Here is a 72,089-nt window from a genome sequence, read left to right as displayed (position 1 = left end):
CTGTGGCAATAAATACAAAATGAAGTGAAAAAGGATGCAGATTATTAAACTACACTCCTTAATAGATTTGATTGCATCTAATGTCTAAATCATGCGGCATTGCTAAGACACGAACAGCACTTCTTGATACAGCAGAGCCCTTTAAATTGAAGGCCTGATGAAGAAAAAGTCTCTCTATGGAAATACATATTCAATGTATGATAGCATAATACCCTATTATAATGGTAGGACACACGTCTTCCTTCCCTTTATGGAACTGTGATTACCATCCTGGACTGAACTGAAGTGGTCTTCATAATTTGGACACTTGCTCCTGCTGTGTTTTTCTGCTTTTAAATTGGAGGCATTTGTTGCAAATCTCTCCTGTTCTTGCTGTCAGAATCCTCACATCAGAAAGTGGCTAATTGACAATAGAGCTGATCTAAAATATAAAACCAAAAACGGTCAATGAAGAAGCCAGCAAATGTTTCCCTTTTGGGTTTAGATACAAAATTGTAATTGTATTTAAAAAATTTTGTTGTAATTCGGTTGTAGTTGTTAAACATTTTTCTGAAATAAATCTGCAGGATTGTGGGTAATGAGATGAGTAATTGTCTTTAGAAATAACACAGGTAGTGTCTTAGCAATGTAAGGTAAAACCCAGATTGGAAGGACTGCCAGGGCTATGGGCTGCTTGCATGAACTCTTAGGTCCAGGGAGGGTCCATGTGCCTCAGGGAACTTTTATGGAAGGGGCAAAGACCTGCTGGGATGGTTTGCTCTCTGTAAGCCCTGGAGATCTTCTCCCTGCCACTCCCACTCCAGGGCAGAGAATGAGCTGCTCCAGACCATGCAGCGCCAGGTCTAGTGACTGTGCACAGTGCCAACCCAGCCATTTTACCTGGTCCTGCTCACTTCTGCCTTCCCCAAGCAAACAGCTGTGTGGCCTCTGACAAGATGCTACTGAGGATGCTCCTAAGTGCTTGCCCCACTACCTCCTCCCCCTTCTTTGAGGCACACTTTTGCTTCCTTGCTGTATCCATCTTTCCCTTCCCTTCCCTTCCCTTCCCTTCCCTTCCCTTCCCTTCCCTTCCCTTCCCTTCCCTTCCCTTCCCTTCCCTTCCCTTCCCTTCCCTTCCCTTCCCTTCCCTTCCCTTCCCTTCCCTTCCCTTCCCTTCCCTTCCCTTCCCTTCCCTTCCCTTCCCTTCCCTTCCGCCTTTACTGCTTGTGCCATGGCTTCCTTCCTTGGAGCAATAGATTGCTGAGCTGGCTGTTGTTAAAACTACAGGGTCTGGCACAGCTTTGTGTTAGCATGGAGCTATGGGCACTCTGACAGGCCTGCCTTCTTGCTGCCACTAGCTTTGGGGTGTCTCTGGGTTGCACTCTATGTTGTGGTGCAAACTGGTCTGCAAGATAACAGCAAAAGGTCTTGGGGTTCTGATTATAAAGTTCTCGTGATCACCAGATGCTTAATTTTTATTCACTCAACTCCCTCTCTTTCCCTGACACTTTTATGACTATTTATATACATTCTGGAGCAAAAACAAAAAGAAACTCGATAATATATTTTTCCTATACTTTTTTATTAGGCCACTATTTAATTAAGGTATATTTATTTTTATTAACAGTTATTTTTACTGTTCTTTTCCAGAACACAAGAGACACCAGTAAGTGAGGCTGTACATCAGCCCATGACTGTATGTGCAGGTGTCACTGCTGCACAGAGCTCCTTCTCTTGCTCTCCTCCTTGCTGTGTGTCACCTTCACACCACCACCACCAGCTCTCAATCACTCCCTATGATGGAGGTCAAAGAGGACTTGCAAAGTCTTAAGTCTTCCTGGTGACAGTCCAAGGGGCTGCTGGAGCACTTGAGACAAGCTTCCTCTCCTATCTCAGACTTCACAATGAAAGATTCTTTTTCCTGACCTTGAGGCATGTAATATTTCTTTAGTGTTCTGCTAGCAATGGTGTCAGCTGGCAAATTGTCGTGACTCGGTTAGCCTGAATTTGTCTGGGTTTATTTCTTCATAGACTTCCATCACAGCAAAATCTAAATGTAATTTACTGTATGATTCCCTCACCTTTACCAAATTTTCAGTGGGGCTAAATTGGAATAGCTCCTAAATTCAGCACCCCACTGTTACTAGGTTCTGACTCACAGCAATGGACCTCACATCAATGTACTAGATTAACAGTTAAAATGCTTTGTGACACACTTACCAAAAGACCTTGGGTAACTAATTTAGCCTTTCTTTGCTTCCACTTGCTGCTCATAAAATGGACATCACTCTCTTCCTTCTTGAATAATCCACAAAGCTTTTATGATTGTTCTCTACACTGTTTACATGCTCTTCGCTTTCTATGTAATTTGCGGGTTCTTTGGGACTGGGAGTACCTGGGGTCTCTCATACAGTATCTTTGTGCAAATATAAAATGGCAGACTGTCTTCCTTAATTTCTGTGCAGCACGCCATGGTTTATCCTTCTGATTAAGGAAAAAAGTAATATGACTATTTAAACAAGAATATTTTCTAAAAATCTGAGTGTATTTGGCATCAAGACAATCTTTCTCTGCAGCCATGAAGTCCCACCAGGAATGGAGACTTCAGAGAGAACTATGGGCCTGAGACATCCCACCCCATCTCCATGACAGGAGGTACTGGTCCACTTGAGTAGCCTGCTTAGGCTGTGCAATCCAGTGGCTTTGCTTGTATTGCTCTGGAACAATGGCATTTTGAAAGACAGTGACGGTGATACAACCTTCCCAACATTAGGCAAAATGTCTGTGTCATACATAGCCTGCCCCAGGCAGTGTACTCCAGCCACATCTAAAACCTATCTTACCACTTACAGTGTATGTGGCAGCCCAATCGGACCATGAAGGTTGCCACAGGGCTACATTTACCATGCAGTGAAGATGAGTCAATAGCCACACAACACGATCACCACAGGGCACCCTGAGCACACCTGCATGGCAGTTATCTCCAGCTAGCTCCATTTGTATGAATCTTATCCACACCCCTTCTGAGAGGTGCACTGTCCTGCCATCAAATGGTTATTTCTCAATAATTTGGGTGGTGCTTGCCTTGGCATGAAGGGAGAGATTCACATTTCATCTGGGCAGGAAATCTATATTCTGTATTATTCTTGTGTTAATAATACAGAGGGCTAAATCAAAGGTGCATTGATTTCCTGAAGCTGAACAGACTTTTGGCATTAGCACAGATACAACCACAGTCAAAGAGCAGACCTTTCAATTTAGTTCTGCTGCTGTCGATGTAAATAAAATTGCTCATGAAGCAAATTGCGGCCAGTTATTGTCTGCACTCAGAACCATTATGTTCTTTGGAAATGATCATTTATGTTAGACAGCAGATTATGTTTCTATGAAAGTGTGTAAGGCAAATGTAAAACACAATTTACCTTGAAGGTCAGCTGAATATTACAATTGGCACTTACAGGTCATTATTATGCAGCTTAAATGATCTCAGGGAAAGGAGTGATATTTGTGAAATGATTCAAAACCAGCGATTCTTGATTAGCTGATAGGAACCAAGAGAAAAAGCCACATGGGCTGTTAATCCATATGACCATGGAGCGCTGGAGGTGCAGTTTCAGCATTATCTGGCTTGTGTGGGCAACACATGGGTGTGGGAAAGTATCCTTGTAAGGACATGGCAAGGAGAGGGAGAGATCTCCCCTTTGGTGCCTCATGTCAAGAGAAGGACTGAACTCAAATTTATATACCATTAAAAGGTGGGGATTTGGGAGACAGAGCAGGAAAGCAACACTGTGCAGGGAGGTGGCCTTGCTGGTAGAGCAGACAACCCATCTGAATATTTCTATGAGCAAATATTTTTGTGAGCAATGTTACTGTCACCTAAGGAAAATGATTAGCCACTTACCCTGAGGCGTAGCCTATTCTTCTGCCTCCTAGAAAGAAGAACAAGTTACAGCCAACTACAGCCAAAAGGCTGGTGGCTACACTGCTGTGAAATACTATCATTCTAGGCAGGTACAGTCTTTGTACTGGTGCTTGTGGCTGCATAGAAGTCCAGTCATCAAAGTGATCTTTAACTTTGAGTACATAAAGCACCAAGAACTGTGTTACTGTGCCTCCAATTTTCTCTTGGAGGCAGTCTGAGCTCAGCTGGGATTCAGGCTGCCAGCCCATCCTGTGTGTCCTGGCAGTGGGGTGTCCTTGCAGCGTGGGTGTCCTTGCAGGAAAGGCCCTGACCTGCACAGCCTGCACGATCTCAATCACACAACATTGCTGCAGAGATGGAGGGGAGATTTGGAGGTTGAGGAGCATGTGCCCCATGGAGAGACAGAGCCCATCCACGTGCCCTTGTAGCACACCCCAAGGTGCTGGGTTCCTCTTAGGTTCACCAGCTGGGTCACCCAAAGCTAACCCTTACCATCCCTTTCACGTGGCTGGCCAACAAGGATGGCAGAGCCCTGCCTTGCACTCTTGGGGTGAGTTCCCAGACAGCTGATGTTGGAATAAGGAAGCTCTTAAAAGAGAGGATGTCACTCTTGTCAAGAGTGAATGATCATAGAGAAGCATGTGCACGGGGAGCTCTGCTGGGAGGTACCTCCTGATGTGGGCACAGGGACCGATCCCCTGGAAAACTGGCTTGTGTAGCACTGGGTGTGCATCCTCTGCCATGACAGCCCAGGGTCCAGCAGGTTCAAGGATGATTTTCAGCATTTATTGGAGATCCACAGGGGCATTCTGTTCAGCAAAACTGTCTATTTTAAAAGTGCTTTGCTACTTGAGGAAATAGCAAAGGAAAACTTCAACAATTGTCCCTCTATTGTAATTGGCTAATTACGAACTGCTTTGTACAACCATTTCAAAATTCTATAGGCAGCTGCTTTGTGCCTTTATGGAGAGCAAAGAGAGTCCTGAGGTCCCTGAAATGGTGACTACTAATCCTGGTTTAGGCACTTCTGGAAAATGGGAAGTCGTGGACATGGCTGTCAGTAGGAATCATCTGGAAGACATGTCGCAGTGCCTTTTACAGACTTATTGGATGAGATACTGCAATAATTTCCAGCACAAGTCTAATGTTTAATGGAAGTAGCACATCCATGACCTGGCTGTATTGGTGGTCCCATGCTAATGGTTCATGGGAGAGAAAAAGAACTATCAGTATCACTTTGATGTATAAAACTGGTTTCTTTTACTTCCAAGCTTACAGCAGGAGGCAGGATGGGAATTACTTTAAAACACTGCTGGGTACAGAAATAATAATAATAAAAGAGTAGATTATAAGTGAATGTCCTTTTTAATGGTGCTGTCTCTAATGAAGTATAGCTCTCCCACCTCTGTCAAAAGTTCCCTTTTTCTGCCTGTTAACATCAGCTAATCAATCTCATCCCATCAGTTTCAGCAGTAAGCAACTCTCTCAGCTCATTGGGGAAAAACTTCTTTTTTTAATTTCTTCTTTAATTAAGCTCTGTGGCATGTTGCTTTACTTGAAAGGCTCGAAGATGTACAGACAAGGTTTAAAACAAACCATTGGAAAGAAGAGCATTAAAGATAGACCTCTCTAACACTAAGTAGGTCCAAAGCCACAGGTAAACTAATGCACAGACAACAACATCAGCAACAAAAAGAGGTAATGATATGCAATTACCAGATTTGCAAATACTCTGCTGGGATCAGGGCATCTAAACACACTATGACAGATTGCTGAAATGTACAAAACATTTTTTTTAAATTGCAAAGCAAGAGGGCACTTTGTAGCAGCACACATGGTATGGCAGGTTCTTTGATTAGTATGAATGGCCCTGTCAAGCTAGTAAGAAGCAGCAACAGATAAATGCTTTCCATACAGTTTTACTACTGTCTGCATCGTTGTTCCTATAATGTAGTCAGAGGTGATTGTAAACAATTGTTAACGGGTAGAGGTTGGACCATTCAAGCACACATTCATCAGGCACCTGCCTGATGATGAACCAGGTCTCTACATATACAAGAGCTGGTCCCTAACCATTGCCTTCATTGCTTGTCATGTATGCCCAGCCCATTATCTTGATCTTGTTCAAAGCAGTCAGTGCCCATTGCTGCCTGCTTATGCCTGTCTGTTCAATAGAGGTGGCTGGTTGCCCTCTGCCAAACACTTCAGGTTGTCCTCCAAATGCTTCTACTTTCCATGGTCTGTTGTACCGTCCAGGCACTGCCTGGGCATTCATCTGTTCACTATACAAGCCATGCGCTTTCCACTGCATCTGGACCACCATTAGAAGAACTGGTAGACGTAACTACCCACCAAGACTTCACAGCATTATCTATATTTAGACCCTGAAACATTGCTGGTGGGGTAGGTAAGGCTACATAATAATGGAGCAGAGGTTAAATATGTGATGCAATGTTTTTGTCCTTCCTGATCCCATGCCCTGGGTCATTTATTGTTTCTCCCATGGCCGTGCTTAGAGACTCTCATGACACATAAGATGCTGTACATCAACACGGAAAGGCAGACACTGTTACTGACAACTTGCCATCTAAATAGGCAAACAAATAATCTTGAGTGTTGGAGCTCAGGACCTGGGTCCCTGGCTGTTCCTCACTTAGGTTCTTCTCTATTCATAATGTATCTGCGCTGGAGCTGCTATACTTTCCTCATAAGGACACGTGGGGGTCTTCTACCCAACTGCTTATTTTCATTCCACTAGGAACTCAGTGTTCCTGAGACCTTTATCCTTCACCAAATGTGGCTGAAACCAGTGAATAAATTTTAAAAATCTGCTGTGGAAGGGCTGAATCACATGAAGCGACTGCATTGATACTATTTCCTTAGAAGACCAGGCTAAACAATGTGGAAGAAATTACTATTTTAATCCTTGCTTTTCTGGTGAGTAATATAAGCAAAGAGCAACTCAGTAAAGTACTTTGAAAGGGTTTGAAATATAAAGAGCAGCTTGCCCTGTGAATTCTCTGAGCTGTTTATGAAAATCTTTTTGCACAAGAAAGTATCTGGTGGCTTCAGATTAGACTATACATACCTGCTAGGAATAAAGCAGAAGGGGATTCTGATAAAAAGACCAAAGGCATAACCCATAAATCAAGAAGTGAAACAAAAATGGAACTTGCTGCTGATGGAATTTCCATTGATTTATTTGAACAGCCCCAGTATGAATAATAACTTTATCTGTCTCAATACTCTCTCCCCACAGCACACTGATTTACAGCAGCCATCCATCTCTTTTCATAATTAGCAGGCTCTGACAGTATTTATTCTTCTCTGCCCACCTTCATTAACCATTAAAATTTAGACTTCCTCTCTGCTCTGGAGCAGCCAGCATTCATACTGCCTGGTGTACTGGGATTACTCAACAGCTTGATTTGTGGAGGTGTTTTCTTATATCCCACCTCCTTTGCACTGGCAGGTAGAGTCTGCTGCTTTCAGGAGGAATGCAACAGAAATCAACACAGCTTTGGTACTGGGTGGCAAAAAAAGAAATGGGGTAATAATGCATGGAGCAACCAAATCTCATCTGCCCCCTCAAATGCTCAACAGAAACAAAGAAGCAAAGGGAACCAAGCTGGCCAAATGATCAGTTAACAGAATAAGTCAGACTCCTTTTTTATAGGTGATTTTCTTTAATCTCCTGTTCATTTTCAGTCTAAACTTTAGGGAACCCATGTGGTCTAATACATTGCAGAAGCAGATGACAAACTTATTTGAAGCATAAAAAAACCATAAATGAATATATGTCCTTTAAATTTGGAAATATTTCTTAAATAGCTGAATATAAGATCAGAAGGTGATTTTCTGTGTCAGCATAATTACACTGATGACATGGCATTATATCACTGGCTAATTTGGTCCTAGAGTTGATCTGGCAAAGAAAAAGCAACTGCTTCTTCTTGGACAAGGCTTCCTTTCCAGAGTGCTAGATGGGCCTGAAGTTTCATAACCAACCTAATTATACACATATTGATTATGGTAAAGATGGTATACACATATGGTAAATTAATTAAATTATGATTGGCAGGTGTATTTATGTGAACATTTTTGGTTATTAACTGAAATTTAATTAAGTTGCTATGGCAACATGTGAAATAATCTCTGAACAGGTTTACTGGTGATAAAAATGGAACCTCATGTTTTCACCAGTTATTTTCGGGTTCAGAGCTACTCCTGTCTATAGAGCATCACTGGTTGAGCATGGGTCTTACAGTAGGTGGACAAACATGACTTTAGTTACTCAGATCATTCTGGGTGAAACATTACGCTCATTTTTCTCTCCCTTTGTAGGAACAGTTAGAAGGTTACAGGGCCACCAACGGAAGTAGTCCAGAGACTACAGAATAAATCCACTCAAAAGTGCAAAGAGTGGGTTTTTTTTTTGCAAGTCAGAAAGACCAAAGTCAAATAGATCACTTATTGCAAATTCTTCTTTCTGCTTCAACGGCTGTGTCCATTTTCTGGATACAGAGACAGAATAGAGAGGCGAAAACTAAGTGTGTGTCTTGCCCTGTGAGCACACAGTTGACATGATGATGAAATTTCACTTTCTGTTCCCTGATTGCCCACCCTAATCACAGGCCCATACATTCCAGCTTCACTGAGAAGCTGATTACTCATGAAAGTCACCCAGCCCCTGACTCTCCTACAGACTATCTCATCACATGTGCTTATTTAGATAAACAAATGTTGCTAAGAGTAGCAGAATGAACGAAACCTTATTTGCACAGCTTTGTGACTTGTGGCTGAGCTTGCTGGTGTCTAGGAAAGGACATTCATTCCACCAAGTTTTTGTCGGTGAGGACACCCATAGGCTCTTCTCTTTTCATGGTGCAGGTTTCCCTGGAATTTGTAGGTGGGTATTTGAGAGCACTGCTCCTCTGTCAAATTTGGCTGAAGTCAAAAGATGCTTTCAGAATTTATTGTTGGGGGGACATCCAGAGTCTGTGTCTTCAGACTGATAATAGAAGTCCATAAACCCTGTTTTCCTAGACAAAATAGGCTATAATCATAGAATCACAGAATCATAGAATCATTAATGTTGGAAAAGACCTCTAGGATCATCAAGTCCAACCATCATAATGACCCCTTACAGGCAAATTGAAGAGTATCAAAACAGCAAGCCTCATTTTGTTCATCCTGTCTCAGGTAATCATACCACTTTTTGGTTACCTTTATCAATAACAAACCCCATCGTGCCCCTCTAAGAGTGGCACCTCCACAGCACAGTTTGCCAACAAGTTATTTATAGGTCTAAGGGTGTTTGCTGGTTTGTCTAGTCCTTCAGCACGAGAATGATTTTCAGTATCACTGCTCTTTATTTTTGTATCTGAGCTAGTTTAACACCACAGGTCCTATCTTAAACATCACTTAGATCCCTTACCCATTATTCTACCATACTTCTCTCTTTAGCTGTGTTTACAAGGATAATTGAACTAGAAGATAAACCCCTTGCTGATTTTTGGTTGTAGTGTGAGACCTTTGCTATTTGGCACATAGTCTTGATAAGGGAACTCAGAGAAAACTATTAAGTAGTCGTTTATATCAATGGTCAATGTCCTTTATAGTACCACCTCTGAAAAAACCTCTTCATTAAATTGCCCTGTCAGGCAGCAATAACTGCCTCTACCGATTTGTGGTAAAGCCAACAGAAAGAATAAGTACTTCCTCACCTTTGGTGTGTGTGAAGGGAATTTCTAAATGGCTGCAGGGAACACCTTTTCTTGAGGATGTGCTATTTTACCCAGCAGGAATTGCAGAAAAGGTGTGTGTGTAAAGAAAGACCCCTCCTTGAAGGTTGCTCTTTGCAAACACTGTCCTTATAACAGCAGACAAAAAGAAAGCGGACTGGGGGAGGATGGGCCTTTGCAGTGGCACACAGACCAGCTGAAAGAAGTGGTAAATGTGGGATGCAGAGGGACACAATGTGACAACAGCACACTGAAGTACCCACAGTCACCCACTGTTCAGAAAGTCTTGGCAACATCTGGGTCTAAATGAACAGTGCATTTGCCTTACCTTTGAATTCTCTGGCTTTTTGGCAACTTTACTGTTTTTTTTTCAGTAATAAAGGAGCAAGTAAGTGTAAAAGGGATTTTTATAGAGCTCTTCAAAAAGTGAGCTGGAGCCTGTGGAGGCACACTGAAAGTCTGGTGCAGATTTCAAGGTGCAGAATAAAACCATATGCTCCTGTTTAGTAGACACGGAGCGGATGTTATAGTCTGGTCTCTTGGGAAGATTTATTTTTGTGTTCCTTTGCGTCAGGCACACCAGCAGGAGGAAGAAAAAGAAAAGGACATTCAGATGCAGAATTATGAATGCAGACATTTCAATTCTGAGGGGGACTTAGATAATCCAGGTCCAGACCTTCATTTGTGTGAGTGCACAACCTCCACCAGTCATTTGTGGTACAACGACGATACATTTCTTGTAGTTGGTCCTGAACACAACCAGGCAGGACTACAGCATTTTGTGTGTAGTTGTGTGCTTCCCAGGCAGGCATGGAAGACACTAAAGACAGTTGCCTGAGATAAAATCACTCCCCAAAAAGTCCACCTTTGCACTCACATGAACACATGTGCAGGGTTACAGCTGTCCTTTCAAAACTTCCCAGGGGAAAGGGCCAAATAGCCTTAATTTAGAGGTGTGCAAATTTCTGAATTGGTAGCCAGACAGGAAGAAACAACTGCCCTCCACCCCCAAAAAACATATGAGCCCTATTTCAATTCTAAAAGGATTTAAAAAAAATCTGCCAGAAAGAAAATTTAATAAAAAAATTTTCATATTATTCTGAAATATATTTCAGTGTTTGATCTTCTTTTCTTTAGACCTACTTTGAAGATTTTTATTAAGAGAACTTTGGAAAAGCCAGTTTGCTTTGAAATTGAACATAGAAACTCATCGTGAAAAAAAGCCACTTTGGCTTTTTTGTAAATTACAAACAATGATAAGGCAAAAAACTATAAACCCACGAATTCCTTCATTCAACCCAATGTGCATTTTTTTCCATCAACATCTGTGTTGCCCTGCTGTCTCCCTGCAGTGAAGAAGTTGTATCACTAACCCTTCCCGACCTCTCGATAAAAACTGATTGATTAATGGGAAGTGAAGGTGAGGCAAACATCTCTCCTGGAGATAACAGTCTTCCTCTGACAGGGACAGTGTCCCTCTTTTTCTTCAGGCACAGAGACCTTTTACACTTTAGGGAAAAAGGAAATAGATTCATTTCAGAGAACTGCATTCAGGCTCATGTAGAGTTTAACAACCAGTGCTGTATTAATGGCCATCATTTTCTTCTTGTGCTTATACCTGCTGACACAGGCTTACAGCATCCTCATGTTCGTCAAAGTTGTTCATCTACCCCAGTCTGCTCCAAAATACACCCCAGAGCCTAGAGTGAAACTAAGTGATTCTTTAACTGCTGCTTGTCCCTGTGCAGTCAGGGATCTGTCATAAACGAAGTCTTATGAATCTGAAATTTAGAAAGCCATGTAGTAAAGCAGATTTTTCTAGAAAAGGCTTGCTTCCAGCTGAGAACAGGCTGATGGGAGCTTGAAGCATCCTGTGCATTTCAGAGGGGTCAGTCATTTCTTAATTGTTTGAGGTCCAAACTTTATTGCTACACTGATGAGTATAGTTTTCCTAAACTACCAGCACTATTCCCTGCTTAGCCATGTCTTACCAGTGAGTAATTTCTTAAGCATTTTGAAATGAGAGGCTTAGAAAACTGTGAGAGCATTGACAGAAACAATGACTATGAACAGTCGGGAGAACAGACACTTCAAAATATTAACATCCAAGACAGCAGCTGCAAATTAGAAGGAAGCTAATATGTTCCTAGCTTTCTTGCTCAGTCTGAAGTACCAAGGGTACTGAAAGGCAAAGGAGCTTGTGCTGAGTAACCATATGACTGAGCCTAAAATCTGTGCATGAAGAAAATATTAATCAGATCTCTGAAATCTCTTTTGATAATTTCCAATTGTTTTGTAAACTCTGCCCAAAGTATTCTTTAGCCAAGATTATTTTCCTTTTCAAGTGAGGGTCACAGCAAAGAATGAATGAAGAGTATTGTGGTTTGCGTGAAAGACAGAGAGAAAACATTTCCAATGAGGAATATCAGAGGAAAATGCAGAAAATTACACCCTTCTCTACTGCAAATGATTCAATACAAAGCATTTGAAACCCTTTAGCTGCACACTGCTGGAGGATGGAAGAGTCCTTGGAGGAAGTATTATTACATATCCTCTTCCATAGTGATCTGCTTTTGATCTGAGGCAAGGAGGCAGGATATGGGGCTAGATAGACTTTTGGTTTATCATCGTGCACAGCAATTTTCTGTGTCAATTGCTCTTCAGCATGTAGGGTTATTTAGAGACACAGTGAGAATGGGAGAAAAACATTTTACCAACACATAATAGCAGTACAGGTATCCAGAGTTAAAAAAGAAAAAGGAGAAAAAAAAAAGGAAAGCAAAGCAACTCTTTGTGTACTTACCTCCAAAATAACAGGTTAGGGAATGGGCCTGAAAGCTAGGTATTAGTTTAAGGATAAAGCCAAGTTATTGATTTGACCTATTTAGTTACCTAAGTTAAATATCCACATGTTCTACATTACACTGAAAAGAAATCTTATCACTGCACGATTCTTTCACTTGCTTAACCCCGAAGCCCAACCACGTAGTCCTGAAATTGGTCCACATACTTCTCCCATTCTTAGTTAATCACAAGTTTGGATCCAGGCTCTGGAAATACTTGAAAGGTGAGATCATCTCTTCTTGCTGTGTCTGCATCATGCTGCTTTCATGGTGTATTCTGACTACTTTGGTTTATAAGTGTCGTGGATGGCCATATAACAGATTACTGCAGCATTATTACTCTATTGCTTTTCAAGGCCATTGCAAGGGATGCCATGCAGAAGTGAACCCACTAAGAAAGATAGTGTGACTTATTGATACAGCTACGGCATCTGGGAAGAGCAGAGTGGTTGCAGCATGCAGAGGAAAATTACAGTGCAGTGGTCAAAATATTCGGGGAGGTGGAAAGGCTGCAGGGTAATTTACAGGGCAGGCTGGGCCTTCTGTACTCTCCTTTAAGAGATGACACATTTGCACCACGAGGACAGCAGGTGACATCTCACATGAGGCACATCAGGTGGGAAGCGCAACTAGAAAGCAGCCTTGCACTGGCTTTAGCCATGATGGATGAAGGGCTGGAGCACCAGGTGTCAGCTCAGACATGCGAAGCACAGTGGGCAGCCCTGGCTTGGACATCGATTTCTGAGGCAAACACTAACAGCACACCCACTTCTTGCTACATCATAACAATGACAGGTGGGAAATTGCTATGGTCTTTCTTCCATCTTTCTTCTTGTATTTCCTACAGTGCGAAGGAAGCCGATTCATGATGCATAAATATTTCCTCAGTATGCTGTGAACCCTCCACACTTACTCATGCCAGAAACATGAAAACTTCTTACAGATTTTTACTACCAAAATGTTTCTGCACTGGCTTTTTAGTTTTGATTTCAGATTTGAAAAGTTTTGGAAAGCACTGAGTTTCCATTAAATAGGAGAGTGGGTTGAGACAAGTGAAAATGGTGAGAGGAGGGGAAACCACCCATCATGTAAAACCTATACTGGTATTTTACTCTGAGTTATTTTACTTGTTTTATCTCATTTTACTTGTTTTATCTCATGATGAGAATTGTAAAACTGTAAGACAGAAACCTGAAATCCCATTTGTCTCCCAAATATATCCTGCTCTGCTACAGTGGCTGATGTAGCAGCTAATTAAGTGGTTATTCTAGTCTTCCCAACTCTCCCTTTTCTTTTTTTTTTTTTTTTTAACTGTGATCTCCAGCCCACAGTATTGCAAAGATTAGAGGATAAGAACTTGTCTGTCTTTAAACTGAAGCATAGAGACTGTATTTCTGATTGAAGCATTAAATATACTGGAGACCTAGATGCCTTTTCAGTCTCAGATGCTACTTCAGCCAATCTAAGCACTTTCCCTCTCAACATTTCATGCCAGGGTTACTAAATAATATCTTAGAAACAGAGTTGCTGGAGGGTTTTATGCACTAATTGGATGGTGAAGAAACAGGAAAAATTAAGCCACCTTTCTGCATAGACAGAGGTGGGTACCCTGTGACTGTTTGGACCCTGATGGAAGGGCCTTATATTCTGATATTTAGTGAACTTCACTCCTTGAGAAATGTTTGCTGCTTCTACAAAAGGTGGAGTTTAAGCTCTTTGCATGGCCCAGTGTAAGGCTTATTACTGCCCATGGGCAACCTCTGAGGGGCTGCAGGGCATTGAATTTCTGCCTCTATTTCAATCCCTTGATTTCCTTCAGGGATGAAACCCCTGATTTCCATCCACATGAGACTGAAAGCACTGCCCAGAATGGGAGGCAGGCTTTGCTCAGCAAGCAGGGCTGTTACCAAGTGCCAAACCTGGCCCCAGGAATTGTGCACACCAGGAGCTTGTGGCAGTGAGGAGGAAATGAGACAAATGCTATGTTTTGTTTTTAAAGGAAATATGCTGCTGTCTCTGCTGAGAAACTGAAGGAAGGTTTTGTTTTTTTAATTCTTTTTTTTCAAAAGGCATCAGCAACTGTTGTCTCTAACCATATGTTAAACAGTCTCTGCGCATCTAGTTTCTCCCTCTCTTTGACGATTCCCAGTGAGGCTGTCCTGCTTGCCAAGCAGCCGTCACACTCCCCAGCCCTTGCTGCTAGCTAGAAACTCATCATGTGCATTTCCGACTTGTGCCTTGAGAGCTTCACAGATCACAAAAGCCTTTGTTAATCTAAAGGTTTTGGGACAGCTGTGAAGTTGAAATAAATTATTCCTTTTTTCCTTTTCTTACTAACTTTTTTCCCTGAATTATGAGAAGGCAGAGAAGAAAACATAGTCCTGTTACAGCAGAAGCAATGCTAATAGCTTGAACTAAGACCATTGAAGGTGGAGTCCTTCTTCCTCTACAACCAGAGTGAATTTTCTGGGTTTTTTCCAGCTCAAGGCAAATATCCCTTTAGATGTGTATTCACATTATCTTGCTCCTCTTGTAAGCCAGAAAGAGGAGGGAGAAAGGGAGTTAATATAAAAATTAAAGAAATATTGGAACAGGACAAGTAAATTTTAGGGTGGATTGTTGTGCCCTGTTTATGCTTGTGCTCCCTGTATGCAGAAATTATTCTGAACTCTCTTATGTGGTTCCCTTCTATATATTGACCCATTGTCCTCTAACTGCAGCCATCCAAATAAGTAAGAACACATTTGCAGTGTCACCCTCACACCAGTTCACAAAGTGCTATGCACCCCTCCTCACAGCTGTCACACCAAACCAATTCATCAGTGCTGGGGGAAATTCCAGTACTGTAGAGCCACATCTTGCACTCTAGAGCCATGTTAATACCTGGTACTAAATAATAGTTACTAACGACATTTCATCCCTGGGAATCTACCAGCAACAGCAACAACATGGAGGCTGGTAATACTTTGAGGGGTCTGGAGTTCACATTCGGTTGGCCATGATGCTCCTTTAGGAGGCTTTATTGGCAGAAGCTTTACAGGTTTCCAATAAATCCTACTAACCTATAGGTAAGAGAGAGAAAGCGCAGAAATACCAACTGAATTAGGGATGTTCATTCTGGCTGGGAGAGACTTTGGGAAGTCATCTAACTGGTACTGTGCTCCAAGGCTGCTCACCTTGCCAGTCCATCTCCAGCTAACTCTCTAGAAATGCCTGATCTGCTGTAGGTTCTGTGCCATGTTTGCAGCCTTGTAGAAAGGTATCACATGCACTAAAGCATCTGAAGTGGCTTCAAACTTCTATGTTTATATGACTGAATTGAGCCTCAAAGTCAGTCTTGTCACAATTTAAGCCAATGATCTTTTGTTCTGTACACAACTTTTATTTATTTGAAGATTGTTGTGCCTCTTCTTACTTGGCTGAGAAAACTCTTCTTTCAGATTTTCCTCACAGCTCATGGTTTTCGAGCCCACTGACTGTTCTCGTGTTCTTATTTCCTGCTTCTTCACCCAGTTCACATTTTTTTCCTTTTAAATATGTTTGTTCTAGACTGGACATGATGCACCGTCCTTTGCTAGTTCACACCAGAAAGGAGGAATTACCCATTTTTTTGTTTTTCTTGTGACCTTCCCCTTATATGGTTATCTCAGAATAAAGTTTACTTTCCTGTGTGACGTTATTGGATTTAGTTTTGTAATCCCTCCTAACCTGCATATCCAGCTGTGACTGCTCTTACAAAACATGAGATTTTTTAATTGTCTTTGAGTTATTCTTCTGCCTTTATTTCTCCACTAGTTTCAAGATAATTTTGACAGTGATACATTCCTCCAAAGTCCTGGCAGCCCATTCCAGCCTGATATCACTCTGCAAATTCAATAAATAGCACAACTACTCCTTCAGCCAGGTCATAAATGTAGAATTGAATGGGACTGGACTGATGTTTGACCCAAAGATCTACTTTTCTGAACATTTTACACTTTTCAATGATTCCACCCAGACCACACCTCAGTAGCTTGCTTATGCAAGTATTATAATTCACAATATTTATGGCAGCTAAGATACATCTTAACCTGCACACTAGCCATATCAGTGGGATGTCCAGAAATGAATCACTCTTGTAGAACGCCAGTTGTTTAATGAAAACCTAGAAAGGCCAGGCCACCAAGTGATGTGTAAGTGGTGCTAAGGGCTCAGGCATCTGGGGAGATAACAGTGAGACAGAAGACCATCTCCTTGCCCTGTTTTCTATGGCTCTAATTGGAGTAGGGGCTCTTGGGACATTTCCTGTATTTTTCTGCTGGAGCAACTTTATTGGTATCTGGAGGCAAATGAATTAGCAGCTCGTTCTTATCATAAAAGCCTCTACTTGTGGGACTCCTGGCACTTACTAGGTCTGGAGAAATGAACCTCAGCTAGAAAAGAAAGTGCATCAAACAAAGCTACCTGGAATTTCAGTGCTTGGTTTCTCAGTGCCTTAATTCACTGTTCCTAGGTGCAAACCTCTGGTATCCTCACTACCCTACAGATAGCACAGAGACCCTTCAGAGTTTCCGCACAGGGTGTTTCACTGCTGAAGTGAGGTAATACACAGAAATTCTATAGCCCAAAAAGCTCATTTAAACACACATTTTTTTTAGACAGAGTGAGGAAGAAGGGAAGCAATCTGTCTGAAAAGCAAAGATTTCTGAGGCTGAATTCCAGAGAAAGAAACTCTCCCAAAGCCTTGCATTCAGACAAAAAAACCGCAAACATCTAAACAAAAACTGAACAAACAAAAAACACACCAGGAAGACAGAATATTCCTGCTAACTTACAAGACAGCCAGTAATGTTTTTCACAGCTCAGAGAGAATCATACACAACTCTCCAAAGTTTACTCTGAGGAAAAGAAGTGGCTTTTGTCTTTACTGCTTTCTCCAGGTTCCCAGAATGAAGGAAGAAGGTGGGGCTGGGTCACATCCACCCACATTCACAATAGACTTGTCTCAACCCCTAATTAAAATGAGAAGCTGTGTGGATTTTAGGGCACACTCAGCTGCCTCAAAACTGCACTGTTCCTCAGATATGGAGGGGGTTTTTTTGGTGCTTGAAAAGCTGTGTTTTTCAGGAAAGGTTCTAAGCTGGAGTAGTAGACCTCCCTTCCTTCCCCCCCCCCCCTTGCTTTTTTATCCCAAAGTGAAGTCTGGTTTTGCAAAGTAAACTTAATTAAAGGTCTTCTGCTTATGTTTTCCCTTTCTTATCCAAATAGTCCACAATAGAAAGCTCTTTGCTCACTCATACAAAATAATAATCACTAATAACAATGTTTTTAACATCAGTTGATTGGCACTCATTTTGAAAAAAAGATCTGTTTCTTTTGCTCCATGGATTGTTCAGAAACTGCACTCCAAGCTTACTTAGCAAGGCTCTTGCTGGCTGTTGCAGCAATCACAAATTGAATTGGATCTGACCTTTGTTTATTCCCACGGCAAGATCCCCTGCATCTCTGCTGTATTTCACACAGTGGGAGGTCAGTGTGGACTTTCCAAGGTCAATCTTGCTGTTGAAGACCAATGGCTTTCCTGCTGGGGAGGTGTCACAAGGCATCTAGTCATGTCTGTAGCAATGCAAACTTGTCAACTGTTGAGGAGGCTACAGCAGTGTAAGTGCATTTGACCGGTGAAGACCCTCACTGCTTCAAATTCATTTACTTCTCTGCAGGGGGTGATGAGGAGAAAGAGGCTGAGACAGATGGAAGTGAAAGAATCTGTGAAATTGTCAATCCTCCTATCAAAAAAGCAATAGGAGTGTAAACTGTCTCCTGGAAGTACATATCAATGGGTTTAATCTGCAGTCTTGGATCTCAGCTCAACAGGCTGCTAGGAAATTGGGATCTGACCTGAATTAGTCTCCTAGGCAGAGGTAAAGGCTGTGTGAGGCACCTGGGGCTTGTCAGTGCACCCTCTAGTGCCTACTGCTGATGAATTTAATGGGAGGAGAAAAACATTTAAAGTTTATTAAAGCTTGGTTTCTAAATAGATGCAAAAATATTGGTAGCACTGATATACTGAGAAAAGAGTTTGGGGAATGAGCGCCAATGGAAATGGGCTACCGGGAAGGTCTGTCACTGTGTAAGGAGCTGGCTGCCATGGAGCTGTCTGAAAGCAGCAGAGCTGCCTAAGAGTGGCATGGTGCTGGAATTAAGAAGCTCCACCTAACTGGTGGTAATTAGCTTCACCCAGTCAACCTCTTAATGCAACTATTCTGGTCTTAGGGCAAGTTTAGATGTCTCTGCATTGACCTCCACTGCACATCAGGCAAATGGAGAGGTGATCAGCTGTGCTCATTATTGAATTTATACATATCAAAAGAGCTTTATGAAGGTAATTGGTGTTTTACAGATGCGCAAATGGGTGCAGAATGCAATAAAGAACTTGGCCAAGTTTTCCAGTGGAGCAACATCGAAGTCAAGGCTAGAATGAAGGTTCCTATGCCCTCAGATCAGCTCCATAGGAACCACTCTGTTCTCTGAAACGAGAGTGCACGAGCCCAGTAGGTTCTTCCCAGACCATATTCTGGTGTAGGATGCCAGAGAGTCCTCTGGATTCTGTGTTAAGGCTATCATAATATGTTTCAGTTCAGCATGTCAATAACTACTGGAATTTTTTGCTGTTATTATTTGCTCCACTGCACTTACATTTTCTGCATGTGTTCATTTTAGGTTATTTTATGGCTTTAGCAAAATATTTTAGCAGATATTTATTTTAAGCACATGCTCTGGATGCCCAGCAACCTTAAAGGCATTTAAACATCATGTTCAAAGTTAAGTGGGTACTTAACTGAACAGAGATAGGTTCGCATGTACACTAAGTGTTCAGTAAGTGAGTGACTGTTTTGCCAAAGCAAGACATACAGAAATGAGAATAAAGTTGTAAATCTTTAGGTATTGGTTCAATAAGGATAAGTCCAATGACTGCAGAGGAATATACCGGGAGCTGGCCTTAATCTTAAGAATTTCTTAGACATGTCCCATCTCAGGCACCAAGCAGGATACTCACCCCCTTGCCACCCAGGTGTGAATCACCTGCTTTGGTATATGCAGCTCTGCACCAGCCCCTGGCTTTCTGGGGTTTGAGGGTAAGGAAGGAGGCCTCAGTACAGGCGGTAGGTTGCAATAAGTGCCCAACCCTTCTCCTGGAGAAAAGGTAAGTACCTGCACAAGGTGTGCACAGGTTGATGATCTGTTGCACCAGGTGACTGAGTTGAAGGAGACAGTTAGAAGGCTGCACAGTATTAGTAGAGCCAAGGTGGAGATAGATAGGTGGTTTCAGAACCATGTTACTGTAGCAGACACCACTGAGAACAAGGCACCTTGGACCTTGGTGACCTGCAAAATCAGGGCTCCGCTTCAGCCCTCACCCTCCCACATCACTACCAAAAACAGATTTGAAGCTTTAGCAACTGCAGACCCTCACGAGCAAGGTCTGCAAGGTGCAACTCTATCAGCAGCACAGAGTAGATACTGTAAAAAGCAGAGCCAAGTGCTCATAGTGGGAGACTCTGGTAAAAGGCACTGAGGTACCCATCTGCTGACCTGACAGGGAGTCACCAGAGGTTTTACTCCCTTCCAGGAGCTAAGATCCGAGACATCACTGAGCACATGTTACAACTTGTCGAGAACACAGATTATTATCTGCTACTACTTTTCCATGTGGACAGAAATGATGCTGCAAGCCAGAGCCTGGGCAGAACTAAGGAAGACTATAAAGCCCTGGGAAAGCAAGTGAAGAATATTGGTGCCCAAGTTGTCTTCTCCTCCATATTACCTGTTGGAGAAAAATGGGTGACTAGAAATAGGTGAATAATGTAAATCAACTCCTGGTTACGTGGCTGGTGTTGATGTGAGGGTTTTGGCTTTTATGACAGTGGGATATTCTTCAGCAGCTATAGCCTGCTAGGGTGGGATGGGATCCACCTGTCTGGAAGGGGCAAGGGAACCTTTGACAGCAGGCTGTCCAACTTGGTGAGGAGGGCTTTAAACTGAGGGACTCAGGGGGAGGGGGCCAAAGTGGCAATGCTAATGCCACCACATACAATGGGGGAATAAACAGTGACAAAGGTGCCTTAGCTGCCTCATGAGATGACAACCAGGAGACCAACCACCTCAGGGGCGTGCATGGCTATAGTGGGTCCTCGTGCACCCCTCCAGGGAAACCTGTGTGCTCAAGTACCTCTCTGAAATGCCTGTACACCAATGCATGCAGCACGAGGAATAAACAGGAGGAACTAGAGATCTGTGTGCAGTCACAGGGCCATGACCTGATTGCAATCACAGAGACATGGTGGGATAGCTCACATGACTGGAATGTGGTCATGGATGGCTGCAGGCTTTTCAGGAAAGACAGACCAGCAAGGTGAGGTGGGGGAGTTGCTCTTTTATGTGAGGGAGCAACTGGTAGAAGCAAGGCGACAAGTCAGATTACAGACTGGGACTTCAAGAGGGCCAACTTTGGCCTCTTCAAAGACATCCCTATGAGGAAGAAGTCAGCCAGAGGAGCCAGGAGACCTGCATGGATGACCAAAGAGCTTCTAGTAAAACTCAAATGGAAGAAGGAGGTTCACAGTATGTGGAAAAAGGGACTGGTCACTTGGGATGAAAACATGAATGTTATCAGGGTATGCAGAGATGTGACAAGGAAGGCCAAGGCCCCATTGGAACTAAATCTGGTGAGGGATGTCAAAGATAACAAGAAGGGCTGCTTTAAATATATCAGCAGTAAAAGGAAGACTGTGGATACACTGGGCCCACTGCTGAACAAGTTAGGGGCCCTGGTGACACAGGATGAAGAGAAGGTGGAGTTACTGAATGCCTTCTTTCCTTCTGTCTTTACTGCTAAGGCTGGTCCTCAGGCACCTCAGCCCACAGAGGAGAGAGAAAAAATCTGTAGAAAGGAGGAATTCCCCTTGGTTGAGGAGGATTGGGTCAGAGATTACCTGTGCAAACTGGATCCTCACAAATCCATGGGCCCCAATGGGATGCAACCACATGTGCTGAAGGAGTTGGTGGATGTTCTTGCCAAGCCACTCTCCATCATCTTTGACAGACTGTGGAGGACAGGAGAGGTGCCTGAGGACTGGAGGAAAGCAAATATCACTCCAGTCTTCAAAAAGGGCAAGAAGTAGGAGCTGGGAAACCATAGGCCAGTCAGCCTCACCAACATCCCTGGAAAGGTGATGGAGCAGTTCATCCTGGAGGTCATCTCCAGGCATGTAGAGGACAAGAAGGTTATCAGAAGTAGTCAACATGGATTCACCAAGGGAAGGTCATGCTTGACCAACATGATAGCCTTCTGTGATGGTGTGACTGGCTGGGTTGATGAAGGGAGAGCAGTGAGATGTTGTCTATCTTGACTTCAGCAAGGCATTCGATACTGTCTACCATAACATCCTAATAGACAAGCTGAGGAATTGTGGGTTTGATGAGTGGACAGTGAGATGGATTGAGAACTGGCACAACAACAGAACTCAGAGGGTCGTCATCAATGGGGCAGAGTCTGGTTGGAGGCCTGTAACTAGTGGTGTTCTCCAGGAGTCTGTGCTGGGTCCAATCCTGTTCAATGTATTCATCAATGACCTGGATGAAGGGATAGAGTGTAACTGCAGCAAGTTCGCTGATGATACCAATCTGGGAGGAGGGGCTGATACACCAGAAGGCTGTGCCGTCATCCAACGAGACCCGGACAGGCTGGAGAGCTGGGCTGAGGGGAACATCACGACATTCAACAAGGGGAGGTGCAAGGCCCTGCACACGGGAAGGAACAACCCCATGCACCAGTACAGGCTGGGGGCTGAACTACTGGAAAGCGGCTCTGTTGAGAAGGACCTGGGAGTGCTGGAGGACAGCAAGCTGACCCTGAGCCAGCACTGTATCCTTGTGGCCAGGAAGGCCAACGGTATCCTGGGGTGCATTAAAAGGAGTGTGGCCAGCAGGTCGAGGGAGGTTATCCTCCCCCTCTACGCCGCCCTAGTGAGACTGCATTTGGAGTACTGTGTCCAGTTTTGGGGCCCCCAGTTTAAGACAGACAGAGAACTGCTTGAGCAAGTCCAGCAGAGAGCTACCAAGATGTTCAGGGGACTGGAGCATCTCCTGCATGAGGAAAGGCTGAGAGACTTGGGTTTGTTCAGCCTGGAGAAGAGAAGACTGAGGGGGGATTTAATAAATACCTATAAATATCTAAAGGGTGGTTATCAGGACAATGGGACTGGCCTCTTTTTAGTGGTGCCCAATGACAGGACAAGGGGCAATGGGCACAAGCTGGAACACAGGAAGTTCCACCTCAATATGAGAAAAAAACTTCTTTACTGTGAGGTTGACAAAGCAGCGGCACAGGCTGCCCAGGGAGGCTGTGGAGTCTCCTTCCCTGGAGACATTCAAAACCCACCTGGACGCGTTCCTGTGCCCCCCGCTCTGGGTGTGCCTGCTCAAGCAGGGGGGTTGGAGAAGATGATCTCCAGAGGTCCCTTCCAACCCCTAACATTCTGTGATTCTGTGATTCTGTGATCTGACATCTGATCCACTGAGTTTGCTTCATGTGATCCTGAAGTGGGGAAGGTCATGGTGTTGCCCTGGCACTGATGGTATCACAGCATTAAACAGGAACTCCTCTTAACCTTTCAAACCTCTTAAACTTTTAAAGAAAACTTGTTAGAAGGTGATCCCAATATACCTTAGCCTTATCACTCTCATATGACATGATGTAGCTGGGTCCACATTTTGGGAAAGACATTGGCAGTCTATTTAAGGACCAAATCTACCTCTGTGAGAAAGGGAAGATCTCAGTAATCCCAACCAGGCATAGAACCCTGAATTTCAAATGAAGAAGGGACTAGTTGCCTCCAGTTTTAATGGCTTCAGCTCAGGGCCCTGTGGCCAACTGCAGCCTTGACAGGTAAATCTGCTGCCCAGGGGAGCACAGGAGAAGTTTTTTTCTAAACTAAAAGCCTCAGTTTAGGCTGTATTCAGTAAGTGGTTGAAATATGTCTCTATTTAATGATGGTGAAAATTGAAGGTGTCCAGTAAAGCAGTTGTAATTGTGTTTAGTGCTGAAACAATGAACCTAGTTAAGATTCAATTTGCTCTTCCCCTTTGTTCCCCTTTTTCAATAATAAATGGTTAATTACCAGTTTTAAAGGCTCAGTGAAATTTGTCATCTTGCAGAAATCACAGTGATCACCATATTGCCAGAAAGAAGTGTGACCCCATTGTTTTTCCAGATGAAAATATTTATTCTTTTACAGAAAATGCTAAGCAATCTCCTGGCTTGAACTATCAAACCAGCCTTTCCCCTCCTTGATCACAGGGGCGGGAGCTGACAGGAACGTGCCCATCTGCTGAGTGCCATGAACATGAGCTTCCTGCAGTGCAGCCTCATCCTCTGTGTTGGTGACTGTGTGATCCCTGCTCCACCCCCAGGAGGAACCTGGCAGGGCGAAGCCTCAGCCCTAGATCTGTCCCATCACTGTGAGGGAGTGGAGCCCCTCAGCAAGGTCCCACATTTGAGCCCTCATTTGAGGTGACTTGTAGTAGAATCTGCTCTCTAAACGTTCCCGTCGTCAAAAGCTCCAAACCCTACACACCTAAAGCCACTCAACCTGATCCATACTTGCTTGTCTTAGAGGAAGACCCAATGGCCCCATGAGTTATGATGCTGAGATGTTCCTTTTGCTCTCCTGCATTACAGATGTGGGGTATTTTAGAAAGCCACTGCAAAACCACCATTCGTTTGTTCTCCCCTGTGTTTAAAGTGTTCAGTGGATCATGAGGGAACCTCAGCCTTGAAATTTTCACAGCTTGGGCCAGAAACTGTCAAGTAAGCTAGCTGCGTATATGGTTTTTGACTAGTGTATATATTTCAGTCCCAATTAGTGTGAACATCACAGTTTGGATTTCTTTGTTTCTTTATTTGTCAGGGATGCTGAAATGGACTGGATTGGTACAACTGGTGACAGAATGTTGTATTCTTGTTGCCACTATGTTATTAATCGAGATTTCCTGCAAACAGCATTAGTTGCTGATTCTCTAAGCCAGAGATACTGTAAGCACAAACCCAACAGCACCTTGCAATCATAGAATCATAGAATTGTTGAAGTTGGAAAACACCCTTAAGATCATTGAGTCCAACCGCTAACTTATCACTGCCAGGTCCACCACTAAACCATATCCTCAAGCACCACATCTACCCTTCTTTTAAATACCTCCAGGGATGGAGACCCAACCACCTCCCTGGGCAGCCTGTTCCAGTGCCTGACAACCCTCTTGGTGAAGAAGTTTTTCCTAATATCCAACCTAAACTTCCCCTGGCGCAGCTTGAGGCCATTTCCTGTCGTCCTATCACTTGTTACTAGGGAGAAGAGACCGACCCCCGCCTCGTTACAACCTCCTTTCAGGTAGTTGTAGAGAGCAATAAGGTCCCCCCTCAGCCTCCTCTTCTCCACACTAAACAACCCCAGTTTCCTCGGCTGCTCCTCATAAGACTTGTGCTCTAGACCCTTCACCAACTTTGTTGCCCTTTGGACACGCTCCAGCACCTCGATGTCCTTCTTGTAGTGAGGGGCCCAAAACTGCACACAGTAGTCGAGGTGCGGCCTCACCAGCGCCGAGTACAGGGGCACGATCACCTCCCTGCTCCTGCTGGCCACACTATTCCTGACACAAGCCAGGATGCCGTTGGCCTTCTTGGCCGCCTGAGCACACTGCCGTCTCATGTTCAGGCGGCTGCCAACCAACACCCCATGTAAATGACGAGTTCATTATAAATAGACAGTAGTACCCATCTATTCTGTTTTACTATATGCTGCTCCAAAACTCCAGCTGCTTTAAAAATACAGATGAAAAGTATAATGATTTTCAAAAAAATAGATATCTGAGGAGACATAGCAGACCATAGAAAAAAACCAGCACAATTTCTATTTTGTAACCTGCTCCTCTTCTCAGGCTCCATGTTTCTCCAAGGAGGTAATCTGCTGACTGGGATTATTACCCAAGATAGCTTCCTCAAATTTAACAGCCTGCTCACTGCTGGACAAAGAAAGGGAGGAACTTGTCCCTGTAACTGGGAAATCTGTGTCAGGATCAGGGTGGATACTAATCTGCTGAGCCTGGCATTTTACTGCACAAAATCTACTTGTGCAAAAGGCATTTGCATCTTTTCTCTGTCTCTGCAGTGTCATGCTCATGAAAGAATTAAAAGTGCACTTTCTCCCTTGCAGTTGAAACAGAAAAAACCCAGAACAACCCCCTTCCCTTTACAAATATTTCCCCTACTTCCAGGAATGCTGACAAGCACCATTCAAGTCTAATAACTTTGCAAAGACTTGTAATTAAAATGCAGTGTCATTGAGCTACATGCTCGGTGTTTAACAGGACAGATCACAACTTAACAAGCAACAAACAACTTCTTCTGAGCTGCTGGTAACAGTTTACACTAGGGTTACTCACTTTCTCTCAGTCTTTTTCTCATTCCTTTCATCCCTTGACCTGTCCTTCTACCTGTTCCCTGTTCAGCAGAATATTTGAAGTTGACATAACAGAATTTCTGTAATGGCCCATATATAGGAAGCAAGGGATGCTTCTCTTAGTGAATAAATTTGATTTGTAATCCTTTTTGATAATTAAAACCCCTAAAGAGCCCCAAATTGAACACCAAATGCATTTTCTCATACACTTTTGGTGCTTCCTCACACTACAGACTCTTCATTCTGGCTTGTCACCTGTGTGTAAAGTAGAACACTTCCACAAGCCTTTATTCATTACCAAAATGATAGCTGAAAGCAAAACAAGAGACATCATTACAATCTTGACAGCAGAGTTCAGGAGTTGTCTGTAATCTAATGGTTCCTGCAATTACATCTTGATTGAATGCACTGATGAAGCTGCAGCCTCTTTCTTGAGTGCCATGTTGTGGGCACTTACTGATGTCTGCACAAGTTCCCATCAACATGCCATGACCAAGACCTGACTGAGGATTATAGTTTGCATAGGTGAAAAGGGAAAGCCTAAACTGGGGAGTGTTTGCTTAGATTTTGCTCATAGTCTTTTTAGAAAATGTCTAGCATTAGACTTGCAGATAACCAGTAGGGAGTGAGGAAAGTTATTCAACATTTTTCCTTAAGCAAATATTACTATGGTAAGTGCCTTTATCAAGACTAGGTTACAAGCAAAAGTATCTTCTGTATTCCAAAATAAGAAGCAGCTTTGGTCCTAAAGAGCTACCAACCTAAAGAGACCGGCAGGGAAACATATCATCTTCATTATGCAGGAAAATTGAGGCTCAGGTGTCCAAATGTCACAGCCAAGATGCTGGGGAAAAGCTGAAACGGGAACCCATTTCTTCTGGTTTAAGATCAACTACAAGTGGTGTGTGAATTTGGCAGGGAGTACAGATATATGCATGTTCACACACACCAGTGCTAGATCCTGTCCCCGTTTGTGATCTGTGGACTGTGTCTGCCTTATTCAACCTTATTTTAGGTGTGTTATGATTTCCTCTTTCCCATGGCTTTAGAGGATGCCAACTTCTCACATCCCTGAACAGGCTGAGCTGCTTACTGCTTTATTGAGATACCACTGTAGGGTCCTGTTGGATACTATATGAGATAGTGTAAAAATGACCCATGACTACCAGAACCCCTTTGTCTCCAAGACCTGAGCCAGAGCCTGTTGGAGACCATGGGCAATTTTCTAGTATTTCCAATACACTTTGCATCAGGCAGGAAACTGTTGCCATTTCTGTGCTCCTTTCTCTACTGTCAGTGTAGAAAGGTCATGTTTTCAAAAATCAATAGTTCTTAGAGAAGTAATGAATGAAACCTAAGTTATCTGTTTGGAGGGAGGGAGGAAGGATTTAAAGATGTGAAGGCACTGACTAAAAAATCAGTCCTTCCCTCCAGGCTGCTGGTGCTGAGGTCCAGATGGTACCTGAAAATCTCAGATGCTGGAGCCAAAGACCGTCCGTTCAGACAGACAGTTCATCACAGTGTAGATTCGGGACTGGCTGCACAGAGGAGGGTGTCTATTACCATGTTGCTACAGCTGCTTCCTGCTGAAGTCTGCTACGTGCCCACTGCTTTGTTAAAGGTTAATTCATGCTGTGGAGTTTTAATTGTTTATTATCTACCCAAAGGGAGCTAACTATCTTAAACAGACCAAGGCAAAAACCTTAATTTTCTAGCTTTCTTGGAGTGTTTTTGAAAGAAATTTGTGCATTATTCAAACTCATCAGTGAATAAAAGAAACGTAATAGCAGTGATATATTCATTGGGGAAGGAGACCCTGGGTTACAGAGATCCATGAGAAATTAATTTAAATAAAGTCAGGGAGAGTATTGCTGACTGCTGCACTTCAGTTATTATTGTGGTGATTGATAATGTGGTTGCTCAGCTAACATGGCAACGTGCATGATCTAAAGGTCAGCGGCACAGCTGGTGAGGTGGAAAACCATGCTCTTGTGATGGGCTAATGCCTCATGGTCTGATACACAGCTCTTATAAATCAAGATTAATTTGGATTACAGTGCCCTGGTTCTGGGCTGCCCTGCATGCAGTAGCTCTGCAGGATTGGTCTGCAGTTTGTCCAAGTTCAGCCTTTTCAAGTAGGGTTGCTAACTTTTATTGACATGGGTGTTTCAGTTTGATGATGCAGATAACCCCACTCATATCTGATCCCTTCCCTTAGTTTTAAATGGAATTTAGGTTTCAGAACAGGAATAGAACGGATTTATCTGTTTCTGTCAGAAAAATAGTAATGTAAGAAATTGTTTTGTAGGGATATGACTAGCTTTACTCACTTCTGGGGAATGCAATGTGATTTAATAAGTAATTTGTAGAGGGGAAAGGTGTCGTAAGATTTCTGGCAGTTCACTCGCTGAGGTATAATGGGCAGAAAATAGAGATGAAGGACCTGAGGTGAATGTGAGATAACCTGTAACAATGAAGGAAACAATACAGTATATTAAAACATAAATGGGTTAAGGACACCTTTCAGTGCAGATTAATATCTGTTTTATTCCAGCAGTTCAAAACACTTAAGATTACAGATTTGGTCAGTGACCAAGAAGCATGAAGTTGGAGTAATGAGCATAGGACATAATGGAAGAACAAGAAACAGGTATACACCAATGAAGGAAAATAAAGAAGCTCTATGCTCTTCTGTTCCCACGGCCATGGCTATCATATCCAAGTGTAACCCATGTGCTCTGGCTGCAGGAATTGCTTTAGTCCAAACTGAGAAGAGAAGTGGAAGAGACACGTGGAATTTTTTGAAACTGCTTAATGCGAGGCAGAGGAAGGCACTTGGAAAGAATGAAGGACCGGACACTTTTGCCACAGTAATGACAGTAATTAGCACCTTCTTATTTATCATACCATAATCAGCAACAAGGATACAAAATAAGATTTGTCCCTGAGTTTTGACCTGTCTTGGTAAAATGTCTGGATATGCAATGTGTAATTACATTGCACAGATGAACATTTTCTTTTGCTCCTCAAATTTCCTTTCTGGATGTTTTGAGACTTCAGATGTTTGGGGCAAGCTTTCTTTTGGTACTAAATTATTCAGGCTGAAGTTACATAAAAATAGAAGATTAGACATTTTTAAAGGCAACTAGAAATCTGAATACCATCTTTATTTATTGTCAAATAGGGAACAAATTTGAAGCTGCTTTACTGCATTGTCCTATAAATATTGACTAAATATTGCTGTAAGAGGAAGCGTGTAAGTTATTACTCAGTCCTCTAAAGACAGAAAGGGAGAATCTTTCATTCATTTCACTGTATTGCCAGTATCTTAGAAGTCATTCATTCTAGGAAGAAGAGATATCTTACAGGTAATTTACTGTATTTGTGCCTTCTGTCCCATGTGCTATAATGCAAGACTATGTGTCAGCTATTGCTTTCAGTCTTCATTTCTCTTAGATTACTCCATCCTGTTTCTCTGAGGTGCTCTTCAATATAATCATTATACTCCAATTTGGCTCCCTGCAGAAAGCTTGAATGGTATCACTTGCAATAAAGCCCTTGGTTGGCTCCTTCACCTAAGGGTCTTTTCTGTTCCTGGAAGTGAAGGAGAAGCCAAGTGAAGATTTACCTTTACTATATCTTCCTACAGTGGAGGCACTGTGCTGAGACCCATTTATACTCTCAAGCAGGAGAGGGGCGCTGTGCTGGGGGGGCTCTTCGTCATCACGGGCTGTCATGGGGCATAGAGAAGAGCCCACAGAATAAAGACACAATTTTTGAATTTGAGATGCAGAGAAGCCTCTTTCTGTAAAAAGTCAAGAAGTGTGTCTTTGTAGTCACTTCCATTTATAGGTAGGATTCATCACTTGGGCAGTGACTTCTGTTAAACTGGACACAAAACCACATACAAGGTTGTGACAGTAAATCACTATGGACATTGCTTATGCAACAAAGAAGACTTTGTTGGAAACACAAAAGTGGTACCCAAAACCCTCTTAAGACTCTGCCACTTACAGTGCTTAATTACTGTAAATTGTGATGACATTCAGCATTTCATATACTGGAAATACAAAATTCATGAAACATGGCACTTTTGCAGGAAACCTAGTGGCTATTTGAAACATACAGGGGTACTGAATGAGCAGGGAAGATTAAAAATTAGCTCTCAATAAAAATTACAGGGAGGATTTTAGGCAGTTAGGAAGTAGCAATGATTCTAGGTGAAATTGTTCAGGACATTATAAAAAGGCAACACTTATGGCAAATGGAAGCCTGAGCCTTCCTGATGATTGCAAATGTGGAAGGATCTCTGTGTTATCTTCGATTAAAGCAGCAAGTACCATTGGATCAAGAGTGAAGAATCCGATTCATGGACAGGATTCACAGACTAGTTTGTGAAACCCAGCTGACAAACCACGATGTCTCTCCTTAGTGAATCTGTCAGCAGGACATATGGTAGGAGTTCCCTTCAGGTTAAAAAAATCATTAAAACAGCTCCCTCATGCTCTTTTCATGGATGAATGTTATTTCATGACTGAGTGCTCAAAAATGTGCTGGGTGTCGGCCTGTAAAGGTCCTTGTCTCCCAAAGCTGTTAATATGGAAATCAAATGTGTATGACATTTCTAGTGGGGTCTGTGGCAAAGTGGGGATGTCTCCTCCCTGTGCAGGCAGGGCCAGTGCTTTGCTTCTCAATAGTTAGAAGCGTGCTGTTCAAGGGAGCTCTTTGGTCCCCAGGGAACTACCTTTTTGGCAGTGCTGGCCACTGTCTGCTACAGGAAAGGTCCTGCCCCTCACAGGGTACTGCTTGTTATCTTCTTTGAACAGCAAAGAACCACAGTGCTGCATTATACAGACCAGGCTGGGGGATCTTCTGCTCATGGCTCTCACTCTAACTCTCTCATGCCTCTGTTCATCATGTAAAAAGAGGAGCTAACAGTCATCTTGCACCAGTTTTGAATTAAAAGTATCTCTACCTCTAGGCACATAGCACAAGAGGATCCCACCATTGGCCAAAGCTCCTTGGTGTTTCTCTCCCAGTAGAGGAGAATCAATGGTTAACACAGCTATAACCTTCCCCTCAAAAGAAATGTAAAGTTTGTCTATGTGCACAGGAAAAGCCACCTTCTGAATCAAGATGAGAGAGCAGCAAAAGACAGATAGAGAAAAAAGGCAAAAGAGAAGCAGAAAAATATCTTGGTGGGGTATGGACGGTGTGAACTCATAGAAATAATATGTTCTAAGACTGAAAAAGGATAAAATACCAGGATAAAAGCAGCACAGATTTGAGTGCCAGTGCATCATGTGTGCTTTTGCATGATTGTTACAGAATCACATGGTGTAACAAACCTATCCCTTATTCTGCATTAGAAACCTGGTGCTGGGAAAATAGCAAAAATCTCCTCATGAAGTCTTCTCCTACGGAGCCCTTCGTTTTTTGCAAAGGTGAAAAAAGCATATGCTGGGACGGGTATATAATGAAGGGATTTGGTAATCTTGGAGGAAAGTCAGATCAAAGAGCACAGAGAATGATCCCCTTCAGTAAATGGAGGCTCTGGAGTCACTGCTTGGAGTGAGGAGATTCTGATTCCTGCTGGGTAGTTTTCCTAAAGTGGAGTCTGCAACATGGGGAGCAGTTTTCAGATATATTCTCCTTTGCTCTGAGAGACCAGATCCATGGGAGCGCACAGGCAGAGAGCTGGGACCAGCATGAGAACTCCCCTGAAGGAGAAGTTCCCCATGGACCTGGGCATGACAGCAGGAGCCCAAAGTAGCCATGTCCTTGCTGAATCTGCCCCAGGGGTGATGATTTAGAGGAGAATAGGGATTACAAAGCTGTGGTGCTGGGCTTTGGTTCCTCCCACGTCTGAGGGGTTTCAGTGGTCCCATCTCTCACGTCCCTGGAGCTTGGACCTGGAAGATGCCTTTTACAGTGCCATTTTGCAGCATTTTGTCCCTGCCTCAGCCTGGGAGAGCTTGGGCACATCACAGCACAGCCCCTACACTGTACATACCACCCAGTTAAGCCACACAGCTGTTAAGCATTGTCCTGTGCTAATTTCTGGGGCAGAGTTAAGATTTCTTTGATCTTTTAAGAAGGAAATTTATAATATTTTATATATTAAAAACATACATATTAGTTTATAGTATTTTTTTCCAGTGGAAGATTTCAACATCCTTTTCCTGAAATAGTTTATGTGGAATTTATGGCATCTTCTCTTTACCTTAGAAAAAAATGTAAATTTTTTTCTCTTCTTTCTGAGAATACAATGTTTGCTTCGGTTTTGTTCTTTTCTGTTCTATTCCTTATGCCATGGTTACCCCTGGAGGTACTGTGTGCCTCCAGTACCACCCAGCGCTAAACATATTGCATGCCCAGACTAAGCTCAGAGACCAAATTTACAGTGGAATTAAAGAGGGATATGACACATACCGCACCTCAGCTCAGGCTATGCTTCATCCCTCCCACTCAGCAGCTTCTCACCCTGTTCTCTCTCCCACAGAAAGGTGCAAGACCTCAGTGACTTTAACTGAACGCTGCAGGTGTGGAGCCATGGAGTCTGAACTCACGTTTAAAACAGGGCTTTGTTCTCAAGAGCTGTCAGTGTGAGATCATTCCATGATACAGCGAGAAGGTTCACGATGGCAGCTTAACAGGAGAAAACAAGGTAGCCCTAAGCTGTGTTTCAGGGAGTAAAAAGACTGAAACAACTAGGGGAAAATCTATCAAATAAGATGAAAAGAGGATACTGCTGAATATCACTAAAAATAACCCCCCCCAAAAAAAGAGAGAGAAAAAAAGAAAAAAAAGGAACCAAAAAAACCCTCTGATGTACTAGGCTATGAAGCACAAAAGTAACAATGAAAGTAGTAACTTCAGAGAAAGCTGTTCCTTGTTCAGGTTTGCCTTTGATCTTTCTTTTTGATTTCTACAAGGGCATCTTCATATCCCTTGAATGCGGAGTTGCTGGTGGTACTCCAGCCATGGGACAGTCAAACAGACCACCCTGCCTGTATGATCTAGTTTTGCTATGGCACATCTGCATCATGCAGCCCCTGAGCTAGCTGCAGTCCCTGTAGTACATGCAGAGTGCGCATACTGGCTGAATTTCAGAAAGGGAGGGCTGCCCTTGCCCAGCCCCAGAGCAGAGGCCGTTTATGAACTGTTCCCCCCTTCCTGCTCCAGTGCTGCAGTGTGGTCTCAGTGTCTCTGCTCAGCATCTCCTGGGCTTCCTTTCCTAGGGCAAGTTCATGTATTTTCAGGGAACTCCCCAGTTCTCGCTGCAATGGGGCTCCCCTGGGAGCATCTGCACCTACTGAGTAGGCAGGCCCAGACTTTCCTCCTTTTGAAGAAGTAGCCTTTGGACTTGTTTCCCACGTGGTTTTAGAAAGCAAAGGAGAGGTCAGAAAAATCATCAATACAGGAAATGTAGCATTGTTCATGGCTACTGCTGTCTCTTCCTTGCTTGCCATTTTCTGATGAGAAGGATTCAGAGAGTTACCCATCCCAGACTGTAAAATGAAGCCACCCTGGCTGTGTTAGGAAGGTGAGCACTTCTGTATCATGACACCAGTGCACTGGGGACTCTGATGATAGGCTACGTTGAGCACAATGAAGCCTGGAGAGATGATGACAAGGATTTTTTTCAAGCCATCCTGAGGAATTTCATCCTTAATTGCCAGTAACAAAGACAAACCTCTGTTTTTTTCTCTGTTCCCTGCATGAATCAGTTATTGCATATTTCAGATTTGTTGTCTTTCATGTAATTTCCCTGTGTTTTCAATGGTTCTGCCATTAGCTGAGCTGGCAGCTGCCCATATCTGACACCTTGAAGTCCCCCTTTGCTGTGATTGTGCAGTGCAATTTTAAGACTCTGACATTAACCACCCATGCTTTCTTGTGGTGTCTCTTCAGGCTGGTGCCGCATCTCACAGACACTGCAGAAAGGAAGCCTCCAGCACAGTGGCCCACCTCTTGGCTGAAAGCCTTAACTCTGACAGTGTTTTTTCATGGCATTGTCTGAATCCAGCCCACCACCTCTCTCAAACCCATCTAAGGTCACTCATTGGACATCCATATCTAGGGCTTGTAGCAGTGCTCCGAAACTTTCACTGGTGGGAAACATATCTCAGCAAATGAAAAATATCTGAGGTTTTCTCATGGCACTCTGTGTTGACTGTTTGTGCATCCAAAGAAGGGCAACAAAGCTGGTGAAGGGTCTAGAGCACAAGTCTTATGAGGAGCAGCTGAGGGAACTGGGGTTGTTTAGCCTGGAGAAGAGGAGTCTGAGGGGAGACCTTATCGCTCTCTACAGCTACCTAAAAGGAGGTTTTAGCGAGGTTGGTGTCAGTCTCTTTTCCAAGGTAACAAGAAAAAGAACAAGAGGAAACAGCCTCAAGTTACACCAGGGGAGGTTTAGATTGGATATTAGGAAAAATTTCTTCACCGAAAGGGTTGTCAAGCACTGGAACAGGCTGCCCAGTGAAGTGGTTGAGTCACCATCCCTGGAGGTATTTAAAAGTCATGTAGACATGGCACTTAGGGACCTGGTTTAGTGGTAGACCTGGCAGTGTTAGGTTTACGGTTGGACTCGATGGTCTTAAGGGTCTTTTCCAACCCAAATGTTCCTATGATTCTATGACACTTATTTTCAGTCAGTTCTGTTGAGCCATTTTGTCTGTAATTCATTTAACAGCCTGCAAAGGACAGCATTTGAACAACCAGCTTCGCTTCACTCTGAGCAAGCAAAGAAGATAAAGCAGAACCAGGAGCACCCTGCAAAGCCAGTTTTTGATTAATTTCAGCCACCTTTAATTAAGAAGTATTCCCTTTTTGGTTAATAAAACATTTTATGAGAAGTGGATGTGGTTATCTGAAATCAAGCAAGGAATGGTGTTTCTGTCATCTGGTTAATACAGGGTATATCAGTTCTGGGAAGCAAGACAGCATTAATAAATAACCAGATAGAGAAGCATGTCCCCACAGACACTAAGAGGACCCGCCTTTAAATTAATATATTAATTTAGTCCAGTGTACGATGTGTCATGACATACTGTCTTTCGTATTACATGCTATCTCTTTTTCTGTTGATTGCATTTTAGTTTTATTTTAATTCTCTGTGTGGAAAAGAGGATTATTCTGAGGTAAGGCATAGCTCATGCCTGAGATATATGAAACAGACATGCTTTTAGATGCATTGTTTTCAAAGTGTTAAAGTATTAAAGAATTCAGCTTGTGATCAATAAAGGTCTTTTTTTTTTCCCCGTCCTTTGGTGATCTGATCCTTTTAAAATGACTCGTATTGGTACTCAGATAACTGGCACTTTAAATCAACTTGTAACTGCTGAAAATTTAGACCATGTTTAGGAAAGGGTAATAATATATATGCTCTTCATCTGCAGCAAATGTATACGTACCAGCTAATGCTGTTAGTAACTTGATTATGAGACTGTATGTTCAAACCAACATTTTTTGGCCCTGTAAGTTTTCAATCTGACCGATAAAACGGATGTAACAGGTGAATGACACAAATGAAGCAGGACAGTACAGGAAGTCGACAGCAGGTAAAATGTGATCAGCAGGAGAGCAGGAATCACATGTACCACTGCCTGTTTATTCTCCCTAGACTCACTAAAAATGCCTTTCTGCAATGTATGCGGACTGTAGCAAACTACAAATCTCTGCTTTTATGGCTTTGAATCTTAGCCAGGAATTGAATAATTTACATTACTGAACAGTGAAATGGTGTAAAGCAGTTTGAGTATGGAGGTAAATGCAAGTCTTTTATGAGAGAGACACTTTGCAAAGGAAGGGTGTGGGGAAGTCAAGATGTGTAAGCGAGACACAGAATAACCTCAATGGTGATGTGCTTAAGCTTCACTGAATAAACAACAGAATGATTTGATATCCTTCCCAATAAGCTTTACAAGTATTCCTGCACTGTCTGAACATATTTCATTCTAGCAAACCAACAGGGTGTCAGGAATGGCAGCATCCATGCCAAGACTCCACTCTGCCATGCTCCCCTGTTAAGTGCAGGGACAGTAAATTTCACAGCATCTTTAATCTTTGTCTCAAGTGTAAATAAATTCTTATCGGCTTTTAAAAGAATTAAATAAAGTCCTTGCCTTCTTGCAATCCCAGTGCTGATGCCTGATGATGGATCAAACACTCAGTCCCCAATTTTTAAATCATTTACCTCATTCAATAGCTGTCTTATCCTTTGCTGTTATAGTTAAATCAATTCTTAAGGAAGAAAATAAGCTTGTCAGTGAACCATACCTACAGTGGTCTACCTTTCCTTAGAGCTGGTTGCAGATGATATAAAATAAATAAACTCTGAACTTTGCTAGAAATGGAAGGGGGTGAAGAGAGAAAATGCAAGAATTGCAGATCAGAAGCAGTGAGGGGCTGATATGTTGTCATCATGATAACACAGAGTAGATCATCATCAACAGTCATATCTCTGCCATTTACAATGAGTGATTGCCATCACCATGTCAATTCATTTCAGTGTCTTTGTAAGTAAAGTGCAAATGTATGAAGTAACATAGGACAACTCTTCTGCAAAGTTAAAAGGTTTAGATATTCCTTAGGCCCAGCTGGAAATCCTTCCCCAGGAGAAACCTCCATTGGGTTTGACTCCACAGAATGTCCACAGCGCTGGGCAATGTGTCTGTGTCTTGGGCAACACTGTGATGGACACCAAGGTGTATTGGGGTCTGCTTCATAAGAAAGTGGGATAGCTTTTACCTCTCTCTCTTTCCTATACTGCTCCTTAATTGTGGCTTTTGGTCTTTTCCTAAAAGTCTAGTCTGTCATGAGATGATTTATCAAGGGATGCCTGAAAGACACTTCTGGATGAAATTTCTACTGCATTGGCTCTTGGACTGTAGAGTGTTGGACTTGAGAACCTCAACTGCAGGGACAAACTGAGCTAGAATCAGAATACAGAGAAATGGTCCCGTGACGTCTAAAATAAAATGTTAGTCATTTTGTGTCAGAATGAAGTCAAGAATAAGATTTAAAAGTGCCTCTTTCAGGTGTCATTTTTGCTGCCAGCTACTTAATCTCTTTGTTCTTCTGTTTTTCTGTTGCAAGATAAAATGTTTTCTTTCAAAACTTTAACTTCTCCTAAAAATCTTTCCAATTTTACTTTCTTTTGGACAACAGAGATTGAAATAATTTTGATAATTTATTTCTTACCTTCCCAACTGAATGCACTAGGAAGGTTTATCTCTATGGTTGTCTTTCTTCGTCTCTCCAAATTTTCATAGATTAGCAGAAAGAAATTTTGTGACTGTCATGTTGGGAAAGTTTTAAAAAGTTACACATTGGAGAAATAAAAAAGTATATAGAACAGAGCAATAGGATGAAAACACAAGAAGACAGTCTCAACACTCACCTTGACAAGTGAGACACTCTGAAAATGTAGGGTTTTTCAGGACTAAGGAGAAAAGTTGGATTCTGCCACTGGAAATTATTTTCTCATACTTTCTTCTATATGTACTAGTATATACAAGTCTGATGTCAGAATCTGGGCCATAATGCTTTTCCTGCCAAACACCTTTTTCTAAAATGAGTCCTGCAGTGCCTTCCAATGGCATCCTCCAGTCTTGTGTTAGAACCATGCTTGGAAAGAGACCACTCTAATAAACATAAGCATTCCCAGAAATAATCCCCAAGAGTTCTATATAGATGTTAAACATTTGAGCAACATTATTTGCTTTTAAATGAAGATGGATTTTAACTTGCTGCTTCCAATTAGAATAATAACAAACATTTTCCCTAATGATAACAACGGGCAATAGCGTTAAACTGGAAATGCGAAAGCTTTTCTGTTGGTACAGTGTAAGTTACAGTATCATTAAATATATAATCAACCATTTATTGCTTGTGTTATTTTTGAGGCACTTAAATGAAAAGTTGATTCGTCTCTTATTAGACCTGAATAAATGTTCTTTTAATAGTCATAGGGTGTTTTAATGCTTTACAGAGTCATTGTCATTAAAACGAATGCAAGACATTGGACTTAAATAAAAGACAAATGGAAAAACTCAATAAATCAGGATAATAAAAGCTTTTCTTTGTGCTGTTTGAATTGTGCTGAAATGGATCTGTCTCTAACTGCCTTACAAAGGCCAAAGTGGCTTAATTGCTCTAGGGCTTTATTATGCCTGCATGAGTCAGCTGTGAGACTGTGGTAGTAAAAAGACACATTTCACCAGAGAAACCTGAGAATGGATTTTGCTTCTGCGTTGGTAGACTTCCCCCTGAAACAATGTCCAGGTAAGAAAAACATCCTGCAATGACTTCTGCATTATGGGAGTCTCTCTTCGATATCAGGGGCAGGTGAAGAATGCAGAAGGCACAACACTTGGGCACAATTCTTTGCCCTTCTCTATTGTTTCTCTCCACCTCCTATGGTTTACTCTGACATCCACTGCCAACACACACCAAAAAGTGACTCTCAAACACTTCATGAGATATATCTTATGAGGTATATGATGGATATATATGATATGAGGTATATCTTAAAATGTAAGAACTTAGAAAAGTCATAGAAATCATAACTTATAAGCAGTGGGAGATAAACTTGCAAAGAGGGTGCAGTTTGGGATTTTGGGTACTGCTAAAGCTGTCTGAGCAAGGAACAGTCCAAGAAGAGTGAGACAGTTTCTCCTCTGTAATAATATTTAGAAAGGTACCAAAAGCAGGCAAAAATTTATATTGGACAGGACAGGATTAAAAAAACACAGAAAAAAATTAATCAGGATGTGTAATAATGTGGTAGAACCTAAAGAAGTTCAATCTTCCTGGTCCATAGCATGAATTGTCTTGTTTATCTTGGGCAGTGTAACTTTTAATATAAAAAGACTGGGTAAAATTTCAATATCGTTTCTGTGGACCAACAGAGAGAATGGCTATTGATTTTAAAAATGTGGCTGGGTGAGAGAAGATATCTTCTCCACACATCTACCTGCCCTTGGCCCCAGCATATCTCCTAATGCCCCAAAACACCACACCAGACAGTATTGCAAGAGTCTCATTTAACCCCAAACTAACTGATAAGACTCTGGAAGAATAGTTGAAAGGTTTTTTTTTCATTCCAGAATGGAAAGGAAAGATCAGCTTGTGGGATATCCCTCAAGGACCTTCACCAGTCTGCTAGCTTTGCCTGTGCGCTTAATCTAGTTTTAGATTGCCTGCCTTTACTTGGATGTCCCAGAGAAATGTCACAGCTGGGTGTGAGTGTGAGGATTGTCAGTATTGATTGTGATACACTGAGAACCTCCAAACTTCTGCCTACAGGGAGTGTGGTGCTCAAGGATACCTGGCATGCCCCATCCCATCTGTCCCAAAGTGCCTGCCCTTCTTAGGCATGCAGATGGAGGCCCTCACTGTGCACAGTCTGCAGTGTCACCTTTTTTTGATCAGGGCTGCATCTTCTCTGGGCCATGGCAGCTTCAGGCTGAGGTGGCACCTGTTGGTCCACTTGGCCAATGTTATTCTGCAAAACACATTGATACTAACAGGTGTGTCTTAAACATCTCAGAGGTGTGCTCTTTGAATGAACTCCTTCAGTGTCAATTTATTACTATATTTGTTTATGTGCTTGATCAAAAAAAGTAAGTTATTTTAAAGTATATTTTTTTGACCAGCTCAGTTACCTAGGTGAAAAGTAGAATTTTGTGATGAAATGCAAACCATTAATGGTCGGTCTTGTCGGGGTGACTCAGACGAACAAGGATATAGAGGCCTGATCCATTCTGACGGGAGCTTATTTACATAATGAGCTTAAGCCTGGGAGGTGGGGAGAGCGAGACAATCCGTGATTCTGTCACTGCGAGAGTTAAAACCTGATCAGAATTGCTGCTCCACTCCAGGTACTTTGCCAGCTGTGTAAGATGGTGAAGATGATATCATGCATCAAAAGCCCTGCACACATCCTGCTGCTCCGAAATCTCTGTGGTTTCTTTCATTAGTTCAGTTAGAAATCTCTAAACTTGAAAGTTCTCTTCTTCTTAGTAGATGCTCAGCATTCAAATGAGCTAGAGATGAGGACAAATGTGAAACCCTTGTCCTCCCACTTTCCCCTGTATTTTTTCATATTTAATTGGTTATCAGGTATTGTTGCTTGTGGAGGCAAGAGAAAGAAAGAAAAATACAGATAGGGTACAGTAGCGACAGCAACAGAAAATATTTCACTTAGTTACAGATTTTGTATGCAGACATGGACAACAGGAGCCCTCCTAGAATGGCTGCCAAGCCACTTACCCTGCAAATAGGGAAATAAATACAGAGGCATAAAAATCCCTGAGCAGTGACATGGCCCTTTGCTGGCTGGTTTAGCTTCAGATCAGATCTGTCTATCATGTCTAGGGATTGTTTACTTTCTTCTGACCCACTATGTAGATATTGCTCCTACAGGTGTGCTTTCCCCTATTTCATGATTGACCAAGCTTCATTCCAAAGAAATATGACAGATTTGTGTATTACTGTGTAGAGTAAAATACTATAGACAGATAAATGCTGATGTCATGCTCTAGCAGTTTTCCAGGTCAGGACTCTGACATGGAGATTCATGATAGCTTGAAAAATTACCTCAGGTACAAATAAATGCAGCACATACTGGTCCACAAAGTGGTGCTTTGCCTGTGCAGAACAGACTGGTTTAATGAAGCCTGGTGATGTTGCACATTTTGGAGCTCATGGCACTGTGGTGCACAGCTGTGAGTATACACACAGCCACACAGATTAAAAAAATAGTATAAAAGTATAAAAGCTGAAGACACTAGAGTCACGAATTTTGCAGAATCGAGACAGTCAGAAGGGACTCTTGATGGTCATCCGATTCGTCCTTCTGCTCCTTGTGCAGGAATTTTCTGTTTAAACTTTATTCTCTGCTGACTGTCTCAACTCATCTTAAAGAAGACATCCAATGATACAAACCTCAGTCCCCAGGCAATCAAGACCAACTTTCATTATCCTTGTTGTTAGAATATTTCCTCTTATGCCTAGCATGCTCCGCTTGCTGCAATTTAATCTGGTTACTTCTTGTCCTATTCTCAATGGCCACGGAGAGAATTCTTTCTTCCTCTGGAGCTGCTTTTCATGTGTGTAAAAACATCTTTTATGCCTTCTATACTTTGGACTAAGGAGCACCGGTTTATTTAGTCTGTCCCCATGAGTTATTGTATCCAGATAACTGACCATCATCACCACTCTGCTGTGTGCTTTTTCACATTGGTCAACATCCTTTGTGGTGTGCAGTGCTCAAAACTGGACACAATTCTTTAGTCAAGACCTTGTCAGTACTGAGTAGGACTGAGGTAATTTACCAAAGATGATCCTATTTACATCCTACTATGCCATTTTCCTTTTTGATGACTATCCAAAATTATTCACTCATGCTGGCATGGACTGTGGTCACCTGCTTTGTAGCAAGTTTGATCTGTGAAGTCCTGTGAATTTATTCACCCCCTGTACTTTATAGACAGGACCCTAGTAACTGCAGTGCAGGTCTTCTCTGAAGCAGAACCTCCATTTCATGTTTGTACAAGTAGCCTGGATTTTTTTATTCTCTAATCCCATTTAAAATAGACTACAAGGGGAGTTGAGGAGCAGGACTGGTATCAGATGGACATAACTACAGGGAGATAAATTTTGATCTCCGTTATGTAAGTGTAAAAACAATTCATTTTTCTAGATTTACCATGGTGCAATAATAGAACTAAATTAAGATAGTTAAAATTAAACAACCACATTTTGAACTAATATTTGTGAACTAAACTACCCTACTACTTTCAGGGGGATTACAGAGGTGTTCTAGGTGATAGACTATAACTATTTGTTCCCAGAACAGCAGAGCAATTTTTCCCCAGCCATCTGCACCCAATTATTTATTTGTATTACACTTCTTTTTTCCTTTCTATTTTATTGTATTTGAACATTTTTTTTAAATTTGGGTAACAGCCATCAATCTCTTCTTAGAATAAAAAGCGACAAAGACAAAACACAAAAAAAAGAAATTAAACAAAAAACATGATAGTTTGGAAGATCCTTTTCATGCTGAATGTTGAATACTTATCAACATTAAAAACTAAAAATTTGCAGAATATTTTATCATCTCTGCTCGTCAATGGCAAATGCGATATGCAAGTTAAAACAGAATCCTGTGCTTTATGAATTTTCAGTTTTAAGTACAGAAAAGACATGATAAAAGGAGTAATGAACTAAGGAAGAGCTTGAAAGAATTTAGATTAGAAGATAAATAACCCTTCTGCTAGATGATGTCTGATTCCCAGGGAAGAAAAGTTTGTTGCTTCATAAATGATGACATGGCAATGCACAGAACTTTCATGAAGGGATTTTACCTAAATAATTACTTGTTACCAAATAGCATGTGAGTTGGGTGATTGGAGGACTTAATGAGACATTTTTGTGTGATTCTCCTTAACTGTATGTGGCAGTCAGGTTGTACAAATCATTTCAGTAATGCACATTGTAGACTAATAACAGAACGTGCTATTCCAAATTAAGGTCACAATTCCTGCTAAGTTGGCAGGTAATACCGGGCTGAAAGTCTGAAGGGATAGAATTCTGGAAGGGAAAGCTCTTGCATGTGGATGTTGTGCATGCCTGATAGATCACTGAGTCAGGGAGGAAGAGTTAGGGTACACAAACTTATTAACTCAAAGTCCAACCTTGCCCCAGGACTAGATTAATTTACCAGCCATAAGGAACCCTCACAGTCACATCCTGAGATGGACACAAATGTGATGACAGCTTAGCACATTAGCCTGTCTATAGTCTCATGTATGTGGTAAGGACAGGTCAGGCATAGGTAGTCTTCACCTAACAAATACTTGGGTCCTGTCCATTCCTAAACACTGGTGAAGCTTGGGTTAGAATTGTTTTGCCTAACTTTAGGTGACTCCATTTAGGTTACTCTTTTTAGAGTCAACAGAGGGAAATATAACTTTTGGGGGATTTTCCTTAACAGGTCTCTTAGGATGAGGAAATAAATAGCTTTTCCTTAGGTGTTTATTTCAGATAAAGGCATTCACGAAGTGGACATCTACATTTAATAATGTACTTTGAGTATGAGATATATAAACCGGGCACAGTCAGGAATGCAGGTGGAAAGCAAGTGACTCACAAAGCTTGTTGTGATAAACCCTTTCTCTTCCCATGTAAATGTTGTCTTAATGCTGGGAGCCTGAGGGCATGGGTCAAATCCCGACTGGAGAAAAATGCAGACTTCGGAGTCCATGGCTGTGGGATATAGGCCTGGTCTTTCATCAGGATTGTTAAGAAAATCTTGTCACTTGCTGTCTGAGAGTACCAGTCCTCTCTCCCATCTGAACTTGACATTACACAGCAAAATCTGAGTATCTGATAACTCAGTATAACTTTTCATTGCTGAGTGATGCAGCTACTCCCTAACAGTCCACCTTATTTACCTGCTTGTTCACTTTATGAGAGAGACCAACAGAGAGGGTCTACAACAAACCAGCAGTATTTTGAAGATGGAAAATGAACACATGCATGGACAGATATAGTCCTTCTTCCATAAAGGATTGCATTTAATGCTCCTTAGACTCCTGTTCTTTGGGGGTGTAGCACCTAGCATCTCCGGACTGTACTCGAGAGCTCCTAGCTCCACCACACACCACACACGTCTTGCTTGATCTCATGGTATTAACTAGTTATTACCACATTGGGTTTGCATGTCCAAACAAGAAATCTGCTGGGTTGGAAAATATTCACTTTGACATTTCTTTAAATCACAGCTTGGTCTTTATTTCCTTTTTGAGGTTCACTAATTGCATTTGCTGTAACTTTTAGTGTTAAAAGTAGAGCTTCACGTGAACTGTCTTCAAGCCTCTCTGTAGTGATCATGAGTGATCATGTTACACACTTGTGCACTCTACTTACTGTAAGTCAACTGAACTGAGCTATATCCCAGACAGAAGTCATTCAGGGTTTTATTGGAATAAAAATTGAATAAGAAAAATTAAGAACCAGCCCCAGGTTAATAACAGCAGGAATAACAAGTCTTCAGTAGACTTGAATGTGGTTTTTTTTTTTCAGTGGAAACACTTCCAAAAGAGCCACACTCAATAGTCTTTAGTTATCTGAGAAGACTTCTTCCCTGAATTTTAAGATAAAGTAGGAGTCATGTAAATCATTAAAGAAATGGGTATTTAGAATTTGCTAGTTTGTAAAGCAACTATGCCTTCATTGTCCAGCTGAATTTTATGGGTTTTTTCAATGGTCCACTTTTATTGACTACAATGAGTTTTCAGGGCAAAAGCCATCCAGTAGACTGGACAAGAATTGAAGCTGTCAATGAATGGCTGTTGGCTAACATAGGTGGGGACCTACTGCTTGGGTGAAAGGTTCAAGAAATCTTCTAAGACCTATCTATGCTGTTATTGTTCCCAAGGGAAATTCTCAGACTTACTAGACCCATTGATTTAAGAAGTAAGTTAGAAAGGGAGACTGAATTAGAGTAGACAGAGATAGAAACTGTCTTTATTTCACCATAGTGTTGCAGCTGCTCGGTTTCACTATATACTCTCCACACGCATAACTCCACCATCAGCTTCCATCAAAGCATGGTGCTGGCTTTAAACTCATTTGAAAAGCTGCCCACCAAAGAATATAGAGAGCTTATCTATCATCTCTTCAATCAAATCTCTGCAGTGGTGGCCATGCTTAAAGGCAAGTAAGCACAGGACAATCATGTATGATACATATATGATATTCTACCATCATTTTCAGAGCCTGGGGTTACCTGAGCCTCCTGTGGTTGGACTGTTCCATAAGTCTCAGTGGATATATCTCTTAAGTATATGTCCAGTCTCTTCCTGAACTTCTATGAACTTGAGGTTCATCATCCTTTGGAAAGGAGTTTCCCAGGTCTAGAATGCTCTATATGAAAAGCAATATTGTTTCCAGTTCTATTATACATTTTTAGAGGTGTGGGGACCAGAACTGCACACACTATTCAATGAGTGGTCAAACCATGGATTTATAGATGCATAGTCATATTTTCTGCTTTGTTTATTATTCTTGTCATAACAATGCCTAACATTTGATTTTTTTTTTTCCAACAACTACCAAGTACTGAGCTTCATGGGACTATTTGTTATAACTTCAATATATTGCTCCTGAATGGTAATGGTCAGTTCAAGGTTCATAATTTTTTATGTGGTGAGGATTGGTTTTCCCCACATGCACCATTTAATACTTTTTTATATTTATTTACATTGACTTACACCTGTCATTTTAATATTCGGTCACTTAATTTTCTAAAGTTCCTCTGTATCTTTTCACAATCTGTTTTCTTCCCTGTTACCTTGGATAACTCATGTCATCAGCAAACTCTTGTTATTTCATGCTTGTCTCCTTTTCCACACAATTTATGAATATGTTTATCAGCATACTTCTTAGCACAGATCTTTGTGGAACTCCACTGCTGAATTCCATCCCTTGTGAGTATTCTTCACTTTGTTTCTCTTCTTTTAACACTATTTTTTCTCTCTTTCCCCCTTACATTGGTTAGGTTTCCTGAAAGTGTCCAGTCTGATCACCCCCTTCTGCATGCTCTTTAGCCTCTTCTAAGAATATTAACAGAGAGAAAGAAGCAACTTTACAGTGTGATTCCTCCGACTACTTTTGTACCCCTGCCTTAGAATAAATCAGCTCTGGAAATACACGTTTCTTCCCCTTTTGGTTGTGGTAGGAGCCTTCATGGTCTACCAAGGAGAGATGCTGGATGTTCAGTGAGCTGTGATGAATCCCATCCTAATCTTTAAAAGTCAATATCTTCAGATGGTGCAAAATTATAAATTCTAGGAAAGGCCAAAGATTATTTCTCTCCAGACCCTGTTGAAATACACAAGAAAAATTTGATTCTATGAAGTAGTAAATAAGGACAGAATATTTTCATTCTTCTGACAGGAAAATTCCTTTTAAAACAGTGAAATGAAGATACTTGCTTTTAGAGAAAATTTATTTGCCTCTTGTAGGTTCATTCTTGCATTTTTGTCAGTATTTGTTGACCAGGTTTGTAGCTGAAAATTTTGGGTCTTTTACCTTTTAACCAAAACTTGAGTTTTTCCATATCAATTATGACTGAAATAATTTCTAGGGGTGAAGATGGCAGGGAAGTTTCTTATACATTTTTCTAGGGGAAAGGAAAACTAGAAACAATTTCCTCAAACCTGTAAGCTAAGGGATTTATCTCTGTGTCAAAATTCTGTTCATTTAACTCTGATCTCATACTAATTGCACTAGTCCTTATACTCAGTTTTTTGCCATTTTTTACAAGAATCAAGGACATGTGTTGGCCACTTGTGATATCAAAGAAATACGTTTCCAAATACAAAAATTATTTTGAAAGGAAAAATTGAAAATTTGCTGAAGTAAACATATTTCTGCCTGGATAGAAATTTTGTGTGACATTTCAAAACCATTTTGTAGTGGAAAGACACATTCCATGACTTCAGTTCCCTGAGATGGTAACTAATAGGCAGAGAAAGAAAAAAAAAACAGGGAACTCTTACAAGTCAATGACTCCAGTGATTATTTGCAAAGCTCTTTGGAGTATTGAGGCAATTGATTTCCATTAACAGTCATAGATACTGGTCACTGAGCTCCAAGAGGCAGTTTGGGAAGTCTTAGCCCTGTTGTAAAGTGTGACATTGTAAATATTTGCCTGAATATATCAGTAGCTCTTTATATTCAGAGGATCTGGAGAAAGCCCTTGAAGAGAGGTTAAAAGGCTGGAGGATTTAGAGCCTCATAGCCATATCAAAGACTGTCAAAGCATCTCTGAGCACTCTGTGTGGGAGAGCAGAATCGTTGTCTCAGACCATCCCTATCTCTGGAAAGGAGATTGGTCAAATCTTATTGTAGGGAAGGGGAGCACAGTCTCCATTTGGATTATACCCAGCAGGAGACAGTTTAGCTCCTTTCTAAAGAGAAGCTTTAAAAGATTTCATCTCAGAATCAATTAGCTCAGAAAACATTGTGTTACAATTGAGGACAATTAACATCTAAGGAGAAGCATGTGGAGTTCATGCTTAGTTTATGATTCTCCATCTGGGGGGTCTCTTCTGTGCTCTCTCTGCCAGTTCCCATTAGCTTGGATTACACTAAGCTTAAAGCATCCATGCAAACAAAAGGTAATTACCTGAAGAGCAGCAAATCCAAGGGAGTATCCCCTCATCCTAAAGGATGCTTTTATGCTTTATCTTGTGCCTACCAAATATGTTGCCTGTGCCCATTACAGAAACACTGGAGTAACAGTCAAGCCATGTTAAGAAATTTAAATAAGTACAAAGATTTTTCAGATGAATTGAGCAGTTTTCAAAGCACGTGTGAGACACCAACATGACTGCTATTACAAAGTGGAAAGCCAGGCTGTGACCATCACAAGTTACCTCTGAACTCTCAGGACCTCTGCACATCCAGTGTAGGTCCTCCTTCCATTCTCAAGACCAGTTAACCTGCCTTCCTGAAAAACCCAATAAAGTGTAGTAAAACAGCATGAAAATGCCATGTATTACTCTTCACGCAATCTCTTTCCACTTCTTTAGTCCTGGGAGAGGTGTTTGGTCCTTGAGAGGATGCTGGATAGATGTCCTCATGACCATGAAAAGTGGTGGATCTCTTGTCTTTGAGAAACACATCTGGATTTCAGTTTAGAACAAAGGTACAAGGCCCCTTAGTGGCTCCGTGATCCCTATTTTCTTTCTATTGAATCAGGCTGTACTGATCAGATAGTCTGCATTCAAGTTCAATGCCTTAACTCCAATGTCATGCTCTCATAAGGGTTTGTGGAAGAGGAATGCTCTGAGTGATGTCGCCCCAAATCTACTCTCCTGAAGTCATATCTGTTCTGTGCCAAGGGCCACTACTTCTCCCCAACCCAGGCAACTGAGGGAACACTTTGCCCACTCAACCCTGGGTTTGTAAATGAGGTGGGCATGGCAACATCTACGGTATGGCAAATACTTAATACAAATCACTACAGCAAAACACAGCTAGAGTCACACGCTATGTCAGCAGTCACCAAATGTGTGATTTCACTCTCAGTAACTACTGAAGATGTTTAATTAAGTCAACATCTGCTACAAATATGCAATCCACAGTTAAGGGAGGTTTGATTAGATTGAATGCATCTGTGTAGAAGAATCTGGGTTATTGTGTTGCTTCTCATGTCCTTCTATTGTACCTTGATGTCCTGTTATTCCCTGATGCTGTAGGCTCAGGATTCTTTCTTTTATTTGTTGTCTGCTCCCCCATCCCTCCTTATAAGCTCCTAGGCACTATGCAGAATGATTACTTCCATTCTGTCAGAAGCTTTCTTAAGTTTGTTTCCATCTATTTGCTGCAGTTTTCAAAAGGCCTTAACCTAGTTCAGTTTTCACTTTACACAATATGTTAGGTTACATACAAATAATGCGGTCTTTGTTCTAAGGTCAGCTTTAACTAATTTCCTTTCCTGGCAAATATCTGGCTGGTCTGTTTTGTGACCTGCAACACCTCCCACTGGTTAAGTAAAAGGTGCATTTGCAGCTTTTGATGTGCTGCTGAAGGTTTTTAGTCATCTCTTTCTTACAGTCTTTCCTGAAAAACTCTGTATGCATTGCCCATCCCACCAGGGTCCAGGGTTAGGTGGAGCACTGTAGTAGTTGGAGCTGATGTTATTCCTTCCTCACAACTGAAGGGACAGGTCCTTTGTACTACCTCTTTCCTATCCAGAGAGGGACAGATATTGTTCACAGTCCCAATTCTTACTCTTTCTTGAGAAGCCTGTGCCACACTGCCTTTCTTTGCAGCCACCTCCCACACTTTGCAATTGCAGGCACTTCCTTGCTCTGCCCTGGGATTTCTCCAGGGCCCAGTCACCCACTTCTTGATGGGCCAGAAATGCTTTATAAAAAAGGATACTATTGAGATTCCTGATGACTAAAAACCTTAAGTAAAACTGTATGCAAATATGATATTCAAGTATGTAAAAGTATGTTAGTATGAATGAGAATGATTTAAAAATGTTCTCTTAAACTTCTTATTCTTTCCCAACCAAAAACCTCAAAATTTTTCACTTTTGGCAGTCATAAAAACAATAAATAAAGTTCTGTAATTTTTAATATGTGGAAAGCTCAAGACATTTTTGATGAAAAATATTTCTAAAGGAAGTCAACATTTGTCATAAAGGGTGAATATTTGATTCACTTTGTGAACACAAAATATTGTTTGATTTCAGTTTACTGGTTCAATTCTGAACATGACTGATCACATTTTCTAATCCATTATAGAGCCTGACTGGAAAATTAAAACATATTTTGGAGAGAGGTTTGAAAAGGACCATGCGTGTCTCTTGTGATGTGCTGTTCCATGTCACTATAATAATTTAGACAATATTCTATTATATAAAGGCTTTAATGGAGGTACTCCTGGGAAAGTAAAAATATGTCCTACAAGAATTATCTGGAACTGTCTGTTCTCCTTGCTCTGTGTCCTCCTGGGAAAATGAAGACAAAGAAGTGACAGCTGAGGGGAGGGGATCTGCAGCTGCTGTTAATGACTGATGACTAATTATTACTCTTGGAAATGGCGCAGAACAGATATACTTAGATGTGTATTCTCTTCTGACTTGTTTGCCTGACAGATTCCTTCTTCCTGAGATTTTTTTTTTTTTTTTAATTGGAAGGAGCTAATTAACACAAAAGTTACTAAAATTGACTTGGTTACTTCAAAATCAAAAAGTCTTGGTTACTTCGTTAATAGTCCTTGGATTAAGCACCATAGCCTCTGGACCCTGAATAGACATCTGGGATATGAACTGAGGTCTGTCACTTAATCCCTCTCCCCTATAAATGTGAGTAATAGAATAGAATAAGACTTTTTTTGAACCTTTTTAAAAAATTCACTAGCATATTTGTTCACTGCTCATAAATTCAAGTTTTTGAACCAAAAATTATTCTTCTGAGGAAGAAGGAGTGGACAGAAAAGTTTAGTGGTGGAAGTTCTGTTTCTCCCTTGAAATCTAATCTGATGGGTGGTTCCTGAACCTGAACTGACCCTAGGCAGTGACACAGAATTGCATTTTGCTTCCCTGAAGGATGAAGGAGTGCAGTTGAGCTTGCTTATGAGAAGGAGAAATGGCAAAGCTGGGGCAAAGTGTTGCAGAGGAGCCCTAGAAACCTGGATTTGCAGATCACCTTGCCACTGGGAGGGCTTGGGCTGGTACTTTGCTCATCCCAGACCTCCAGGAGGGACAGCAGTCCCTGCCTACTGCCTCCTTAGAGTGGTGGCACAGCCAAGCAAGTTGTGGGGCTAGTGCTTCTTTTTTGTGGTGAGCACACTTTACAGTGAGCTGCAGCAAGTACTGACCATGTGATGTGTTTCTGTCTGTGAAATGGGTTGATCTAGGTCCAGCTTTCAGTGAAAGGGTCTCCACCTCACCATTGGCACTCCTTTTGTGTCTCTCTTGTCATTGCACTATCTTCTGGGGCCAGAGATGGGGAGGCATGAGGGAACTAGACTCTGATTTTCAGAGGAGGGAGCTATTCTCTGGCTGTGTTATAACACTTTTGTTCCCAGACCCAGAACAGCTGGGGCAACTAAGTTTGAGAAACAGCACAGCTGTTTCCATGAGCTTATTTTGTTTTGACCACTCTAGTCTAGTGAAATCCCTAAGAATGTCCCCAAATAAGGATGAGGCATAAACTTATATTTCTTTGGAAAGAGAATAAGGCATAATGTACTTCTCATGCAAAAGGTATTTTTTCCTAGGAATCCATTCTTGGGATGGAAACTTTGAAGATGCAAGGAAAACAGTTTTTTTGCAACCTTGCTTTTTTCCTTCCTACACACTGTCCCTTGGTGCTAACTAACAAGAAAATAACAAGAAAAGTTGCAGGCCAGTTGAGTGTCCGATCTGCTAGGGTATACATCAGAAATGTAATAACACCTCAGGTGAAACCTTTCAAGAGATGTACACGGTAAAAGTCCAGAGTTGGAACAGGATGTTGAGGAAAAGGGTTAGGAGTGGTGGTGGTGATGGAAAGGAAGCACGTCAGTCAGCTAAACACAGCACGATATCTTAAGCAGCCTATTGATCTCCTATTCCGAATTCATGCAGGGCAACTCCTTGTCATAAAACATTCAGCAGCCAAAATCAATAAAAGATGTGGAGTGCTGAATCTTGCTGCTTCAAAGTCATACTTGAAAACAACAACAACAAAAAAAATCACTGCTACTCAAATGTCACCAGGGCATCAGCTTGGTTTGGACCCAGCTTAGAAATTTCAATAATAAAAGTTTGCTTCCTGCTTTTCCAAGGGGGAGTCCAGCTCGAAAGTGACAGGAACTGGGTTCAGCTATCTGACAGGGAATCTGTATTCTGCCCCTCTGTGTTTACAAAGGAGGTTCAGGGAGAAAGATAAACCTAGATATCATGAAACATTTGTTGAAGTAGAGCTTATCTTGTGCTGTGAATTTGCCAACATTTAGCAGTTTTCTGGCTAAGATCACATCCTCCAGGTGCATGGCAAAATGCAAGGGGACTTAGAAACACATCACAAAAAGCTTAGATTATATTCTCTTTAGAGACATACCTTCCCTGATATGATACATGACAAATTGCTCTTCAGCCATTTCTTTGTCACCAACGTTCAAATATAACATCTAACTTAACCAGATCTGGCACTGGCTTTCAAAATTAACCAAGGTCCAAGTCAGTGGATTTTGGCTGTGAATCCTGTTCTTAGAAACACACATGTCCTGATCTTCCAGAGGGAGGAATAACAAGTACACGACTGTGCACCATGTCACCCTTCTCCATGGGAAACAGAGGTTTCACATGGATATCAGCATGTTACATATCTGCACCCTTTCCTCCCCTCTTTTGCACCATGTTGTCCTAGATATCTAGAAGACACTACTGGAAAAGCTTTCCCTTGGTCATTCAGTCCTGTCTGCTGCCCCTGAACAGCGGCAACTTGGCCTCAACCACTCTTGGGAAATCCTTATCTGACAGGTGGGACAGGCAACCTTTCCCAATTTTCTCCCACTTCCCAGTGCTTCCGTATCCTTACATTGAGAAAGATTTTCCTAATACCCAGTCCAAACCTCCCTTGTTTCCCTTCAAGTTCAATACTTCCCGTTGTCTCTCAACTGGCTTCTGGAGAATAGATTGCCCACTGAAGCTGCCTTTTACGTATTTGAATGCTGTTGTCACGTATCTCATCACTCTCTCCTAGACTAAGAAAAGATAATTCTTTCAGTCTCTCCGCTGAGGTCATATTTCCCCTATGTTTGTGCTTCAGTAAAGGTCACTGGCATCTGACATAATTGTATGGCCCATAAGACTGATTCTGCTCTTGCATGGCTCTAAGCCCTATGGTTACCATCACCTCATTCAGCATGAAGGGGAAGATTGCTTTTAAAAGTCTACACAAAACCTGGATATTTGTTCCATTTCTAATAATTTCCAGAGTAACTAATGCTGCAATAGATGAATACCTTAGAAATGCACAAATCAGACAGCCAGCCAAAGCAACAAGTAGGGACTCAAGTGGGAATATGCAGCACTAACTGATGAGCTCAGAAAGCATCTGTTGTCACAACACCATCCCTTTGTGGCAGATAAATGAAGCACAGAAAAACCTGGAAGCAAAAGAAATAAACATAGACATCAATGAAAATTTTGCATTTGACTTCAGTAGGACATGAATGGCTGTGCTGTAGGAGATCTGTCTGGGGATGGTACCATGAGGTAGCTTGTTCTACAGCTATGTCTACACTGCACAGTGCCTGAGATGGCTATAAACAAAGATCACAAATTGAAAAGCCATTGAGGAACAAAATCAGCTTGCTTATGTAAAACTCCATATGGTTACAAACAGCCTGTTTCTGATATCAAAACTAACCTGTTCAGAGCTCTGGTGGCTCATCTATTACTTACATGTTGATTTTAGTATCTGTGTTTATTAGGATAAAGGGTTAGTATTGTCTGGACATACAATGAACCAAGCTTCTATAATGCTTTACTAGTTAGATGGGGATCTTGGATAAATATTTTGACAATCCACAGTTTCATTAAATATTTTTGCAATTCATTAAGCTGTTGATTCCCATTCCTATTTGTAGGAAACATAAATGGGGCTTGTATTCTTCATTCTTCTCTGCTTTCTTTTCCAATAATGCAGATTCTATTTCTGACTGTTTCTGAAGGAAAGTTTCTGAAGGGTGTTCTTGTAGGTGACGTTCTAATTTCAGCTTCTGAAGGAGGTGGGGAGAATTAAGTGACATGATGGAAAGTTTGTTAAGTGTAATCAACAGCGAGGATAAAGGCTGTTAGAGATTTCTGCATATTAATCTGGCTTTGCTTTGAGCTACTGCAGCACCTGTGGCAAAACCAAAGGTTATGGATTTGGAATAATAAGCTTTGCCTCTCTGACTTAGTATAATATTATATATCCTTAATCAATAAACTGATTAAGCTTAACTGGACTCATCCCCTGGACACACAGTGGGTAGTGTGGCTATTTCAATTCTGCGCAGCACGGCACAGTGTAATGTGGTCTATAACCTGCCTGAATTACCATTATGCTCCAGAATAGTATGACTTTCCTACAGGTGCTGAGCCATCTCTGGCAGCCCTAGTGAATGTCTCAAATGGCACTACAGACCTACAATTAGATAACTGAAACTTGCCTTTGTGGGATTCAGCTCCAGGTTAAGACCTTTAGATTTAAATATTCAATGGTAAGTGTTTGCATATGAGACAGGGACCGAGTTCAATTGTTCAAGCCAGAAACCTAGAACCATTTGGGATATGGTACCATGCCTGAGATTCTGTGTGGGGTAGGCAGGGATAGCACAAGAACTGTGGGAGACCTGTGCCTGCCTCGACACTGTGAAGTGTGGTTAGAAAGGAGTCACAACAATAATTAAACACACGTGCATTGGAAGTTTGATGAGAGATGGCTTTTCTGTCTGGAAGAAAAAGGGTGGAAATTGAGGACTTTTAAGCCCAGGACACCAGTGCTTGATTCTAGTGACTGGAAACACCTTCTATTACAGGATCATATATTTTTTAGCAATGACTTCTACATTTGTCCTGCATCTTTGCTCTCACATAAATTTCCAACTTTTTCCTTTTCCTAGATTTAGTTATTCTGTTTCAGACTCTTTATCTTGTCTACCAGTTCTCTAAATCATTCATTAAAATTCTACTTTATAAATCTTAAGTTGTCAGGAATATAAGGAAAAATTAATCATACCTTCATAAAAAAATGTTTCCAAATAATAAATTGTCATTATCTAAAAGTGACCCTGATCAGATATCAGGAGTCATGGTTCACCCTTAACATTCAGACAAGACATAACTTGTTTTTCTGTTAGGGCAAGTAGTCATGAACCTAAACTACCAAAACTTACATTGGATTCTTCAGTGCTGGACCTTTTTTTATTAAGATGGAATATATTTTTGAAAGATATTTTCATCTCCATCATATATAAATATATCTATGAAACTGTGAAGAGCTATATGTCTAGTTAACAGATGAGTCAAATTCAGCTTGGAATGAACACATAGAGAAGCCAGGTCTTCACAGTGATGTGAAAGAGACTTGTAATTATCAAATTGCCTGTATATAAGGAAGATGCAGTTTTCTGCTGACTGACCCTTTGGACATTCCTCTAACCCTTATTCCTCTTTATGGGAAGATTTTCTGTGCTTACAATGCCACCTGCAAGCTCAGGCAAGGATTGAGCACTACCTTTTGTTGCTCACTAATCTGTTATTTGTTCCTGCCCCTAAAATCATCATCTCCCTGCACTTCTGGTAATTCCTGTGCAAACCATTTCCACACTGAATGATCCACAGACCTTCAGTAAGCACAGATGGATGCTGCTTCATGCCCTGGGCTCTGACTGATGTGTCCTGACACAGGCATCCTTATTGTGGCCTGTCCCTCTTTGCAGGGAGATTTTTGTCTTGGGTACCTGCATAAACGGAGAAACACCAATCAACCCTGTTTATAGTGAAAAAATTTTGTCATCATGTGAGAAAAAGTGCAAGTCTTTGTTTTCAGATAAAAGATCCTTTACTGTTACTGCTGAAGTTATCGCAGCCATTTACTCCTTGCACTAGGTTTACCAGGCATCAAACAACATATGGCTTTTATTCTTCCATAAGTCCCCAAAGGATGGATAGTGACTGAGAAAAGACTCTGATACTCTCACAAACTTTTCTGCTTCCTCTTATAGTCTTACAGGAAGCATTGATGTTATTTTTGGGAAGTATTGACCCTTTTACAGAATAGAGGGCTCATTAAATCAAAATAACAGCAACATTTCCAGCTGCTTCATTGTTATCGTTGCTATTGTTGCAGGAGGCTGCTAGAAGCCGGAAAAAAAAAAAGAAAGGAGAAATAAAGCCAATAAAGAATAGATACCCCAACATATCCTGAGCTGGAGATAAAGTGAAGCACATCCCTTTTATTGCTTTTAAGTTGTTGGTAGTCTACCACTGAGTTCATAATCATCCTGAAGAGGCAGCAGTGCCACTGAGAAGGACAGGGGAGCTAGGATTTATAGAGGGGATGATAAACTGGAAATGACAGAGTCACAAAAAAGGGAAATGCTGTATTGAGGGTGTTTTAATAAAAGTATCATGTATTACAAGCAGAAAGGGAGAATTTATTCCACTGCTATTGCAAACTTACCCAGAGCCTGTTTGGGGGCAAAATGTGTTATTTTTTAAATAGAGGGGTCAAATTGTAACAAGTGAGAGCGAAATCAAACAAAACAGTAAAAAGGCTGGAAAATGAGTCATGTGGAAAGAAGAATGGCTGGTGACCAGAAGAAATAGACCTGACAGGTGACCAAATACAAAGCACAACAGGGAGCTTTTCATCTGTGTTTGTGTGTTTGTTGGGAACACTGCAAGAAATCGTGAAAGTGGGAGGATTTCCCAGTGGTATGGAAATCTATTCTGGGAAAGAAGCAGTGTGAGGAGCAAACTAGAGATTGTTAACTGTACAAATTTATGATTTTGGGACACAGAGCAGGGAGTGAATGTAGCAACTCAGGAAAACCATTCAGTTCTTTGATGTCCTTAAGTAGTAAAAATCTGTGTTTCTAACTATTATTCCTGGTATTTGGAATATTAACCGGCACATTTTTACCAGTCACCTCAGAGCCTCAGAATAAATCAAATCACAAAACAAACAAGGAAAAAAACCCTAGGAGTTTCAGAGAAGGATTGATTTCTGGGTCCTCACCTGCTATATATTAGAGAGGTTTCCCCAGCAGAGTCATGAAAACCTGCAAAAAATTTCAAGATGGACGTCCAAAGCTGTATCAAGTGGCTTTTGAAATTCTTGGTCAAGGCAATTGGCTTCACAGACAAACAGTATACAGATGTAAGTTTTTGTTCCTCGCCAGCATCACAAATGGGTAAATAGGAGCTTTGGATGAAAAAGGATAAGCGCAGCTGACAGAAGATAGAATGTTGCCATCATTAGAAATATATTCACCTTTTCAAGAGAGTTCCACAAACATAAGATCTATGTAGATATAGACTGTGGCATATAGACATATAGGAGAATGGCAGCCTTCAGGAAAAATCAGGAGGGTAGCAGTCCATTTTCATAATCTCTTTCCAGAGCGTGTTCTTGCACCTTGGTGTTTCTCCTAATTTTTTTTCCATTGTTCACTTTCCTTTGATTTTATACCTTGGCAGCTCAGTGGTGGTGGTTGACTGAAGGATGCACTGGGGGAATAAAAGTTTCAAGAGGACATTCAGCGAACAAGGCAGCATAGAGAAGTTGACATGAATATGACTGACAGTTATTATTTCCCAGGAACTTTCCTTGAAATTGAACACAAGTGCTACTGCTGGACCTGCATAAAATTTAAAATGTCCATCTTATGAGAAAAGTTTAGATTCTCAGCATTTTTATTGTCATCTAACAACGGGGGGGGGTGGAAATTTCTTGAGTTTTTCTTTGTTTTTCACTGATACTCCAGAAAAAGTCAGTACATGGATGCTTTTAAGCCAGTTCATGGAGAAAGAAGCCTGTTATTACAGGAACACTGGCTGTATTTTTTCCAGGCTTGACCTACCCACCCTTTAGTAGCCATGGAGTGACCATCTGAGCTTTTCTGTCTGCAGAGCTAACTCAGGGACAGTGCTAACTTCTGTTATCTTGCTTGCCCTCCACACTGGACCTTGAGCAAGAACATTGGTGTGGGGTTTCCTTTTGGCTGGGATTGACATCTGCAGTAGCAAGGTGCCAAGTAAACGCATTGCCTGTGGTCCTTGGAGGTTAACCAGCAGTCAGGATGTTGTGACACCTGTCAAATGGATTTTCACTTTCTGGATGACTAAAAAGCAAAACCTCTCTTATCCATTTTCAGTTGTATTGGGGATTTCTCAGGTTTCAAGGTCATGAAAAGAGTAATGTTTATCCCCTTCAAGGTTTTAGGAGAGTTTTGACTGCTTTTGCATTTTTCATGGATCTGATGCCCTCTACTTCCTTATCTCTCAAGAGATTAATTGGGGTTATTCATGCATCAGTGGCAGCCTGTTGGAAATGTCACAAACATGACATGCTGAAATATAGGACTGGATAAGTCCTCTTGGGTCATCAAGACCAGCCCTGGGTAATGGCAGGCATCATATTATTAAACACTGAAGTGGAGCACAGCAAAAAAAAAAATGTTGTGGAATGACTAGTAGAAGTGTAAGAAGATTCCCAGATTTCCATTGAAGAACAGTTATAGGACACTGGGAAGCTCAAGTTAATACATAGGTCCTAGTATATAGGTACTAGTATATAAGCTCTATCCTGTCTTGCAAAAGACATTAAATGGCTGCTCACTGGAATTGGTTGCATGAGAGAAGAACAAGGGGAACCTGATCCTTTAGTTATGACAGTGGAGAAGGCAGTTAAAAATGGTCCTCTCTGTAGCACTCGGTAACAGTTTTGAAGGCTTCCTATTTTGCAAATACCACTGCATATTCTTCTGTGTCTGCACATTATTTTCTCCTGTTAGTGACTTAGGAACACAGCTTTATTGCTCATCTTCTAGTAAGGAGATTGGTTCTCCTAGTTCCTGTACATACCCAGAACAAAAGAGACAGTCCTCGCTTCACAAACATCTCTCTTTTCTACTGTTTGCAAAATATTGCTCTTCCTGCAAGTGAAATTATATATGGTTAATTAATAATGCAGTTTAGAAATTTCTAGGTGACTTTCCTGCACTCCCTACTTGCATGATTTTATTTTGACCTTAGGAATTTAATAACCATCAAATACAAAATACAAAGCCCCTTGTATTGGCTGCACTCAACCAGCAGCCAGGCTACTAATGATGGTGCTTTAAAAGTGGACTCAAGCTTGTTCTTGCGATCAGTTCTTATAGCTGCTCTGATTTAATGCTTTTGGAGTCGATGAAGAAGGGAGTCATGTTGGCTGTATTCCACCAGCAATACAAAGTTTTTTGTCAAACAGTGATGATCCCTGAAGGATTTGGGAGGCACAAGCATGGACCGTGAGCTGTCATTTACAAGAAACAAGGTGTATTAATGCATAGACAAAACTGTGTAGTGTAACCTCCAAAGATGATAATGGAGTAATATCTTTTGCTCTCATCATAGTTCAATGTTTAAGGCTGTAATAAAGCCGTTACTGTGAAATCTGACCTTCTCAAGAGGTGAAGAGGCTGTGACTGTGAAACCTCCTTGGCTCCTGTAACAGATAGTTGAGGTCTTTCTGTGCTGTGCCTGGCCCCCGCTATGTAAATCCTTCTACTCCCATCCTACGCTGGTACAGAGCATGTCTACCAGATCCACCTCAGTCAGTGCAGGATTGACAGCCAGAGAAAGAGGTTGTGGGGCAACAGGAAACCTTCATCTCCCTTGGGAAAGAGTAGAGGCAGGTGGAGAACACAGCTGGGTAAGAATGTATTACCTTCTACCAGAAATAGGCTTTTGGTAGTCTAATGACCCTGAAACCTGCAAGGAAGATGAGTCCAGGGCACCCATCATTGCAGGGCTGTTGTTGGGCATCTCTGATTGTCTCTTTCCTTTGTGCTTGCTAAAGGCTTTGGTCTTCTAGCCCTTAATAATCTGTCACTGTAGACAATTGCCTACTCTACCTCTATGCAAAACAGGTCCTAGTGTACAAATCAGGTATAAATCAGCCTTTCCTATCCAATGACTTGCTACCCTGGTAGGCACAAATGGTGCCATGAGTTGTGAGAGTATAGAGGATCAAGATCCTAGTCCTAAGTGTAATGCCTGAAAAAAAGAGCAATAAATACAAGAGGCAGAAACAGCATGACCAAAACTGGAGAAGTATAAATCACTCTGTGGAATGAAGTGCAGTGATTCACCTGCTACACTGGGTGCTGCTGCCCTGCAGACAATCTGACAGCACAGCAGAAAAGAAATGCAACACACCAGAAATAAATACTTACCCTCAACTGACACAACACTATTCATTTTGGGTTAATATATTTCTTCTTGAAATTCAGCAGAAACCCATGGCATACAAATCATCCCAGCATCAATACAAGGTAAATGTGTGTGATTAAGAAAGGAGAGAGGATCATCAGCACAGTTGCAACCCATAAAAGTTAACTATTATTGGGCTTCCTCTGCATGAGCACATGGATCCTCTTTGACAGTCCACATACACTGGCTTGTATTTCATTCACCCTAAGGCCTTCTTTCTACATTATGAGTCACTTTAAAAATTGCCAGTTCCATTTTATAATATTGTCATCAGCATGTCCAGTAGCAAGGTACAGCAAAAACAAAGAAGCTATAAAAATTGTCAAAGACAAACTTGGAAAGGTGTACAGGTGAGCTAAACAGTTTGGGAGTAGAGTCAAGCTACCTTGAGAGATGGCCACTAAAAGGTGGATGTCTCTGGATCTGACTCTCTTGAAAACAAGCAAGGCAGAGTAGGCCAGGTAATATTTGGGACCAATGTCTTCTGCCTTCTGTAGCAAGTACCTTTGGGTGGGAGGGGTTCTCTGCATACCTCAGGAGCTGTTTGTCACTTGCCAGGATCAGGCTCTTAACTGGTAGAAATGGAGGAAAGCAGCACTGCAAATGCAATGGTGACCACCTGCTGCCAAACTGAGTCCTTTCTAAAGCGGACATCCACCATTTGCTATGAGTTTCCCCAGTCTGTGGGCTACTCAGAGAGACACATCAGCTGCTGAGGAAGAAAGTCACGCCAAATGTAGAAGGGTAATCAGCTGCTTAGAGCAGGGAAGCCAGGACCCTTGGGAAGTACCCTTGGCTCTGGAAAGAAGTGTGGTCAGGACCAAGCAGCCTAGTGTTTACAGCCGAGTAGGAAGTCTCTTAGGTTGTATTTGTTATTCAGCAAAAGTTAATGGAGGTATAAGTCCCTCCATTTCAGAAAGGGAACATGAGAATTAGGAACGAAAACTTAGAACAATGAGGTGCTTTTTATAAACCTATTGCTAACTTTCTGTAACAATCTGAGTTAATCTCTGTGCCATCCAATAACTCATGTAGCCACATGATAGACACGGAAAGTGCTATTTACCCACCTGGAGGATTGTGAAGGCTGATTAATACCTTGTAAAAATGCTATGAGATTATTTGGAGAAAGTAACTGTCACCTTCCCAGGCTGTAACAGCGGACTTTGCTGCTGCCAGCTACAACTGGAAGAGATTTGTCTCCTTTCACCTCCTTGTTCCTCCTTCCTTGTAACTGGTCTCAGTACATGCTTTATTGCTCTTGGTTTTGTCTGATGGAAAAGGGACTTGCCAGACCTGGAGGCCAACAAGCACTTACCTTCCATTTTCTAGTCACTGCCTCTCACAAGGGCACAGCAGCAGAAAAACTAGTTCATTTAGTCTTCCAGGTCCCCATGATAGGATGTTACATTTAACTCATAATCTGCACAATGTTCTTTTGCACTCTGAATTCCTAGAAATAGTTATATCCTTACTAATCTTTTAATAACTAATATTAGCTGTAAAAAAAACTGTAAAAAGTTGTGATCCAGCAGCAGCATGAGCATACTATGATAATATCAGGGGATATTTATCTCACAGCCTTCTCGTCTCCAGCTCGCTCTTTGGTCTTTCAGATCCTCTACTGTTTTCCAAAAATGAGCCTCTGGCCTTGATTTTGTGTAGATTTTCTGAGATGTGGGTTCTAAAGATTTATTTTCAGGGGAAAATGCTCTTAAAAGGGTGAAGGTTGGCTAATGTGTCAGTTCATGAATGCAGATGGGGTACAAGTAACCCTGTGCAGCAATAGCATCTCTGGGTTTCAGTTAAGGACCGGTGCTGCATTCATCCCAGAGCCATGGAAGCACACTGCTAATCTGTAGCCCTGCCCCAAGGATCTTACTGTCCCATCACATGGTCAGACAAACGGTAAAGGAAATAGAACACAACACTGACAAAAAGCTGAGATTCCAGCATATTGACCACACAAGTGATTTTGTCCAATATTTAATGGGCACCAAAGGTAAATTGAAAGGAGAGAGGCAGAAAGAGGCAGTCTGATAGTGCTGTAGAAAATTACAGGTAACGTGTTGCAGCAGGTGAGACTGTGACGGAGCCAGAGAGAAAACTGCACAGATGGGTTGAGCTTCTCCAAACAATGTGTGAACTGAAGCCCTTCAGTAAAACACACAGAAGGTGAAGCCATATTTGAAATCCCATCTGAGTATTACTTTTGCAACTGCGAGTCAAGTACCTCTGATGCAATGGAGGCTTGTTGCAGGGGGCAGATCTGCTTTTGGGGTTTGGGACATGGTGGATCAGTGAGAGCTGAGTATGTGAAGGTGGATGTGCTGCCCCAGGGCAGGGGCTGTGAACAGACCTTGCTCTCCCATATGTGACTTCAGCTGGACAGATGCCTCAGATGAAAAGATTTTGTGAGCAATCTCCTGAAGTTTAATCCAGGCAGATGTTTTCTGTGCAGCAGAAAGATCCCTGCAGTGCTTTGTCAGTGCTCAGCTAATGAGGGAGAGAGTGTGTTTTATCTTTGTTACCACGGAAAGTTAACCACAATCCAACCAGTGATTTATAGATAATGAGTCCTGTCACACTTACAATTCGTGCCTCACATGAAAGTCATCAACATACCTACTGCTGATCAGAAATCCAGATATCTATCTCCATGTTTTATTCACAGTCTAATGATCTGCCAGGGCAAAGGCTGGATTTAAAGCTGATTGCTATCCACATTTACATCTATGAATGCATCTGAATGTCAAGGAGTGCTTGGGAAATCAGCTGTCAGACGACTGCAGCAGAGGTTACTTTGGTAGGGTGAAGTGGGAAGGAACTTCTGGGGCTCAGAGGTCACTTGGAAAGAGTTGGGAGAAGGGGACCAGAAAAGAAAGAGTATCTTTCATGGAGACTGTGGTGGTGGGACTGGTGGCAAGCAACAAAGGTCTGCCATGGCTCCCACTTGCCCATAACAGGATGGAGTGAGTATTCCCTCCATGCAGTTGGCTTAGAGAACTTTTATTCAAGAGATGAATTATCCATGGCCTTGCAAGAGTGCTTGTGGCTGTCTACAGATGGCCAGATGGATGTTAGGATTTAATACCCACTGAAGGGGGGATATTCACTCACACTGGGCATGCTGGCTCCAGCCTCCCAGCATGGACTTCCCTGGGCTCAGCCATGGTGATGGGTATGGGGAAAGGGAGAAGAACGCCTCTGCTGCACTGCTTGGGGTGAGCAAAGGGAAATGTACCCACAAGAAGATGCTGTTGGCTCTGGTGGCAAGGCAGGAGGCAGCCATGTGAGGCCCATGTGTGTAGGTGTAATTAGTTTCTGCTCTGCACTCCTCTGCAGATACTCTTTGGAGAGCAACCCTTCTTAGAAGCATGCACTATGCTAGAAAATCTGGTGTTTGATATCCCAAGAATTAGCTCACGTTTCTTTATTCAGTGCCTTATCAGCACCTATCAAAGTCACAGAGTGCTTTGTTATTTCAACAGAAGCAGAAAGAAGCTTTGTTTTATTGCATTTATTTTTTTTTTAGTCTGCGAGACAAAGGACAGGTTATGAATTTAGCAGCAAAGCTGTGCTGTTACTTTACTTTTGTACCTGGGGGAAAAAAGACAAAGCAAAGCAGGACACAGGATGTGTCACTTTTCCCTACGCTTTTGCTGGACATACATGGTGATTAGAATACATTTTTTGCACTTCATGTGACAAATTGTCTCATGTAGTAAACTATTTTTCACCTGCATAAACAATATTTTTAATCAAGACAAACACATGGGTATTTCCGAAATACAGCAAACTGCATTAAAAAAAAAAAAAAAGTCTTACAACAAGAAAATGCACCAAACAAGAGTGGGATTTCCTTATTTTCCTGTTTCTGTGATTATTTAATCTATGTTGCTTTAATTTTATGCACACTTTTAAATGCCCTTTTAAAGTTTTAAAGTAATAAAATGAAATTACAAAAGATTTTTCTCTCACTTCTGCAATTTGTGCTATGTTTTCAACAAAGTTTTCTAAACCTACATGCAGTATGCAGTGAAGAGCCTGAAGTATTCTCCAAATGAGATGTATAACTTGGAAGGTAAAGAGTCAAAATTTCTTTACTAAGATTTACTGAAAAACATCCTGCCTAAATTATTTTTGACAGAAAATTGGATTGTAAATATTTTTGACATTACGTATGACAGGTTTCTGCACTAATCTGAAGATGTTATTGTAAAAAAAGAACCCAGATGTAAGCAAAACTCAGAAAATTTTTGATTTTCATTTTTTTTTAAATACAACATTAAAATGTCTCAGAGAGAATGCCAATAATTTCTTTAATGATGTTTTCCATGGAAAAAATCAAATCACTCTCTGATTCATTATACTCACAATATTTTGCACAGCCTACGATTTCCCTAACAGAAAATACTATCTCTCCTTCAGCAAAGAAAATGCATTCACACAGAATTTATTCAATTAAAGACCTGCAAGCTGTCTGATTTAATACTGATGTAGCTACTACATTCTAAAAAATTAAGGTCCTTTTTTTCAGGAGAAATAATGTTCTTTTATGTTACACTCCAAAGTGCTTTACAGCCTTCTTTAAATGATACATGCCCAACCCTATTTTGTTTGAAGGTGACAAATATAAAAACTCACTTAAAGAAATGGAGGATGTTTACCTCAGAAAAAAATTCACCATTTCAATTTCTTACATTAGGTTGAAAACACTGATAGAGCTTGCACTTTTCTTTTTCCTTCATCTTTCATGAGACAAGGGAGGTGATGGAAAAGGGAGGATAAAGCTGAAGCTGTGAGAAATTCAGGTTTACAAATTGTCATCACTGAAATCATAGTTTAGCTAATTGCATGGTCTAGATCTAACTCATATGAAAGCTATTTTGAGGCTGGCAGGGGCTAAATCTGATAAGCCCTTGATTTTATAAATATGACATTTGAAAGATGGCAAGGGGTATGAGGAAATTGTTTGGGTTCTTTGGGAATGAACAGTCCATACTGCCCTGAAGAAAGGCACAAATTATTTACCTAAGTGCTCAGGACTTTGCAGTATCATCCACTCTAGAGGGTGTTTCACTGGGAAGTATGTGATCATTTAGGTTTGCAAGTTGGAAGAAAATGTGTTTGAATTCAAAACACCAGGGGAAACCAGATGAGTAAGAAGTCTGTAATATGAAATACTTTAGCCTAATTGACTGACACCTCACTTTTGGGCTGTTTTTGCTATTTCTTTGTTATTGTTGCTTTTGTCTCTTTATTGAGGGAATTAGTTAAAAGAAATCTATCAGCATTTATTTTGTAGGCAGAACAATATAGTTTCAAACAAACAGGGAAGGGGCATTTTTGACTGAGCTGCCCAGAAAGTATTACCTGGTTTGCTCACATGAAGAAAGGCAGAGGAATTTCTAAGACCATTTTTTGCATTTTCTTAGCCTGCAAAAGGATAATTATACAGAAACAGGTCTCTTGGGACTTGTCTGCAATACTTCTCCCTGGTGCATGTGCTGGGGGTAGAACTGGGAGGGAAAGGACAGCTGGGCTGGGGCTGGAAAACAGGCTGAAGTCCTCTGAAGTTTTCTTTTACTGTCTGTTTTGGTAATCCTGGCTGGATGTGGAAGAGCACACAGGTGAGTGATCAGCCTCCCTGTCCTGTAGGCTGTGCAGCATATTGAAACTCTCACAATTGTATAGGTGATGGTTTGATTCTGAGAAAGATTTAAGAACCCCACATCAGATAAAATTGAAAAAGCAAGACTATAAAACTACAATGCTTTTTTTTTTGGTAGAGGCTTTTCTTGCAATACATGCTAGGAGACATGCTATTTTATGGGGAAAAGAAGGAAGAGTGTGGTGTGGTGGCATTCATCCCCACACTCAGAGATGAAATTTGATTGAAGAGGCAAAATGAGACTGACAAATGTGGCAGGAGCTGAAGAAAATCTGGAGCACAAAATCATTTGCAGCACACTGGGATCCCAGAAGGGCAGAAGGCCAGAGGGAATATTAAAGCAGCATGATGCCAATTAGAAATTGGTTTTATTGTGGGATAAGCATCCTTCCAAAACCAGCATTAATGGGCACCTCTAAAATACTGAAGAGGGTGATAACATTCAAATATGATGCTTTGGTTTTAGTCTGGATCCTGGGTAGAGGGAAATAATAATAGTAATGATGATTGAAGTAATAACAGTAATCACAATAAATATGACCCTGTATCATTCTCATTATTTTTGTTTATGCTGCTCAAAAGTTTTGAGACTAAGCAAAAAAGGAAGATTTTTCAGGCTTTGATTAATAGGACTATTATATCCCAGCAATTGCAGCAAACCACTTCACAAATCTGCAGCCTTGAAAATAGCTTGAGTTTGCTGCAGAACACCCAGTACTTTAGGCTTCTGCTGTCCCCTGCACTACAAATTTGCATTGCACTCAACAGATCAACACCATTATTAGTCTAAGCATTTAGGCAATGAGATGTAGTCAGTTTTGCTTCGTGCCAAGTTTCAGTCGGTATCTCACATTTTCAGTAAATGGCTTCTTAATGTGACGTTAAATCCCTGCTTTTCTGCAAATCTCTGCTCTGGAACGTGGCTGGCTTGGCAGCCCTGAATGAGCACACAAAAAACAACAGCAAGTAAGCAACATGGGCAATCTCTGCACTACATTTGAACCTTTTGCTAGCAGGCTGTGTTAGCTTGGATAAAAAGGCTTCTTCCAGCTCGGCAGTGCTACCAAAGTTCAGTGGGTCTTTTGGAGCTGCAAACTCCGCTCTTTGCCACTGCCGGTGTGGCCAGCCTGTGCCATGGGTGTTGCCCTTCAGAACTGCCCAGGGGTTGAGATCTGGGCTCTGCTCTTGCACATTGTCCATTGTCATCCAAGGCAGGTTGGTTAAACCGTATTCCCTCTCTTGTGATGCTGTCCCAGCTTCTTGCTCCTCCAACTGTCCACACTGCCTCTGTGATAGCTCTTATATGGGCTTTGCTCCATTTTATGCCCCCAGAAGGAGACCCAAGTATGAACTAAGGCTGGGGTGACTTCGTGTCATGCATCTTGTCTTCAGTACAGGTAAAATGAGGTTGTCCTCAAAAGGCCAGAGGATCCCCAGGAGTGGAGGCAACCAAGCTATGCCCCTTGGTCTGGAAGGCGTGGTGTGTTTCTGTGCTCCCACCAAAGACAGCTGCAGGAAAGCCTGCACCTCCAGCAGCAGGTGAAGATGAAGATTTCCCTTAGCTGTCACATCAGACAAGAGCATGTGCTCTGGGGTCACATTACTGCCAGATATACTTCATTAACATCAGCTTCACCTCCCACCTCCTCTCACTTAGAACCTGGCACTTGGACCACGCAGCAAATCGACCTTTTGCTCTCCTATCACTCAGGCACTATATTCCTGTCAGAAAAAAACCTGATGCCAAACATCTTAGAAACTTTCAAGAAAATTCCTACTGAATTTACTTTCACTGAGGCAGTTTTGAACAAGTGGTGATCACTCATTACACTTCATTTCCTTGAAATTATTAGAGATGAAGTGCTAATGCAATATATTAGGAATCCAGAATGTGGGTAGAGGACCAATTTAATGTTAAAGAAAACCATTATAGACAGTGACCTAGTAAATACTCCCCATGGAAAGCGGATAAGGTCCAAGCATGCATACTAAATATAGATCACAAGGTTAACACATAACATTAAATAACACCATCTTTTTCAATCTTCACAAACCTGGCTTGCAGATCTTTTGGTAATTTATCATCCTTCTTGGTCATGCTTTACCCCTGAATGCTTTGTTGGATAAATCAAATTGCTTATTAATATACTTTCATGAGAGCAAACCAGGCCTGAGATATCATTCTGTTCTGTTGGATATACAGTGCTGTGATTTCACTACACACTAAAATTCAAAAATTGCAACGGTAGCAAACCAGGCCCTCCAGATGAGGAGGGTTAATTTGTTAGTCAATCTATATTTATGGAACCCCACCAGCAATGATCTAGCATAGATTTATGCATTTATCTAACCTTATCCATTATGCAAAGCATACCTATTCATATCTTTGCATGATTCAGGTCATTTACTCAGGATCAGTGGCATGTCTGAACTCTGTCTCCACCCCAAAAAACGCATTGGAAAAATGCAGAGATATGTAGCCTTCTGTGCCACATTGCACAATTTCACAACTTGACATTAACTGGGAACGAGAGAGGAACTGCTTTGAGTTTAATTTTATTGCCAAAATTTTTTAGCAAAACCCAAACATTCAAAGTTCCAAATTTCTTCAGTGGGGTAGGTTTTGTAAAGGATGAAACTGAGGGACACCCTGCAAAAATGTTTACTAAAAATGTATTCCTTGGCTTTATTGATCATGGTTCATGAAACATTTCAGCTCTGTGATCCACATGCTGGAAACAGATCCTGAGAGCTGAACAAGAACTTCCTTGAGCCTCTTTATGGTTAATACCTGCCAGTTTAGGAATTTGTAACATGTATACATTTGTCAGGAAATTAATCCAGAAGCTTTAAAATATGTAATAGATAACTTACAGATTAACCATTGCAAGGGGTCTAAAAGAAATTATGCTTCTCATATTATTTATTCACTTTTTGCTGAAGTAAGCATCAGAATTCTGCCAAAAAAACATGAAACATTCTGTCTTTATTTTGTGGGGAGGGATTGTAAATGTCCCTCAGCAAAAGAATTCACCGCCTTGCTGTTCGTTCCCAGTATGTGCATAAAGAGAACTTACAATTCCATTAAATCTCATCAGAACTTTGCTGTACATGAAGGCTGAATTATGAGTTTCCTTACAGTGACTGTAAAGCAGAAAACTGAAGGGTTATTCTCTCATCTGCTTGGTAAAGATGGACTGGGACCAAAGTACCCTGCCACAAATATATGAAAAATACTTGGGTATTTTGTAAGGAATCAGCTAGTGCTGAATGGAAGAAAAAAAAAAAACCAAAAAGAAAAGAAAATTATATGGTATTTGTGCTTGGTCCTTTAATGGAAGAAGTCTATAGGAATTTGCTCTCTGGCTTAGATTCCCTAACACCTTCCATGACAACATGTTGTTTCTAGGTACTTTTATTTTTGGCCACAAATCAGGAGTGCTCATTTTTTTCATACAAACTGCCTGCTTCAGTCTGAATTTAACCTGCAGTACTTATACAGAAAGAACCTAGCACTTTCTAAGAAAGCTGTTCTGGTTACAGGAAGCGTCTGCCACCAACAAACTGCGCTTGCAGGCATTACACAGTGTGGTTGCGCCCAGCCACACTAGCATGGGGCAGGAAGCTGCAGGTGGATCAGCTGTGTGCCCCATAACTGCTGGGGCTGGGATCATAGCACTGTGCTTAGTGACTTGAGAAGGTGGGCATGGTGCCCGGTGGTCCCTTGGCAATGGCATCTGGCAGCAGATTGTGAGGGCTGTCAAAAGAGGTGCAGTCCTGCAGCTGGTTTTGCCCAGAGCTGGTAGCTATTGCTACTGTCGAAGGAGAGCCTGAGATACTTGGGACACCGCTAATGATTAGGGAGGCCTCCCAAAAGAGCATCCAACCATGACCTAACCCATCTGAGGGGTCCCATTTTTCTTCCCCGGCTACTGTGATCTTTTGTCTCTGGTGTTGAATTTTGCTCTTTCTTTGGAATAATCCTTACTTCCCCATGAGGAAATTCTCTGCATATTTCAATTCAGGAAAGACAGACCCTTCCCAGCTGTCTGGGGCTGAAAGAAAAGACCAAAACATGGAACTGAGATGACAGAGTTGGACCTTTGACAGATGCGTCTCATCATTAGAAGCCTGAAGAAGGAGAACAGGGATTTCACCAAGACACAAAAGCATCCAGTGGAGCAGTCAAGCAACAGGATAAAACAAAGCTACAGAAAAGCATAGGCTTCAGCTGTGGAACAGTAACTGCATCCGCTACAAGTATTACCAATTAGTAATGGGTCAAAACCCACAAACAGTTGGCCACGTTCTTCCATCCAAGGCTGTTAATGCAGAGATAGGCATCCAAACTTTGGCACAGGAAATCTCCGCTGAGCAGGCTGCAAAACCTGGGGCTGCATGGCAGGGAAAGGATTGTTTGCTTTCTCCAGTGCTTTCATACTATGCACCTGTGAGCTGACTTTCCCCCAACAAGGTGTGTATGCGAGATGAGCAGCTCCTCTCTGCACATATGCATAGTTCACAGGGTCTTGGAGCACAGGTTAACAAGCATACATGGAAGATGACTTGCATTACGTCTTAATCTAGGCTTGTCCTTATATTACGTAGGACCTGGGCAATTTTCTTCTAAAATCAGAGGTGTCTTATGCTGTGGAATGCTTAAGAAGAAAGGAAACAATCGAACAAAAAAAATCCCAGGTTAAAACCTTCCCTGTTGGTGGATTCCTTCTTTTATTGAGAATTGCAAAAGAGACCAAGGGAAGCAGACAGTATAATTGCCCTGCATCCTTGGCAGGAACCATGCAGAGCCAAGCTGCACAACATAACTCAAATCTGCTTTCCCACACCTGGCCTTACTTTCAGTTGTCTTGAAATGAGCAAGTACTAAATTTGACTGGCAAAGACAAATTTAAATCAGAGGTAGGCACAAAAAGTGTGAGCAGATATCTGTCAGCTCTAAAAAAAGACACAAACAAAAACCCAACAACAAAAAAAGGGCAAAAAAGCTACTCTCAATACTCAAGATGCATTCATAAATTTGCAATAAAACATCTTGGGATAAGTTGAGGAAAGTCAAAAGTTGTAGCCTGTGTGCTGAATATTTATGCTTCTGGAAAGCACAAATCTTTTTTTCCTATAGAGCATCCTGTTACTGCAACTTTATCCCTTGTCCTGCAGAGTGCAGAGTGGTGTTTTGAAATCAAGAATCTATTAGTCTGGAAAGAGGATAAAGTCTAAGTCTGCTTGAAATTCTCTTTAGTAACAGCAAGGAGGGCAGGCTGCTCTGAGTTATGAATATGGCCTTTTAAAAATGGAAATAAACAGACAGAGAGAGCAGATGACTTTAATGAAGAACTATCCGCATCTTTTTTTTGCTCTCAGGTTCCATTAGCAAACAGAAACTGAAAAACCAGTGCAGCTGTGTAAGGAACAACTGGCCACCTCTCTGCACCTGAGCTTTCCTCAAACACACGTGCCTGTCACCACAGACAAAGCCTGAAATGTCAAGGAGCATCTGCAGTGTTCAGTCTGGCGACTGTCTCAGTTAGACCATGAAAACCTTTCAGAGATTCAACCTGAGTTGAAGGGGGTTCTCTGGGGGATCTAGTCCAGATGCCTGACTGCACCCATCTTTGGTTTTGCTTCTGGCTGTGGGTTCCAGGGTGTCTCTGGACATCCCAAAAGCCCCAGTTTGGAGGCACTGGATATTTCATGTGAAGTACTAAATACCATCTGCTTTTCTGGTGATTTGAACAGGAGCATTGCATGAGCCAGAGACACCTCACTCCCCTGATATGAACTGCATCAGTCTGAGGGACAGATAAGACAAAGTAAGTGAGCAGCCCTTGGACATGTGGTGGGATAGTGTCAGAGTCACCGACTGTTGGGTTGAGCATGGCAGTAATACCCAAGAAGCCATGAAGGGTGCAGATGTAACCACATGAGCCTGAAAACAGAGAGAAGAACAGGGTAAAATCTGTTTGTGATTCATAATATCAGGCTGTGCCAGGCTGCTTCAATCTGGAGCCTATTTTGCCATTTCAGAACAAGGAGACTTATTGCTCAGTCTAAACCTGTACAAAACCAGTACCATCCTGCTCTCAGAAAGAGCTGGTCACAGCTTACCCCACCCTCACAATATCCTTTGCTGTTGTAAACAGGTGAACAAAGGAAAACCTGAGGGAAGGATTTGGGATAAGGTTCTTTTTTAAGCATCTGAGCAGCTCATGAAGTGCAGCACTGGATGTAGAACCCTGCCAGACTGCAGCAGGATCCTGTATGCCAGTGCTGAGCCAGGCAGGCAGCTCTCATGTTCCCCCACTACCACCTCCAAATGCTGCAGCACAGAGTACATAGGAAAATAAAGCCCATAAATAAACAAGGAGGATGGGGAAAAGGGCAGCCTGGATCCTACTGAGCAGCAATTCTCTATTGGATGTGAAATGCCTGGCAATGGAGAGAGAGTTGACTTGCACTTGTCAGCCAGCTGCAGGGAGACTTGGAGACCTCTTGCTTCCTCACGCTGTGTGTGCAGAGCTGTACCTGTCATAGATACTGGATGAGACGGATCTTATATTCTTCTTATAGCTTTAGGGCAACTGGAGGGGGAAGGAGGGGGAAAAAATGAATCAAACACACAAAAAAGAACACAGACAAAAACTTCCCAAATGTCTTCTACTTGATGGGGGCCAATGGTAACATTGTCTGTTCTGGGAGCCGCTGTCAATTATTTATTAACACCTTGAACAGAGCAGAGTGGCTGAGCACACTGCAATTTGGGTTTTCTCTCTCTGTGTGTGACTGAAGTTTTTGCAAAGCAGGGCAGAGAGCAGATGAGAGACTCCTTGCTCTTGCAGTGAAGACGTGCCTTTGCAATT

This window comes from Phalacrocorax aristotelis, chromosome 5, assembly GCF_949628215.1.
Source record: "Phalacrocorax aristotelis chromosome 5, bGulAri2.1, whole genome shotgun sequence".
NCBI classification, from domain to species: Eukaryota; Metazoa; Chordata; class Aves; order Suliformes; family Phalacrocoracidae; genus Phalacrocorax; species Phalacrocorax aristotelis.
This window is presented reverse-complemented; position numbering follows the sequence as displayed.